The 52,114-nt window shown below is 36.1% G+C and overlaps 1 protein-coding gene across 1 annotated transcript; it reads left to right on the top strand.

Moving 5' to 3' along the window:
- The first annotated feature begins 5,088 nt into the window (after window positions 1-5,088).
- LOC110484531 (sodium channel protein type 5 subunit alpha-like) lies at window positions 5,089-36,558 on the top strand. The gene is made up of 25 exons (XM_077781332.1): window positions 5,089-5,361; window positions 6,738-6,856; window positions 7,361-7,450; window positions 8,514-8,642; window positions 10,722-10,813; window positions 11,649-11,891; window positions 12,458-12,521; window positions 13,136-13,280; window positions 14,487-14,681; window positions 15,768-15,959; window positions 19,607-19,709; window positions 20,068-20,297; window positions 20,424-20,576; window positions 20,879-21,232; window positions 21,975-22,394; window positions 24,186-24,336; window positions 24,974-25,128; window positions 26,837-27,030; window positions 28,521-28,590; window positions 28,729-28,983; window positions 29,884-29,937; window positions 30,850-30,991; window positions 32,939-33,039; window positions 33,827-34,091; window positions 35,414-36,558. Exons 1-25 carry the CDS (start codon window positions 5,089-5,091, stop codon window positions 36,556-36,558), a joined length of 5,334 nt encoding a protein of 1,777 aa, XP_077637458.1.
- Window positions 36,559-52,114: the final 15,556 nt, after the last annotated feature.

The following is a 52,114-nucleotide window of genomic DNA, read 5'->3' as shown; positions in this document are numbered from 1 at the left end:
TCATATTAATTATTATAATATTAATTACTGACTGCTCTGTTTTGTTATATCACCTCATACAGAATATTCATCAAATTTGCTTTAGTATTAAGCAAACTAATCTTAGTTATACTGAACTTGACATACTAAAATTTCTTTACCTACACAACTCTGGAATGTTTTTCTCACAAAAATACTGGTAAGTGATTTTTTTTCAGGATGTTTAAGTAATGCACAGTCTAGTCCATTGCATAGATTTCTGAATTTGGAAGTAATGAGTGAGTATATTATATTATATTCATATTGTGAATAACTATCTATTACATGTGTTCAAAAATCAAACCAAACAACACCAAAAAAAAAAAAAAACAACAACCAAAAAAGAAAAACAAACAAACAAAAACTCCCTCCCCCCCATAAAACCCCAAGAAACAGCACTGGTAGGAAAAAACAAACAAACAAACAAACAAACAAAAAAAAAAAAAACCAAAAAACTGCACTTGTAGATATTTATCCAACCCATCCAAACACAAACTTTTCCTTGAGATGGAGCTACAAGTGAGAAGTGGAGAAATGGGGACAAAGTGCTGTGTGGAAGAAATGGCCTTGTATTTTAGAAACAGCAGTTGTCCTCTAAAATGTCCAAGCTGGATTTACTAAAGATTAAAATCTGTTAGATCTGTTCACCATCAATGGCAGTTAAATAGAAGAAAATGTTGATCAGAAACAGACATGTTTTTCTGCTTATGGAAACTGAGTAGGTGATAGCAGAAGCTTTTGGCAAGGTACAAAACAGAAAAAAGGGGATTCCTGTCCTGTTCCATAAGGTGTTGCTGTGAGCTGCTTTCTCTTTTTTTTCTTATTTCAGGTGAAGAGGTGAACACTTCTTTATTCTTTATTATTTATTCTTTATTCTTTATTCTTTATTCTTTATTCTTTATTCTTTATTCTTTATTCTTTATTCTTATTCTTTATTCTTTATTCCCATGTGAAAGACTATTCTAAATGCACACTAAAACCAAACTACAGTTGGTTTGCTCTTAATTTTTTTTCCAGATCCAGGTGCTCACAGGAAATATTCAGCTGGCGGCCCTTGACAAAGGAGTTTATATGAGTAGTTTGACACTAAGAATTGGTTATAATCCATGCTAAAACTAGATTGAAACACAAATAAGGACATTTTTATATTTATCTTCGTACTAGTTTTCCATTTTTGAGAAACATCTCATAAATGCTCCTTACTGACTTTTATAGTATTTTGCTGAGCAGTTTTATCAGTTTCAATTCTACTTTTGTGGATTGTTGATTTCTTATCATCAATAGTTTGATGGCTGCATTTAAAAGGAGCTCTGTGCTTTTAGGGAGCTGAAAAGAATTCTGAAATTTATACAAATGGAGCCAAATCAAGGAGTTGTACGTAAGGCTTGCATTTGTATTTTGCTTTTCAGTCTAAAAGTTTAAATTTGTTAGTTATCATCTCTAGTGATTAGTCAGTACCTCAGCAAGCCTTTTGTCTCTGAAACATTTTATTAATAGGCTCATTTTTTGGCATTGCTTTGCTATTCTAGAAAAACTCTTTATCTTAAGAAATTTTAGTAGCAAATTGTACTTTAGTATTGCCCAATGTGTATTTTTATTTATTGACTCTTTGTTCATCCCTTTCTAGTAGCTTGCAGGTCATCTGTTCAGTAAATTTCATCATTATATTTGGAATTCCTTGGGTTTAGACATAAAAATATTCTGTGTAATTTTTGCAGCACCCTTAAGCCAGCTAGACTAAACTCAAACAATGTCTAGCTTTGTACACTGAATACAATTCCTCTCAAGATGAGAAAACTAAGTAATTTCCATTTTAATTAAAAAGAAAAATATTTTAATGCATCCCTGATCCTTGAGAAAGTGGTACTTCAGTAACTGAAGGTACCAGTGCATTTTGTATCTGTTACTGAAGGACTGGTCTCTACTACAGGACCAGAGATATCAAAACCTGTTGTAGGATTTCCAACCCTTAATTTAATTTAAATGTATATTTATTTCATTTGCTATACTGGAAATAACAGATCTGAACTGTAGTCTTGCATCTGCCTCAGCAGCACATTGACATAATACATATTGACCTATAATTTCTTTGCACTAATTTGTAGTAACACACCCAAGTTTCTTCTGAGTTTCTAGAATAAATCTTGTGCTTAGCCTACTACTAAGAAAACTTGTTCTCTATCTTCCCTCCCAGAATCAGTTACCGGGGAAGCTTTTGTGTCCCATGAAAAAATTGAAATTATTTCTCAGAGGAACACTTTACCTCCATGTCTTACCTTAAAAATTCAACTAATTCAGCAGTATATGGTGAGGTGGCTGAGTTGAGCTGAGCTTCAGGAATTCCAAGTAGTCACTTGTCGCTTTCTTTTAAAAGTTTTAAAGTTCTTTTAAAAGAACAGGGCGACAATCACTCTGTCTTTTTAATATCATTTTAGTCCTCTGTATTAGAAGGATTTTTCAGTCACATCTTCTTAGCTTCCTTTTTCCTAACCAAGTCACAATCTATAAATTCTCAGTAGTTGATCCAAGTCCAAGAAGTCTGTTGTTCCTTGTGAACACAGTGTGTTTGGTACAGATCTGCTGAAGAAATCCTCTCATGAATGTCCATGAAAATTTGTCCAATTATGACTTCTGGTTGCAGTGGCTGAAGGGAATGTGTTGCATCTTTTTGCTCTTCATCAATACTTCTCTTTTTTTTTTTTTTAATTTAGCTGTGAAATCCTTAATACAAAAATGATGTTTGCGTTTGCTAAAACCATTTTCTTTTCTTTATTTATTTCAGTTGACGTAGTTCCCTAAAAGCTGAGTTTCTCTGTTGTCCTTAAAACCAATTTGAAGATAAAATGGATCTTCTTAGAATTATTAAAAATTTAAAAAAAAAATAACATCTTGATTTTCAATTTATCTTTTGAGCTTTTGATTGGAAATGGGTCTGTGTGGTCTTTTGATTGGAAATGGGTCTGTGTGGTTTGGCCAAAATTCTTTGGTTATGTACTTCCATTTTGTTACCATGGTAAACTCTGATCTCTGAGTTGTGGTTCCTGATCAGATCTGAACATGCTTGGAAAGTCCCAGAGGAGAAAAAAACCCCCTCCCAAATCCCATGAATCGCAACAAAATTACTGCAGAATCATTCTTGCTTGCATATTCTTTTAAAATAAATATATCTGCATCTGAAGATGAGGGCTGTAATTGCAAGAGAGTATTGATTCTCTGACATGGTCCACATGTGAGCTCACAAGAAGTAGCACGGCTGGACCTCAGCACTCAAAAATGCAGAGTGTTTTAAAAACTTGGCAGTGACCAAAAGCGTTTATTAAATGGAAGTAATGGGTTTTGACATGAATCACAAAGGACAAATCACCCTGTAATGGGTCAAAATTTTCTTCATCTTCTGTGGATGAAAAATGTTGTCATGTAATTTGCTGTCATCTACAGTATTGTGGTAAATTCAGGCATTAGTAACTGAATACTTACAGTGATTTGCCTTGTCACCTCAGTGCTTCTCATTGCCACCCTTGCCCTTTGTCAGGGATTTAAGCTTCAAGCAGAATAATTGAAAATACAACTGGACAAAGCCTTGAGCCGAGCTCAGTGTTGGCCTTGCTCTGTGGAGGGGATGGATCTGATAAGCCTTAGAGATGGGACATGTGGAACTAAATTCTGTTTTCAGGAAGTACAGAGGAGCAGGCTGCTGATACTTTAATCTAAAGTGAGAAACAATTAGATGATTGTCAGAGTTTTGACAGAGGTGTGACTTTGACACTTCCAAGCTGGAAAGGCAAAGGTGAAAAGTATCTCTTCTGTAACCTGAATCACACAGGGTAGATCCAGATGAAATAGTCAATCTTCATTGTCTCTGTTTTTCATTACTCATTCTTCTAAATCAATGTACTTCTAGTTACTTTTGTCTTATATCCTGGTGCCTTAAACGAAGCAGGACCAGCTGGTCAGAAGAGGTGATTGTCATGCTGTGTCCAGTGCTGATGTGGCCTCATCCAGGGCACTGTGGGCAGTTCTGGGCCCTGCAATTTAGGAAGGATGAGAAGGTCCTTGAGTGTGTCCAGAGCAGGGCACCAAAGCTGGTGAAAGGGCTGGAATGAATGCCCTGAGAGGAGCTGCTGAGGGCTTTGGGCTTTGTCTGCTTTGGGGAAAAGGAGGCTGAGTATTGTAAATGCAGGCAAACCCAGTGGGAAGAAATGATGATGTCTGACTCAATTCAGAAGGCTGAATTATTTCTTTATTATAACTATGCTAAAATACATTAATATACTATATAAAAGGAGGATACTAAAACTACATACTACTTTCTCTGACTCTAACACAACTCGTGACCCTCTGCTCTGTGAAGAGAGCCCTACGTGGGTTGGATTGGCCATCAGGCTCAAACAGTCCTCACCAGAATCCAATCAAGCAATCACCCCAGGTAAACAATTCTCCAAATACATTCCACCTAGGAAAAACAAGGAGCAGAAATAGAAATTGTTTTCTCTTTCATTTCTCTCTCTGCACCTCTATGAAAAATCCTGAGAGGGAGAGAAATGTGCTTGCCACAGCTGAGGGGTGACCTCATTGCTGTCAGTGACCTCATCTACAGCTTCCTGAGGAAGGGAAGTGGAGAATGAGGTGCTCAGCTCTTCTCCTTGGGATCCAGTGATAGGACATGTGGGAATGGTCCAAAGCCACACTGCAGGAGGTTTATATGAGACATGAGGAAATGTTTCTTTGCCAAAAGGGTGGTCAAACACTGGAACGGGCTTCTTAGGTGGATGCTTGATGCCCTAGCCTTGTCAGTGTTTAAGAGTTAAGCACTTGTCAGTGTTACAATGGTCAGCCCTGAACTGGTCAGGCAGTTGGGTTGGATGGTTGTTGTAGAGTCTTTTCAATTGAAATAGTCTATTCATAGTCTATTCTATTTTATTCTATTTTGACACAGAGTTTCAGAGAAGTAAAAAAATCATTTATCTAATAGATATTAAAGCTGTGTGTTATTTCTGGTATTCTGTAACTCTCAAGAGCTTTCTTTCTTAAGTTACCTCTAGTACTGGAGACAAACAGTCAGAAAGAAAAATGGATCCCTTGTTTTGGCCATCAGAAACTAACAGATTTCGACGATTCACCCCTGAATCCTTGGCAGCAATTGAGGAAAGGATTGCCAACAAAAAAAAGAAGCAAGTCAAAGTTAAAGAGAAGAATAAGGAGCAAGGAGCTGAAGAAGATAAAATTACTCCTCAGCTGGACCTGAAAATTTTCAAAACGTTGCCATCTCTGTATGGGGACATTCCTGAAGAGCTGGTTGGGGAACCCCTGGAGGATTTTGATCCATACTACAGTGATCACAAGGTTAAAACTTCCCAAAGCTTTTTTTTTTAAATTTTTGCCTGCTGAGCTCTTAAGAGATAATAAAAGCTCTATTCAGGAGGTCCTGGGGTTTGATTGCTCTGTAGACAGAGCTTTGAACATTACTGACAACTTTTGGGGGGGAGGTCTAAGGTATGTTCTGCATTATGGAATTAAGAGGTATTTTAAGTTCCAGTCAAGAATCAAAATTAATTATGAAAACATATGTGATTGGTGCACTTTAATAGTAAATATATTCTGGGATTACTGATGCTTTGTTTTCCAGAGAGGTTTCTCTGATGCCTGTGGGGCTGAGCTCCCTGTTGTATAAACAGTGCCTGTCCAACAGTCAGTCACACTGGAATTGCAAATGCTTTCACTGAATTACAAATACTATACAAATTAAGGGAGGCACATCTGAGATATTTCCATTATTTTGTGTAGCAAGCCTATGTATTTTCATTGTCTTAATTTGCTGTAACTTTGTCTCACTGGCTTTGTTTATTGTTCCATATTTATATTGCACATACTTCATGTTATTCCAAAGTGGTTGGTGGTGCTGTCTATAACAGTGTATAAAGTAGATAGTCTAGGAATCCCTTCTAAATTAAATACTTCCATTAAATTACTGTCAAGAGTTGATCTGAAGAGCAGAAGGTTCCATCCAGTCCTAGCTGCTCTTTTAATGTATGCCAACAATGTATTGGAGTGTAATAATTTTATCAGAGAACATGCTTTAGACTTTGATCTCCCAGATACCTTTTTCTCAAAGTCATCAAAGTGATACTATTGATGAAGCAGAACTAAAGTTGATTGAGTTGAAGAAATTTATATTAAAGTTAGGAAACTGTGTTTTTCATTCAAGAGATTTCATTTTTACTATATGGAAAAAGTGCTGAGCTGCAAGGACCTTAAGGTAACATAGAGGGAATTTACAGTGTTATGTAACAATAGAGATATATTTCAAAATTAAAAATTTGCTTTGACTATCCAGGATTTTGGCAGTGCTACACAATTTGCACCTTGTAAATGATCTCTTGTAGCCTGTAATGCTAAGAGGTATTAAGACCATTGTTACAGTCCCAGAGTAGCAATTTAATTACTTTGACCAAATGAATATGATTACTTGCTCTTCATATTCATTCCCATTATGGCTTCTTCCTCTCAGGCAACGATGAAGTTTAATAGAGCTGCTGTTTTTCCTTCAAAATGTGTATAATCAGGTCACAGCTCCAAATAAAAATAAAGGAAATCTGTACTCCTAACTGCAGTTAGATATAGCTCTAGATGCAGACTTGAAAAACTGAACATGTATTTTTGCAGAAATTTTCAATTCATTCAAATGTTTTGTGTACTATGAATCCTTTTTTTTTTTATAGACTTTTATGGTGTTAAATAAAAGGAGGACTATTTTCCGGTTTAGTGCCACACCTGCCTTGTTTATATTTGATCCTTTTAATCCTGTCAGAAAAAAAGCAATTAAAATTCTGATCCATTCATATCCTTTCATTGTTTTCCCTGATGTGAATCTTAAAATATTCTGTGCCATTTTCTGTCATTCTGTTTCTGCTTTTTATGCTTTATTTAGAATTATTGATTAGTAGAAACAGGTCTTTTTAGGTGAATGTCTGAACATGTCAAACATGTTATGTTCCACTAGTGTCCTAAGTTCCAAAACCATCTCCACATGCTGATAATTAATTTTTATATTTAAAACATTAATTTTACCCAGCTGAGAAGATTTGGTCTTGATGGGGGATTCTTGGGTTGGTCCTGTGCAAGGATAGCATTGGATTTTGATGATCCATGTGGGTCCCTTCCAAGTCAGGATAATTTATGATTCTGTTATAAGTTTCCTTGGAAAACCCATGAAAAGTTCTGAGCATGTTCAAATGAAAAGTTATTGTTTGAATGCTTGCATGGTTTTGTGTGTGGAAATCAGCAACTTGCATGAGCTTCGTTTTGTATATTCTAGAGGTTTTTTCCTTGACTTACTATTCACAGTGTTTCTTGGCATTATTACATTTACTGTGTTACTCAATTGTATGGCTATGACTATCCCTCACCTTCTTGCAGAAGTCTACTGGACTGAGTAAGTACCTCACTGGCCATGTTCTTACTATTTTTCCAAGGATACTAACATGCAGGACTGAAAAATGTAAATAATGTGATGGTCTAATTCTGGAGCTTGAAAATTCTCAGCTAGACAGACCCCTGAGGAAGGCTGAGGATTGTTATTATATCAGCCAGTCTTTTGTGGAGATTCAGTGCCTTTTCTTAGGGGCTCTCACCATATGCCCTTTTTTCTGTTTTGCCTAATTTTGCCATCTGGTGTAACATAGGAGGTTGGCCTATTTTTCCTTTTGAGGATTAAATCATTCTGAGAGATTGTGCAGCAGGATTTTAACTTAATATCTCTCACTCTACAGCAATAACCTGAATGACTGTTGTAGTTGCCTCATACAAAAGCTATAAATGAATAAATATTCATTCTGTGCTTTCCTCTGTTTCCTGGTGACTCTCCTGAGTCAGTTGTTCCCACTAGGAAGATATTTATTTGTAATGTTTTGCTTCCTTTGGTACTTGTGCACTGTATCCAGTGTAACTTGAATTCATATTCCAGAATTAAATCTAGAAAATGTGCCTGGAGCCTCCGAAGTTCTATAATTTTAATTCCTTTTATTTGGGGTAAGCACAGTGATAACTAAATTTTCTATAGAATTTCTTTCAGTTATTTGTCAGAATAAATATATAAAATGTGCAAACTTTACAGGCTGAAATAAATCTTTGTTGTTATTGTTCTGTCAGAATAGTGAGGCTTTGAAATTTTCCAGCTTGCTTTAGAACATAAACACAGTCTTTAAAATGTTTTCCTAAGGAAATGTGAGCTGTCTTTCATCCAGAAATAGCATCATATGCTAATGTGAATGTTTGTGTTTGTAGATTTATATGGAAAATGTACTAAAATTCAGGAAGATATCTTGTCCCCATGGTGCTTCTGAATGTAATGCAACCTATCCCATTTTGCTTCACATTTTCTACCTTTATCTCCATGCAGGAACTAAATCAGGGAAAAGATAGAAATGTGCCTGAATGTGTATCAGTCTCATGGCTATTTTTATTTCTGTAACTTTAATATACACTTTCCTCCTCAGGCATGTTTTCACTTTTATATATACCATTGAAATATTGATTAAAGTAGTAGCAAGAGGATTTGTTTGGAGTGAATTTACTTTTCTTCGAGATCCATGGAACTGCTTGGATTTTTTTATCATTATTGTAATGTAAGTAAAATCAGTTTTTCTTTTACACTCAGGGGAAAAAAACACGCAGAAAATAACATTTGATGTTGCTGAAATTCCTTACAGTTGTTGGCATCCTCCCTGCTAAACTGTGCTTGAATCACATTTTGCATGTCTGCAATGAGAAAAACAAATTTTAAAGTAAGACCTAAATTAAAAGCTCATCATAGAACTGTGTGATTGTTCTCAATTTAGTCTATATTTGGATTTTGTGAAGAGGTAATTGCATAAACAGCCCAAACCAAACCTGCCTCTTTATGGTGTCTTAGCTGTACTCTGGGTCAGATGAAACTCATTTGAGAAGGGTCCAAAATGGGTCACAAGGTATTGAGTGACTTGGCGGCAAATAACTGATGAAATCCCAGTGTCAAATGATGCTCAAGGAAGAACACACTTTGCTTTACACACAAATTCCTGGGCTCTGGAATGGCCTCCACTTGTTGGGAACATGACGTTGGAGTTTAAACAGACGGTTTTGTAAAAGCTCCACTCCAGCACGCAGTCACAGTCAGAGAGGGAGGTAGAAAATGAAGGCATCATGGGTAAGAAGCAAAGAAGCAGAACACACATTATTTCTCTGTGTAGCCTCTATTTTAATTCAGGACTTTGTGTAGTTTTGCTCCACACATGTCAAAAGATGTCAGAATTAAAAAAGATGCAGTGAATATGTATATCTGTAATTCCACATACCAAAAAACTAAACAGAGTAAAACTCGCATGAAAAGACAATTGCAGAGCAGGAACAAAATTGAAGTGTATGGCAGAGACAAAAAGAGAACAAATAATATTTTTCTTCCTACAATGAGAGCTAAAGGCACCAAATGAAGCTGTCAGGTGGCAGAATAAAAAGGAAGAGAGTAGTTTGTAACATTATATGTAGGTTTTTTCCTCATTTGTAAATAATAGATTATATGTACGCAGGTGTCATCACACACATCTATATGTATATGAACAATTATTCTTATGGGCAATCATGAACTGCTAAGGAGCTTGAATATTGTTGATCAGCAGCATCTATCACTAGGTGGCTCCTGATAATTACAACTATCACAAGGCAGTCCAAGAGCTGAATGAAAAAATTAATTTATGGTCCTTTTTCCCTACCTGCACCCCAAAAATTATTTAGTGTTCAACTTTACAATATAACAACTCCACCTGTTTTTTCCATGTCTTATAGTACAATAATAATAATTAAAAAAAAAAAAACTATTTAGAAATTACTTAAACTTAACTGCTAAGTCAAGTGTAATTATTGCTTAGGGTACTTAATAACTACTCAGTCTTACAGACTAGACAAAGCCAATGTGCTCTGATCTGCTGCTGACAAAGTCATGCTTTGAGGGGAAAGTTGCCTTTTCAACCATTGTCTCGAATTTTGTTATTGAGACTTTACATTTAAGGAATTCTGTTACTAGTTATGACCTTGTCATAACTCAATGAGTCACAATTCATGTCCTTTCTGACATGAAAGAAGTCTTAAAAAACTTGGGGTAACCTGTTAACATGCTGTATAGAATATGCAATGCTTTAAAATACTGATTTGATGAAATTTTCTAATTGTTGAAATGTTAAAATTGAAACAAGTTGCAACACTCAAGTTCTCACTGACTGTTAAAGGTTAGAAAGACCCATGTGGTACAGAATAAACATGTTATAAATCTACTGTTGCTCAACTTCCTTCTCCTGAATTGTGTATTTTGTTCTGAGATAGCTGCAACGTGTACTTTCATGAGATAAGTCACACTGCAAGAGTGTGGTTATGACATTGGCAGTTTTATATTTATTTGACATTTTGATAGATAAACTCTTCCAAATTTAAAGCGTCCAAATCCACACTAAGTAGTAGCTTACTGTATTTCTTTTCAGAGGCACTGCTTTAAAGCTCCTTTACTTTATATCCATGCCTAGAAATGGACTTAGATTCCTAATTTTAGGCATGTATCTTAGGACATATTTGACTTGTTTATTTTTCACAGTGTATTCATTACTGCCTGCTCCATCAGCAAATGCTTTGAAAAGGTCCCTCTTTGTCATTCAGTTCAGTGTGGGTTAATTTTACAGGTACATTACTGCATTTCATAGTGTTGGCAATGTTTCAATTCTTCGAACTTTCAGAGTACTGAGGACTTTGAAAGCTATTTCAGTAATACCAGGTAAGGAACAGCACATCTTACTGATTATCTCTCTTCTTGACCAGAATTCTAATTCCACTCCTGTTCATGTCTTCTAGTTCTCTGACCACTTTTAGTGACCCCAAGGTGTGACTCTTTTGCATCCTCAGCAGCAACCTAACACAACTTTTTAAATCATCTTTCCTTCAAATGGTTTTGACAAAGGAAAATTTATATTCTGCTTTTTTTTTTTTTTATCCCATCACTGATGTACATTTTTATTTAGCCCAGTGCCTTTGTTTCTTTCATTTGTCTTCCTGGAGCAGCCCACTGTATGTAATATGTTTTCCTAACATAATAGATCTGAACCACCATGTTTCTGGTTTCATATTCTACCTCATTAGCTAAATCTTGTCTGGTTTATTTCCCAGAATGCTGATTTCACAAGTGGAGAGACTTTCATTTGTTTCCTTACTGACCACAGCCACTGTCTAGATTGTGTGTAATACTTTCAACAGTATGTTGCATATGCCATCCAGATATTCAATATTTCTGTAAGTTGTGTCCTTAATTAGGGTACCAAAGAATGGTTTCAGAATCCAACGGCAAAAATGCACTTGAAAATCTATGAATTACTATATATCTCATGGTCATATTATATATTAACTTTATCATTCCACGTAATTGCAAAATATAATTTGATTTTTTGATGAAATTATAGCATTAATGAAACATTGATGGTGTTTAATTTTAGTGTAAAAGCCACACATCAATACTTTTCCTTTGTCTTTAACTTGCAGCTGTCATGTCTTGTCATATAGGAGGATCACAGCATTCCTTTTCTCACTTTCTATGTTATTGGATCTTATTTTCCTAGGTCTAAAAGTCATTGTTAATTCACTTGTTGAGTCTGTTAAGAAGCTCTTGGATGTGCTGATCCTGACTGTATTTTGCTTGAGTGTATTTGCACTAATAGGCCTCCAGCTTTTTATTGGCAATTTACAAGCCAAATGTGTCCTCAATGTAACTCATTACGACGACTCATTATGTAAGGATCCCAAGATACATCTACCAAGTGATACAGGTAAATGTTTTTATTTTCTCCCTTTACATAACCTGTGTATATTCCTATGTATGTATTGATTTTTCACAGGCATATTAATATATAGTTGCATCTATTTCTTCCAGGAAGATTTGTCCTTCCGTTTTCACAAGTAGTAGTTTGAAGTCTCTGGGACAACTGAATATGAAATTAGTGAATCTTGGATTTGGAGAAAGATCAGCAGTCTGTGGGATAGAAGGGACTGAGTTTTCTATAAGCATTTTCTTCTTTATCTGTGCATTGCACAGGGATATTAATTTTAAGGGTACTGCACAGGGAATGATTTTTTCCATCACTTACTCAGTATTTCATGGATTTTGTCCACTTCTCATAGGGATTCTTAATTTCACCAAAGATCAAATAAAACCTTACATTGTTAGTTGTGCAGCAAATTGTAACTATTTATTTTAAATTGCCAGAGAGAGAGATCTGCTGAGAATCAGTTCTGTTGGGAAAGGATCTTTCACAGAGGTTTGATCCTTCTGAATGTTTATGATGTGCAGTAATGTTTGGTTTACTGTCAGAAAGTTGTAGAAACTGAGAACTTCTGATTTTATGATTCTTTGATTTTTTTTTTTCATTAGATCTCTGCTACAGATTGGAAGACTCTTCTGAAATATTGCTGTGTGGGTACAGTGCAGATCCCAGGTTAGTGAACAGAGCAGTTTTTGTACTTAATTTTTTCCTGCAGATGAACTATGGTTTTATTTTTTGGTCTAAAAGAATGGTGATGATTTTTCAGGAGGAAAAAATTCATCAGGGGGTGTGTTATTAAATTAAAAACCACATATTTCACAACAGAAAAGGAATGAAGTACAAAAATGCAGCCAATTTTATACGTATTTTGTTGCTAACCACTGGGAGTACAGTGGTAAGGTACAATGATGTAAATGAGAAGGAGAACTGATCACTAAAGACTTTTTAGATGTTGTCAAATTCTCCTCTCCTCATCTTGGTGAATTATTTAAAAGTAAAGATATTTCCATGTTTCTCCACTCTCTGTATTTGTTTGGACATATCTTACATCAGTGAGAGTTTTTGTCTCGTCCAAACTAAGGTTTCTGTCTAGTTTTCTTTACTAGACAAATGGTTTTCTGGGCTGGTCAGATATGAAACTGCCCTTCTGGCAGGATATTTTGGGGAATAAGGAAACCTCTTTACAGACAAACTGAACAAATCTTTATTTGTCACTGTGTATTAGCTGCTTTCAGATTCAATTGAATCTCCACATAAGTACTGTTTAACATTTCCTTTGTGGTTAGAAAGGGGTGTCCAGAAAACTACACCTGTGAGAAGATTGGGAACAATCCTGACTTTGGTTATACAAGTTTTGACCATTTTGGCTGGGCTTTCCTCTCTGTGTTCCGTCTGATGACCCAGGACTACTGGGAGCGTCTCTACAGACAAGTGGGTACTTTTTTTACCTGCTGGAATGACTTTAGATGTGCAATTCAGAGCTTTATGTCTACTAGAAAAGTCTGTATTGGTTTTAACATTACTGACAACAATTTTCTTCTGAAATCAATGTAAATATTAAAGCAGTAGAGTCAAGTGACTGAGCTGTAACACCTTCTGCAAATGATGTTGGGTGGGAGCAGCCCTGCTGCGAATGCTCATAGTTTTGTTGGAGAACATATTGGGGTCAGTGGTTAAGAGCTAAATAAGAGTTAAATATTTGTATGTAACCACCCAAGCATTGGGATATGGAGCAAATCCAGCCAGGGAGCTCCCTGCTGCTGCAGGGAATGTGAGGATTTGTCACATTCTGTTTGTCTTCCTTTTAAATGCTGAACATTTGGGTTCAACATACACACTTTCATTTTTGACAACACGGTATTAAAAAAAATGGAGACTTTTATGTTTTGATTCTGAGAATTGAATGTAATTCTCAATTCTGTGATTTTTTTTGAAAAAAAATGATGTAAAAATACCTGTAGAGAACTTCTTGGATCCTTCATGTCTATACAGTACCTTTGCCAGACAGGAACAATACTCTCTGCCTTGTTCTGTACCTTTCATATTGCTCCATTTTAAATCTCTTTTCAATCAGCCTTTATTACCTGTGACTTTTTAAAATGGATGCAATGTCTTTTGCCATTTGAGGGTCATGTTACTTTTAGTTTTTAATGTCTCAGAGTTAATTTTGAACTATCTCCTCTACCACCATTAAAAAAAGAATATCATAAGATGATCAGTCTAAATGTTGCCTATTATTCTGTAATTAAAACATCTTTCATGATTGTGTAGATAATCCTAGCTTTCATCTTTATTATTGAGTTTCATTAACTTCTTCCACAGTCACCTGTTTATGTCTTTGCAGATGAGGTTGTTTCTCAAAGCTTAAATGTTGAGGATCATTTGCCTGATTTGCTGGAAGATATTTGACTTAAATTTAAGAATGTGATTTGTTAATTCTTTTCTGCAGTATGTTTTATGCATTTTTATGTATAACTAAGACCAGAAGCAGATCCTACTGTTGTTAATTCAAAACACTGCAGTACATTAACCTTTTGTATTGCACAGGAAAATAAATTGTTTAAAGTTTCTTTTGAAACTGCTTTGTAAATGTTAGTTTGTTAAGAATTTATTACCACCTTTCCCTTTTCCTCATAGACCATCCGTACATCTGGAATGTCCTGCATCTTTTTTTTTATGGCAGTCATCTTCTTCTGCTCATTTTATCTCTTCAATCTGATCTTGGCTGTGGTAACTATGGCATATGAAGAGGAAAACAGAGCTACCCGTGCTGAGACAGAGGCAAAGGAAAAACTGCTTCAGGATGCCAGACAAGTTATAGAGAAGGAACAGGTTTGTAAATTATCATATATAATCTGTAGTTCCTTTTGTTTTCTTCTGTTTGTGAATTAGGGAAATAATGTTTTGAATTAAACATGGGCTTCTTACAATATTTTCTGACACTTCATTTCTCTTTATGTCTTTACAAATGCATATAAACATGTGTATATATATATATATATATATATATGTTTAAATACATAAACCTTCCTGTGATACAAAAACCCATGAATCCAAGTTAAAACTTACTAAGTTTTAGGATTTGCAGACCTAACATTGTACAGGAATGGCTTTCTGACAAGAAAATAACTTTCATGGTATTGCATGAGTGCTGCACTCCTTAGTTTGCCCTATTCTTGTACAATATCTTTATTACTGTGCCCAAAAATTCCTTTCTCTGGGTATCTCTTACTGATATTACTGCAGGAAGGAAGCATAAGTGGATACATTTTATCTTCTCCCTTAAATAAAAGATATCTCTGATTTACTGCTAGCAGTCAGAAAAGTCAGACTTGTAAGAAGACAAAGAAATATTCTATAGTAACTATCAAATTTCATCATTGAAGTGTTAGGCATCACCATTTTATCAAGTTCCTCCTCTACAGTTGTTGACAGCTCTGTAATATTTCTGTGCTTGGCATTCCACCTGGCCAGGTTTTGCTTAGGCTTTTCTTCCTTCTGTTTTTCTTTCTTCTTCTTTCTATTTTTCTTTCAACAGGATTAGGATTTAGGAAAATTTAACATTTTAGCATTTTTTTTTTTGAGCCCTTAGTCTTCTGCTGTCTTGGACTCAAGGCATTTTTCAAATCAAGAAAAGCAAAATGAAAGCATAAGCCATAATACTTTGTAAATCAGATACAAAATATGATATTTAAAGTGACAAAGGCAGACTTTATTTAGAGTAGCTCACAGGTAACCCAGCTTGGTCTTTCAGAATTGTGAATAGCATTTTGTACTCCTGTCTTTTGATGGAAGTCTAACATTTGAAACCTAGGAATTGTCAGTGCAAATAATTCAGATAGATAATAATTGCAGGTATATGATCCTAGTCCATTCTTCTAGAATTAACAGACAGATGTTTTGCTTTTCCTGTAACAGATGTTGGCTATGGAAGAAAGCAGTAAGGCCTTGCATGCTGGGCCTGAAATGTCAGTTGCTGACTTGAAAAATTCAGAAGGAAAAGAGAGTAATAAAGGAACACCTACTTCAAGGCAAAGCTTAATTTCAGATAGCCAGGAAAAGGAGGAGCAAATATTTCGTTCTCAGCCTGATCGCTGCCACAAGAAGCTTGTGAGTATTTGAAATAGAAAATGCATTCATTAGATTTGCATATGATATGACAATTCAAGGATGAGATTTTGGGACCAGAGGGAGTCAGCATTAGCTGCGCCTGAAGGGGAAGTTGGAAGTGGCTGTCAGTGGTACACTTATGGCACATCATAGACCTGTGCTCTGAGAGCTGTGGTAAGATCTGTCAGCATCTCTGTTTTTACTACAGAAATAAATGTATAAAATTCTTAAGGTTTTAGAGTTTCCTTAAAGGCCTAATTATTTTTTTAAATTTTTATTTTTTAAATTATTATTCTTTTCTACAGACAGCTCATTCTCTGACCTAAATACTTAGGATAGAGTTTAGTTCCATGCCATATGAAGAGTTCTGACCTTAGGGGTGTGATTCTCTTGCTCACTTTAAGCATCTGGTGCCAGTTTAGATGCTCTTGCATGTGGTGGATGTTCTAGAGATCTTTGATATCTGTGGCACATCTTCCAGCACTTTGTGGATATCTCATAAACCCTGCAGCATCTCAAATGTTGCTAAATTCCTATATTTAGGCAACTAGATTGTGTCCAGGGTTTGAATTTTTGGGGGTTTTAAGGTTTCTACATGTGTTTTAGGTTCTAAACTCATAGAGTCAAGTGGAGATTTAATTTTTCAGGTCACAAATTGATGTCTAGTGACATTTGAGCTTTTCTAGTGTCTTACTTGGCTTTCACCTCCTCTCTGGAAGGACACAGTGTGCCATGTCTGCTACTGTGGATGTCTCAACTACCAAATATCTCAATAGTCCATCTCAAATGGTTTCAGAAACATTTATTTATATGAATCAAACTTACAAGAAACATATGTATCCCATTTACTGGGATTTTAAGTGAATTGCACACATGGATAAATTAAAGAAGGATATCTAAAATATTAGGCTGAATCTCACACATATTGTTCCTCATCTTTATAGCAGTGATTTTTGGCTCCTCTGCTGACCACTCATTTTTAAGTCCATTAAGAAACTTCTATTAAGACTCATTATTCTTTCTTTGTTTATTTTTTGAGATGTTTTTCCATAGTACCTTTGCTGCTGACAAAATGCTGTATCTTCTAGAAGACCATCCCAACTTTAATCTTTCTCTGGCTCTTTGTCAACATCTTCACTTAGATACTTATATTTAGATATTTTAATCTTGAGCTGAAACTTTCAATATAATTCTCAGGCAATTATCCATATTACTTAATTATTTTCAACAATATCTAAAAAAAAAGCTTCTAATGCCCTTATACTGGTTTCATCCTGTGATAGATTCTCTTTTGCTTCTGAGAGAACATCAGAATTGTTCCACCCATCTCACTGAAAATGAAAATTTTCCCATAGCAGAGCTAAGAGAAATAATGTTCCAACTCCCTTGTGTTTGAAAAATATCCTTGAAGGGGAGTCTTTCTCAGACATATAATCCTAGCTAAATAATCCTAGCTAAAATTGATTATATTCTCATTCTGACAGTCATCATGGTCAGAATTTCTTCTAAATTCCATAATCCTAGCTATAATAAATTCAGTATTTGAGCTGAAGGAATCCAAATCACCCACTTGGTGGCCACCTGTCATCTACTTGAGTAAAGCATTTGCTTCTTGTAGTGTCTTTAATGTTTCCCCTGCTGTGTTAAGAATATAATTCAATTTTGTGACCTAGTTTGGTTCTGCTGCACTTAAAGGAAGTGCTGTGCCACAGCCCATGGTAGTGTTTTATTGTACCTATTCAGAAAAAAAATATATTTTCATAATAGGTGTCATATCTTCTGTATATAAATAATTTTTTATGGCTGATTATTCCTATTTAACTTCATTCTTCTAAGTCTGTGACTGTTTTGCAGGAGATGTCTGAGTCAGGAGATAAATTTGGATTATTTGCTAGACCTTACTTCTGCAAGGCTACAAAGTCTGCACTGGTGGATGCCAAATGTAATCTGGATTTTTATATCTCAGAAATAACATCTTCAGACCTTTCCAAGGTCCCTTCCCCTCTCTGTGTCCAGCGAATGACAAAGTTCTGAAGATCTCTAGGAAAACCTAAAGCAAGATCCAAGCAGTGTGAGCTGCTCCAATGCAGATTTTTACCTTTAGTCAAATAAGAATAATCTACAACAAAGGTGGCAGTTTATTTCATGTTGTGACAACTACTGGTCATACAAGCTCTGCTGCAGCTGAGGACTCCTCAGACAATGTCCTCTCTACTTTCATCATAAAAAGAGGCTGAAGCATATTGGGTAGAAGATTTTTGGTAGGACAGAATGAGTTTATAAACATTATTTCTCTAGTGCACCATCCCTATTTTAAATCCCAGTTTGTCAGAGGACTTCTCATGCCCAGTTATTTCCTTCAGCTAAAGATCAATGAACAGCAGTAACCAGTTCAGTGTGGGTAAATGTCCTTGTCCTTTCCAAAAACACAACTCTGGGGGTTCCTTAACACCTGTGAATTTCAACAAGAAGGCTGAGAACTTCAGTCAGGCTGGCACACAAATTATTCTGGGTTTCTGTTTTCTGAGACACCAAATCTTAGAGAAAGGAATGAAGGGTGACTTTCACTGGCCATGATTAGAAGAGTCTTTGGAGCCTTTTGGATTCAGAAAAAATAAAAAAAACAAAAAACAAACAAACAAACAAACAAAAAAAACCAGAGGGGAAAATGAGCATTTTAGAACTGTATTATAAATTCATTTTATAGGTCTGTTCTCTGACAGCTCTATCAGCTGAGTTTTGCTTAGATTTTCATTAAAATATCAATGACAAAGATAAATAATTATTATTAAATCTTTAAGGCCAAGGATATCAGTTTCATTCCCTGAATAACAGTTTTACAAAATATGCTAATAAAACTCATACTATCATAAGAGTTTGAGGTAACATTATGATATATTTTTATTCATTTATCCTTCTCAAAAAAAAGGAAATTATGCAAATCCAGTTGTGCTGAGAGGCAATACTGAAGTACAGTGCATTGTGATGTGGTCAGTCTGACCATTGCCAGTCTCTCAGGATCCTTGTCATCTGGTAGTTCTAATTAAAACAAAAGTCCCAATCCTGGTTTTAGGCAGTTCAATATTAGTTGGATCTTGATAGGCTTAATAGGGCTAAAAATCCCAATAATTTGTATTAACTATGTGACTATTTTTTCATTAACTATTGTTATTGTTATTGTTATTTATTGATACATTATTATTTATTGATAATCAGTAGTTCATAGTTAAATAGCCAATAGTTTATTCAAACTGATGGTCAGTGTTGTTTTTGTATGTTGTTTCTATCATTCACTGGAAAGACAGATTGATTATTTTCCCTTGCCCCCTGTTAATGTTTTTATACTTCTTTTTTAAAGGAATTATAACTGCTAATTAAATATCCTCAGAAAGAAAAAAATTATTGAAATATTATACTGATTTTGACAAAATGTCCTTTGCTTTCAAACACCTGATATTTTTATATTTTTATAATTTTTTAATGTTTTTCCAGCAAGTAAAAGCTTCACTATAATGTATATTTCAAAAGTCATATTTATCTCATGCTGGATATAATTTTTATACTGCAAGTATTGTAATATTTTATTGTAATTTTTATATCTTCTTCTTATCTTGTTATATTGTCTTCTGTTGTCTTCCTAACCAAAGAGGCAGATCCTGCTGTCCTATGAGGTCTCAGTGGATGCTATCAATGATCCTGTCCGAAGGCAGAGGTTAATGAGTGCAGCCACAATTCTTACAGATAATTCAAGTAAGTCATTCTTTCCTCTTTTTCCTGTGGTGATTGTGTAACCTCAGAGATCAAACTATCACAAACACCATTATTTTAAAAGCAACTAGGGGAAATTATGCTGCCAAATGTGAATTTCAGTAAGAGAAATATTCTCATAGCTCATGTAACTCACAATTACTAAGGGTAAATTTTGCCTGACCTTTATAAGTTTCTGATTAGTTAGTGCAGAATGAGCTAAACAATTTTTTGCAATGGTGCCATTTTGCTCGTGTCAGATTGACTTTTCAATCTTTTCATTGAAAAATTGTCTTTTTCTTCATTCTGTGATATTCTACAAAGGATTATTCATATGTCACTTTCCCTCTTTGTCTGACAGAATCAAAACTAAACTGTCCTACATTTTGGAAAAATTTCCCTCAAAAGTATCTAATTTGGAATTGTTGTCCATTCTGGAGAGCAGTCAAAAAGAAGATGAAATTGGTAATTTTGAATCCATTTGTTGATCTCTTAATCATGGTTTGCATTATCTTGAATACCTTGTTCCTGGCTATGGAGTACCCTGGCATGCAACCACATTACCAAGAACTGATTTCTCTAAGTGACAAGGTAAGTTAAGTCTGTCTTAGAGTGAAAATGGAGTTATAACCCTGTATTTATACTTGGACACTCCCATAAGGAGACAGACTTTTCCTGTGACTTGTTTTTTCTGAATTTCATTTTTTGTCTTTCCAGGTCTTCACCCTGATTTTTACTGTAGAAATGATCTTGAAAATCATTGCTCTAGATCCTTACTACTATTTCCAGGACAAGTGGAATGTTTTTGATAGTGTGGTAGTTTTGATTGGCCTAGCGAGCTTTGGAACAAATCTGTCTCCTTTCAGGCTGGTAATTATCTATTTTAATTTTTTTTTTTTTAAAAGTACATATGTAGTACAGTGAAATACCCTCATATGATTTTACTGATGAATATGTTAAATCTGTTTTCTTTATTTGTAAGTAGCAAGACAACCTGAGCTCTTAATTGGAGTGATTTTAATTTTATCAAAACAATTAAAAGACTTTCTTGGGGAAAAAAAAATAGTGATAATACTGCATAAAGGCATTATGGTAAGTGTGGGGTCTTTCTTTCTTGTGTGCTGTGCTCTTTAGGCTGTTTTAACTTTTTCTTTCCTTGTGTTTCATTACAGCTCAGGATCTTCAAATTGGCAAAGTCCTGGCCAGCCTTAAATACTCTTATGAAAATAATTCTACACTCATTTGGTGCACTGAGTAACCTCACTCTGGTTTTGGCGATCACTATATTTATTTTTGCTGTAGTAGGAATGCAGATTTTGGGCAATGATTATCACTTAAACTCTGAAAAAATAAACCCCCATGGCGAATTACGCTGGCATATGATAGATTTTAGTCATTCAATCCTCATTATATTCCGAATATTATGTGGAGAATGGATTGAAACTATGTGGGAATGCATGGAAGTGGCTGGAAAAAGGAAATGTCTCATCATTTTCTTGCTTGTCCTGGTGTTAGGAAATCTGGTGGTGAGTTTCAAGTCAATTTTCAGTCCCTACTGAATGCATCCAGTTACTTTTTTCGTTGGAGGAAAAACCTTACTGTTTGAAAAGTATTCACTTTATTCTCTTTTCTGGGTGTCACTTGAAATATGGTTTTGTTCTGTCTCCTTTTTTTCCCTTTTCCCTTTTCTTTCTCTTTTTCACACAAGACATAGAAGCAAAATAAATTTATTCCTTCTAGCCAGGAAAGTTTAGAAGTGCAGAGCATATCATAATTTGGTGTCAGATGTCTTCATCTTTTGTGTTGGTGGGACCAAATAACCAAAGTGTTGAGTGCCTTTAATGCTTGACATGTTGCCCCTATGTAATCAAAATTTACAGAACCCAGATTTTTATTCTAGATCTAATGTAAATTTACTGGCAGATGAAATCTTTTTCATCTGCTTGGTTTATTGGTCTATACCAGATCATTTTTGATGGTGGTGTAATTAAAATTCATCTTTGCATGCTGTTTTTCCACATGTCTGCCTCCTTATACACTATGGACTTCAAAGCATGTGAAAATATATTTTATATACCCAAACTCTCACTTCCCTCTTTTTTTTTCTCCTGCCAGTCCTTCCAGAAGGAGCCGTATCATGCTATAACAATATTCCAGTGTATTAGTAAATAATTTTATTATGTATTAGTGGTTAATGAAAGTGAGTTTGAGGGTCTCTGAAGTGTCTCTTCTGTTAGCAATAGTGTCTCCAACTTACTTTATTTTAAGGTGCTCAACCTGTTCATTGCTTTGCTGCTGAGTTCATTCAACCTTGATGGCACAGAGGGACAAGAGGAGCCTGGAGAAGGGTCTAAATACCAGATTGCCATTGCACAGATTCACAAGAGCCTGAAGGCTGTGAAAGACAGAATTTGGGATCACTGCTGCAAAAGAATGAGGGGAAGCCTCAGAAGAACAGATAAAAAGAAGACTTTGGCAGAAGTTTCTGGGAAGGGCATAGAGGTTACTAATTATGCCATGACAGATGTCAGGAAATACATAGACAAGGGCTCCTTTGATGTAGAGCATTGCCATATGGATGAGAGTTCCTCACTGGCAAGGAAATATGAAGAAATTTTGACCAGCCACAGTACCTGTGTTCCCATTGCAGCTGCAGAGGCTTACACCAACGAAGGTGATGATGGGCACGTTTTGCACACTGCTGCAGAATGCAGGAAACAGGTAAGGAATATTGATCTTTGAAAAATGATTGTATCTTGCATCTGTAAATACAATCTCAAAGACTCATCAGTAAATATTATCCTTCCTTGTCATTTCTGCAATTTTACTTTCTTAGTTCTTCTAGAACAAGGGATATCAAATAGTCTTGGTTATTTAATGATATGTTGAATATTTACTTTTTCATCCTCTTCAATGACAGACAAAATTCTGCTTCTGACTGTTTTGTTTCCATTTATTACGGGCAATTGATAAACAAAGTTCATTCTAGACAGACATTCTTTCTTTTTGTCTTCTTTGCCTTACACCTGAATTTTTTGGAAGGCAGGCCTCTCATGTTGATTATATGTTGCTCCTCAGTTTCATGGAATCCAAAGGGAATGTAAACAAAAGCTATATTTTAAAAAAGAAATTCTTTTTTCTTTTATTGTTTGGGGGTTTTTAATCACCTCCATGGTACTTTTGACTCCCCTTCATATCTCTTGATTTTGTTGTGTTGGACAGGATACAGCTCAAATCTTTCTGCATGTGTGTGAGACATTTTTACTGCCATGACATCTGTACAGAGGCATTTAGGAATATTGGAGATATTTCAGGTGTCTGTCACATCCACACAGGATTGTCAAATATGGCACAGGAGCTATAGGAACTGTTTTCACAGAATCACAGAATTGTTGGGATCGGAGGGAACTTTTTTTGGATGGACGAACACATGGTCAGTGGCTAGGTGGTCTGCCAGGATCCATTTTGTATGGTTTTGGTCATATTAGGAAGCATTATCAGTGCAGTCTCTTTGGACAAATTCTCAAAGAATTAAAAATTGTTGATCACTTTAGGGTCTTCTGTGGCTGTTTCAAATGTCTTGCCCATAAGCTTTTGATGTCAGAAATTCATTCCCTGCTGCAGTGGAGTCTGGTATTTCTTGGAATTTGTAGTGTCAGAAGGGCTGAGGACTGATTCTGATCACTTAGATCTTCTGCCTATAACTGGAAGCATAAATCTTTTACAAGCATTTTAGGAAAACTATTTAATTATTTGTAAAAAGAAAAACTTGCTAGTGAAAGATTCTCCTCTCATGGCAGAGGGGTTGAACCTACATGATCTTTAAGGCCCCTTCCAAACCAAACACCCAAATCATTCTGTGATTATATGAGTCTAAACTTCATGGAAGTTTTGCATTCTGGTAAATAATTTTGCCTTTCAAGAATGACTGTCAGGAAAAAAATATGTGGAAAATCAACTGATTTGCATCATTTCATGCAGGGAGACAAATTAAAAAACAGAGAACAGTGGCAGAATTCAAACAACTTCAATCAGAGTTCTGGGACTTCTGAAGCTGCAAATGTTTTCACAGTAACACACCCAAAGAAAGATCAAAAAGAGGTAATTATAACTTATAATTTTGTGGAATATGCTGGGCCTTCCTCTCTTCAAGCATTTTGAGACATGATTTGTATGTCTAAAAATTGATTGGCCTGAAGAAATCAGAATTTTCTCTAAAACTGTAGCATATATAATATTTTCTAAACATTTCCTTCCCTTCAAGTCCACTCTAGATAATGAAAAGAAGCAAAGAAATTGGTTAAAATAAAGTGATGGAAACAAAAAGTAGGGATTGGCTATTTCTGTCCAATTATTTAAAATTTATTTTCGTAGTTCAGCAACATGAAGATAATTTACACACTGCAAATTTCTTTTGGGGAGGGAGAGGAGATGATAATTTTCATTTCTTTTAGGTTTGTTAACTGTTTTAATGAAAAGCAAATAAATTCTTTTCTTACTCCTTCTCCTCTGCAGAAATATCATTCTGTTCGTAGCTTTTCTGAAGCCAGCACTGTGGATCCAGTTGTTCTTCTGGAAATGTTTTCCCAGACTAAAAACTCACAGCTGCCTAAGGACTGCTTTCTAGAAGGTAGGAATCCTTTTTTTTTTTTTTTGGTATTGCACGAATGCCAAATGAACCAGTGTTCAAAAAAATCAATTTGGAGCATGTCCAGATTAGCAGGAACTGTTTGTCTGCTCATCCTAGTGTGGATATCTGCCTTTGATCACCTGAACTTCTCCTCAGACTCTGTTGGTTCAATCCTGCTGCCTTTACAGATTAATGAAGAGTGCTTCTGGCACAGGGCAGGGAAGAGAGTCCAGATGTAATGTCCCTGCAGTGCAATATAATGAAATAATTAGTAAAAATAATAATTTACTGACATGCTAGTAAGGTATTTTTATTTTCAAAATAAAAATGTGGAAAAATGCAGAAAATAAACACATTTTTGAGATAGAAGTAAAGGCTTCTTTTGTGCCCACAAACCATTCTGCAGAAGGACACAAAAAGATGTCTGATATTCCATGTATGTGTTGCTTTATTAAAAGAGATTATTTTGGCATAAAAATTTTTACTTTTCTTTAGCTTCAGATCAGCATCACCTTATTGATAAAAGAGTACATTCTTCCTATAATATTTAAAAGGCCTTTTTTAGGTGTTTTATATTTTTAAAATCAATTTTTTAGCATTTTCCATTGAATCAATATGCCGTTCTCTATCTTTTCAGGTTGTGTTGAGTGTTTCCCATGCTGTGTAGTGGATATCACAAAATTTCCAGGCAAAACTTGGTGGAACTTTAGAAAAACCTGCTACAGAATTGTGAACCATAGCGGGTTTGAATATTTTATGGTTTTTATGATTGTATTGAGCAGTGCAGCACTGGTAAATTTAATTTAATTTAATTTCTCCACATTTGAATTAATTGTTGTCAGTACAGGAATAGTATTGAATTGATTTCTTCTGCTATGACATTCCTTTGCCCAGGGAGAGACAGGAGTGTAATAAATATAACCTTTAGAAGCCATAATGCTTTCTTTCACTTGGATAAGATATTTAAATAGATAGATTTATATATATGGAATCATAGTTTTTCATTGAACATAGTTCTTTACACTTTTGTGTTAATTAAAAGCTAAACCAGAGTGTGATTTTGCTTGGGAAAGCTTGAAAAAAATAATAGCACTTCTAAATTTCTAAAGCAAACTAGCTACTCAGTAAAAATGTAGATTGAAAATCATCCAAACATTATGATCAGAAACTAGAAGTGAAGATGGCTGTAAATTGGTAGGTGAGGTCATGCATTGCTAGTCTGATCATATCCATTTCTACTGAAGAGCAAGGAAAGAATTATTTATTTATTTGAAAGTATATTCACTGTCTACTGAGAGTAACTTGCTAAATAAAATATTATCTAATGCAGAAGGAACATAACCTGATAGTTTGAAGATGATCTACATGGTAGATATCAGATTTTCCAACAAAAGTCACTAAATTACATTCAGGGTGTTCCCTGAACAGTAGATTTGAACCCTCTGCTTTAAAATTCTCCTGACAAAACCTCCAGGGGAATTTCCTCACCTCCAGTGAGGGCTTCTCTGTGTTCATGGGGAACCAAACTGAAGTAAGGAAGGAAACTGAGTCATTTTTAATGTCCTGTTGAACAAAAAGTTAGTTGGTACCCAGGTGCAAAATAACAATAACAATTTCTTGCCATAAAAGATAATTTGCAGTGTTGAGAACTTTCCCATTTCTTGTCCTCTTGCAGAAAGGGACTTGTCTATTTTTTTCCTTATTTATAAAATCTACTGATATGAAATGTTCTGAATAAGTATGAATAGCACCAGACCATCACACATGTCCATGGTTTGTAGTGAAATTAAATGAGATGGTGATCACAGAAAGAATACTCAGAAAAGTAGGGGAGAAGTGGATGAAAGGAAAATTGCAGACATTGCCAAAGGCTCAGTGAGGAAATAATGCAAGGTGTTAAAAGGAATTTGGAATAAATTGGCAATAAAAAAAAAAAAAAAAAAAATTAGCAAGGCAGCAAATACTTTAAACATGAGCAAACACTGATGTGAATTACAACAATCAGTGAAATATTTTCCTAAAACCTCATTGTCAAGGTTTAGGTGAAAAAAACTTCAAGAATGAGAGTTCCAGATAAGATATTTGTCACATTTTTCCATGTCTGTATTGCAACTCTGCAGATGACTCATTTGGAAGGTCAGAATCTGACAGACACTGGTTAATGTATTCAATTCATGCTTTTTTGTGCAAGCATTTTAGATCAACCCCTTCAAAATTGTCAACTACCTTGGGAAGCCAAAATTTTTTAGCCCTCATCAGACATTTTTTGAAGTGTTGAACATAAAAACTTCAAAGTATGAGATTTTTCAATCAATGTGAAAATAAGATTGTACTTATGTTAAAATTTACCTTTTTACTTTTAAGTATAAAAATAAGTGGTGGTTGTCCATTATTTAATATTAAATGGTTATAATAAATCAAACTATTTATTCTTGTGCAATTAAAAAATAATCTCCCATAATCTATTGACCTGTTTTAAAACTGAATTCTGAAATTCCAGGCATTTGAAGATGTTCACCTGCAGAAGAGGGAAAAAGTGAAAATTATACTAGATTATGCTGATATCATATTTACCTACACCTTTTTTATGGAGATGATTCTGAAATGGGTAGCTTTTGGTTTGCACAGTTATTTCACAAATTCTTGGTGTTTGCTTGACTTCATCATTGTGTGTGTAAGTATTATACTCAGCTTGTCATACATTTAAATTTTTGATGTTTTGTATATAGAGAACTACCCGTAAATTGTGATTATGAATTAATACAAGTCGTAAAGACAGTTTCCAAAGGCTAAAAAACCTTCAATGCAAAAGAGGCTTTAGGACTTTAAATGGAAATTTTCAGCAATAATCAAGAAGTTGCTGAAGGAAATTTCATTAGGTATCACAATCATTGAGGACCATGATGGTTCTAAAGACCTTTCCAATTGTAGAGAGAGAGTTCAATTAGTGATTGGAAATAAAATTAAAATAAATTGATTAAGACAATAGAAAGTGTGAAGTTACTGACAGCTCTGGAGTAGATGATTTTAAAGGTTCCTTCCAACCCAAGTCAAATCTGTGATTTTGGCAGTTAGAAAAAAAGAGTTCCTTCCTTGAAGGAGAAGAAATTTAAATGGCAAAGACAGCTGAAAAGCATGGTTGGAAAAGTAATTTACCAGGGAGTTAAAGATAGGGAGGTATCTTTTGCTTTGCACAGCCCCAGAGAGAAATGCTGGAATCACCAAGAGTGACATAAGGGCAGTGTTCAATACATATACATTTGCTCTGAATGTAGAAAATGTTAAATATTATAATCTTGCTGTATAAAAATGAAACATTTTTCTTGTCAACATCACACTGGGACTGTTCTAAAGTTAAATATTTTTAAGTAAGGATGTCTAAACTGCTGACTTGTGACATCAGATTAGCTTTTGATAGACTCAGGATAGTCAGCATTGAAAGTTGTGAAGTACTCGGAAATTTCAACTGAAAAATCTAATATTATGACTATTTGTAAAGAATACCTGAGCAGCTACAGTTTTCTAATGTAAGTAGCAGTCCAAAACAGAGGATAAACATGGAAATATCCAATGGCTGAACACTGAGGTAGCAAATTCATATGAGAAGGAAGAGACAAATCATGAACAGTGAAAAAACCTAATTATTGAAATTATTTTTAATGCCTTCATTTCTCTTAGAAATATCTAAAAAGAACCAGATATATTTAAAAAAAAATTTGTTTCCACATCCCCATCCTCAGTTATGATAATAAATTTCTGTGTACACTTTTAAGAATAACTATGTAGCAAATGGGAGTATTATATCTGAATAAACCTTTCTAGTCTGGTAGTGTATGGAAGTATCATAGTTACCAATTTGATTGTTATCCTAGTACTAAATAAAATTATATTAACTGTTTTAAAAAGAAATCAAATTAGAATTAATTCCATTTTCTTTTCATGTGTTAGGAAAGAATGAAGTAAAATTATATTGTGGTAACTTTAAATATGTATTTTCTTCGTTTGACTTAATGGTGAAATAAACTGTAACATTCATCTCAGGATTGTCTACTAATATAGATAAAATAAAATTTTGTATGCCATTTAATGATCCCAGTTCCAATTCAATGAACACAGCTTTCCTTTGTTTCCTGGGGACGAAATTCTGTTTCTGGAAATTCCACAACTTGTTCCTCTGGGACCAGTCTGAAATCTCTCAGGACTTTTAGGGCACTGCGGCCTCTACGAGCTTTGTCAAGATTTGAAGGGATAAAGGTAAAGATATGGGGGAGGGGTCTGGGTTTTTATATGGGTTAGAATTTTCAATAGATACAGAAGTAAAAATCAGTGGTTTTCGGGGAAAAGTGATCTACTGAATGCAAATAATGAATTATTTTCAATCATTTCATTCAGGTTGTTGTGAATGCACTCTTTGGAGCCATCCCCTCCATCTTCAATGTTCTGCTCGTCTGCGTTTTCTTTTGGCTCCTTTTTAATGTTCTAGGAGTAAAATGGCTTGGAAGCAGATTTTGGAAGTGCACACTCAAAAAGGAATGTACTGATTCCATTTCTGGCAAAACAGATTGTATCGCCAAAAATGGGACATGGACAAATAGTGTTGTAAATTTTGACAATGTTGGCATGGGATACTTGGCTCTTCTCCAAGTGGTAAGTTCTATAAAGACATGCTCATTTTTGTTTTCCTCAAGGAACGGTTTGAGCAGCCCAACCAAGGCACACCACTATGGTTCTGTTTATCCCACTGGAATTGGGGATTTTGTTTTGGCTCCTATTAATATTCTCCTCATCTATGAGCTGCCCACCTTCTCTTAAAGAACACTCGGGCTCATGCAGTCTTTTGTTAAAATCAAGAACTCTTTCACAGCTTTTCAATCTTGTTTTAAATTTCACTTCTGTTTTAATTTTAATCGACAAACTAAGCCTGAAATAGTCTGCCTGTCACTGTATTTAAAGTTATTCTTGTTTTCTCTAGTTCAGAGTGGATAAGAAAAGAACTTATGGACCAATTTATTTAGAATTCTATGTCTTCTGTTGTAAAAGTCCTGAAGTGTCAGGATGCTAATTCACTGAGCTCACTAATACCACAACAAAGGAGAGAAAGTAATTTTTAAAAAGTCTCTATTATCCCTGTATATTTTCTAGATGAAGTTCTTTGCTCTGGATCCTCCAAAATGTTCTATGATTGATAAAAATTGAAGGATGGAACAGTCTGCTGTTCTGTTAGAAGTTGTTTTTTTCCTTTTAAGTTATATTTGCTAGTTAAGTTGTATTTGCTGAAACGTCTAGTATTCTTTTGTTTTTACAAAAATTTCAATTTAACAAGAGTTAGCATTAAAGCATTTGAAATGAATAATAACTTTTGTTTTCTTTTCAGTATTTTTTTTTCTCTCTAATAAATTCCAGGGGATCATACTTCCAAGGATATCTTAGAATTGATGCGTATTTTTTACAGCACACTTCTTATTTTTTTCCACAACTATTAACACATTTATATTATCAATAGCTATTTTTTCTCTCAGTTATAATAAACAATGCATTTTCTTTCAGGCAACTTTTAAAGGTTGGATGGATATTATGTATGCAGCAGTGGATTCACGTGAGGTATGTCACTGAAATGAAACTTTAGTTCTTTTCCCCTTCCTTCTTCCCTTTTCTATCCATACAGTCAATTTTTCTGCTTTGTTTGCAACATCAGGTCAAAAATACAAGTGATTGAATGCATCCAGCTACACAGTGAAACAATAATCCTTGGAGTACCAAATATCTGAAACTTAGATAAAATAAACTGGTCACAATAGAGGGATACCACACAAAAAGAGGGCAAGATAATATACAATTTTGTACAAATCTGATTTGGAAGCAGAATATGACTGTGCCTCTGAAGCAAATTCTCTTCCTTTTTAAACATATGCAGTAGAACTGAAACAGCCTGCATCTTTATCAGTTATTTGAGGTTTTCTTCCTACATTTGACACCCTCACTATTTTTTTCCCATTTGTATGTCCTGTTTCTCACTCTCATACTAGCACAGTGAGTCTGAACTTTTCTATTTTTAGTTGACTTTGCATTTTTCCCCATCCATTCCATCCCAGTACTCTTAACTGTAGTTAAATAGCTGCTAAATAACAGTATTTTTCCTTGTACAGATGGATTAAATTGCTTCTTGCCTGGGATGGCATCTCAAAAGAAGGAATTCACCATTAGGTTTAGTCTGAGCTGTTTTTCTAATCAGGGCACTCACAGGATCCCTTCTAATTGGAACTGTTTATTCATTACTAAAAAAAAATTGCTAGAGCAGGATTTGGCTTTGTTTTTCATTGTCTTTACAAACAGTAACAAGACAGAGCAAGACAGTTCTACTTGTACATCTAGATAAAGGAGTAAATGTGCAGAAATAATTAATCCCTCATGACAATAGAAAGATCTGCTATAATAAATTGGAAATGCTAAAGCTGAGATTATCTAATTCTTACCAATATTATTTTTCTGGTTTGATTTTTTTTTTTTTAACAGATTGATGAAGAGCCACAGTTTGAAGCACGCTTACGCATGTATGCATTCTTTGTGGTTTTCATTATTTTTGGATCTTTCTTCATGCTGAACCTTTTCATTGGAGTGGTTATCAGCAATTTTAACCAGCAAAGGAAAAAGATAAGTACTGCATGAGCTAACCCATGATCTCCTGTAATCCCAATTTGATTAAGTGAATGCTGGCTTGATATCTAGAGGTCTACCATTTTGAAATAAGTGTCTGACTAGATAAATTTAAAATAATAACATTTCAAACCAAGTTTTGAAAACAGGAATCCCTTCTTCCTCAAGGTTTTTACCTGTGAATTATATTTTCCTGCCAAGTCCTGAATTAACTCTAAGTAGAGGATGAGGAGGAAGGAGTGAGTAGCTTTAGAAGTGAGAAGTCAAAAAAGTTACCTAGACTTTGCTACAGGAGAGTGGAATTCTTTTCTTCTGCTTTGAAGATTTGCTCTGGGGAACAGAAAAACCCTTTTTGCTGAGAGTGAGCACCTCACAAATGTGAGCAGGGTAATCAATCATGGAAGGAGTAACCTCTGCTTTCCTGGCAAAGAACCTTGAAAAGGTCCTGTCCATAGAACATCTTGTCAAACTAGCTACACTTCAAAAAGTCATTCATCTACAAAATAAATCTACAAATTAATTTAGTGAGGTTTTAAAATAATAGGGATCCAAGCCACGACCCCAGGAAGAGACTGTGCAGAAATTTAAAGGCTGCTTAAAGCCCATGAAGCAATGACTTCATGCTGCAAGCACTTTTCTCCTCACAGTTGTTATATTCCCTGTTCTTGTTATTCAGTAAGAAATAGAAGGCAAAATCTTTGAATGCAAAATGCAGCAAAGAAAAGCAACAGTAATATCTGTCTGGAATACTTCACCTTCCTTGTGCCAAGCTTATTTATCAATTGAGTCCTGACTCATTTAGGGGTTTAAAGTATCCAGAATATTGAAGGAAATTGTGTCAATTTAGCCACTTGGAAGTCTTACAAGAAATAAGCATCTTGCTAATTGAAAACATACCAGGAAAGTAGACCCCAACAGGAGGTTTACAATTTCAAGGTTCCCATTTGGAAGGCAGAATTTCTACTGGAATAATTTATTATTTCCATGGGCTGACTTACACACCAAGTGTCAAAGCATTACTGCCTTTGGTAGAGAGAGATAGAAACAAAACCCACAATAAATTCTTCTGTTCTCTGAATTTGGACAGAGAAAAGATGTATAAAGATTGAAGAACAGCAGTCCAACTTCACTGTAAGAATTTCTTTTTATAACAAAGTCCCAGTACAATAATCCCAATAGATAAAAAAGTAAAGTAGTTTAAAAGCTTGAACATTTGCTAGAAGTTTATGTAGATGTAACACTTCTTTTTCTTTTCTTAGCACATGCTGTAACTGACATTTTTTATTTTTCATTTTTCTCTTTCATTTCTTTTCTGCTTCTTTGGGCTTTTCACTGAGAGTCCATGTAGTGAAGTTAAGCAGAATTTTCAGAGGTTTTGCTGGAGTGATTCCAATTGCAGATGCCCTGCTGTGCATTGTTATGTATTTGTTGTACAAAATGCTGATCACTCAGTGCTTTTATGATGAGTGATTCCTGAATACTGGGTTCCAAGGGATTGCTCAGTAATGCAGGTGGTGTGGATGTTAATAAGAAATTTATTTCTTATTAACAGGAACTTCCTATAGAACTTGGTCCCAAAATTCTTATTCATCATCCTCTATTTGCTTGCTAATCCAGCAATCTACTTCTGCTTCTGCCTTTCCAAAAAAATATAAAATATTCCACTTCTTGATGAATCTTATGTAATTTTAAAAATAGGAAATAGATTTGCAAAACTTTGAAAAGGCTCTCACACTTGAGGGAACTGACTTGGGATCACAGCCTGGACTTGACTTTCATGATCAACCCAGATCAGATCAAGGGGAAAAGGAGAAATGGTGAAGACACATTTGGTCTCTGTGCTCTCTTAGGTCCCACTCATGACAACTGTAACTTACTGTCTTTAACATAAATTTATTGGTATTTATTTGACTGCATCTGAACAACAATATTTTTTCTCTTTACTTAGGTGGGAAAGATCTATTTTTGACTGAGGAACAGAAAAAGTACTATAATGCTCTAAAAAAACTTGGATCCAAGAAACCCCAAAAACCCATCCCAAGACCATCGGTGAGGCCACGTTAAGAAGAATATGACAGAGGATATAAAGATGATGATATTTAAACTCAGTAGCCAGGAATTGGGAAATAAACCTTGCATTAGAGACCTTCATCTTCCTCAGTCAATATAGAATTTAGATTTTATTCTCTTTTGTTGAAAAATTCCATCCAACACAGTCATCTTTGAGGGTATTAACTAAGAAAATTTACAACCTATTCACCTACTCAAATGTGCAAACTTTTTAAACCAGTTCATATGAAGTATTTGATATTCATAACATGATCTTGGTTATTTAAGTTGCATGATGTTGCTTCTGCAACTAGATTGGAATATTGCAGGTGATAATGAATACAGAGCATTACATGCCCCATGGCTATTATTTGCTTTTAAATAATCTTATGCTTTATTCCTTACATTTTCTTAAATTTAATTCCAGGCCTGGCTTTGCACAGTAACTACTCAGAGTTTTTCCTGCTTATGACATTTTAATTAGAATTGCTTATCCTAAAATATCTGCTTCAATAAGTGTTTCTATTAAAAGAGCAATCACAATGTACTCTGAATGTTTTCCTGCTATGTATTTTTTTCTAAGCCAATGTGCTTTCTTGATGCCTGAAAATACTGAAAGTATGGTGAGTTTTCTTTGAGAGTCTAAAGAAATCACCCCAAGCTGCTTCTAGTAGCTTGTTGTTAATTTATGTTATGTTAAATTTCTTTTCTAAGCACAAATTACTGATTAATATTTGAATGCAGGCTGGGTCTCAGAAGTGGCATTAAGTAGTTCTCCTTTCCACAGAATGCATTCCTGGGATTGATGTTTGACATCGTATCTCACAAAGCTTTTGACATCACCATTGTGATTTTCATCTGTCTAAATATGGTCGTTATGATGGCAGAAAACAACGACAGAGCCACCAAGGAGGTTCTGAATAAAATCAACTATTTTTTTGTGGCTGTATTCACCGCAGAATGTGTCATAAAAATACTGGCCTTAAGGCACTACTACTTTGGAAGTGGCTGGAACGTGTTTGATTTCAGTGTTGTGATCCTTTCAATAGTGAGTAAGTATCAATCACTAGGTCAGGTAAAGTGTCTTGCCAGTATTAAGTCAAATTCCTGCTTGAAGTAACCACCTACATATGTTTGATAAACAAATTCCAGATCCATTGCACTATTTCAAACTAATCACTGCTAAGTGATTCCTTCTAAAAGGATGCATTTTTGTTTTCCCTTATATTTTTGCAGAATACTAAAAGGTAAATGGAGTTTTCAAATTTTTAAGTTGATTTTTATTGAGGAATTAACAGAATATTAATTTAATTCAGTAATATATTTTTAAACTTATTATACTTAAACTGTTGTCTAATGTTTTATGCTTTCAATTTACATGTTGTCACATTAGCTGTTGTTTTCACAGTAAAAGAAAATTCAGGTTAAAAATACATTTCCATCAAAAATGGGGATTAATTTACTTTTCCAGAACTTCCTCTTAAGAAGGCAAAGCCCAGTTGTAGATTTGGAAAGCTCAGGAAAATTTGGTTGCTCAACACCATACTAAACCTAGACCACTATTTATGACTGAAAAAAATTATTAAAACTGGCTTGTATTTTTTTGGCTCTTTAAATAAGACTAGATGCTGATCATTGACTCTGCAAAGGGTCATATACAGCTCTAGTTTCTTATACCATTTATTTTGTCTGTTCTTTCTAGTCAGGCTCAGGTCATATCATATAATAAAGGATGGGAAAGAAAAACTGCTCTGAGTTCTTGACTTCTTGCCGAAGCATGGTCGCCTTTTGCCATCCTGTACAACCCAGAAAAATTGTGACTTCTTAACTCTCCTGTTTGTAATCATTTGCATCACTACTGTGATAGCAGGGTCATAGAATGAGGTGTTATGGGAGATAAACACTGAGAGACAATCTTCCTTTATTTTCTTCTTGCTCTTCTCTGATCTCATTTAAGTACCAAGCATTAGTCAAAGCCTCACATTTAGGCTTTGGCCTAAAGAAGAAGCAGCACTCAGAAAGTGGCTCAGAGGCAGTCCCAGAGCTTCCAGCACAAGACCAGAATGGATTTAATAGGATTTTTAGGTACTTGAGCAATGAATGCATAAATTCACTCCCCATATTAGAGAAACTTGGAATAAGGAAGCTTCCAAACTATGCAGAAATCTTGATGCCTCTTTTATATTGAAAGATATTAGTTTTTCTTTCTTTGCCTAAACTTTTATCTGAGTTTCAGAATTGATGACGTTTATATTGAGAGCAGTGTGATGTGATCAGTGTTACTGCCAACACCTAAAGCACAGACTATAACAAAACAGACATTAATTTGACTAACTTGACCTGACAACATTTTGTTTTCCTTTGCTTTTCAAAGGTCTTGGAGTTTCTGAAGTGTTTAAATCTTTCTTCTCCCCTACGGTTTTGAGAACTCTTCGTTTGGCGCGGGTTGGCCGAATCCTGAGAATAGTTCGCAAAGCCAAAGGAATTCGAACTCTTCTTTTTGCACTGCTGATGTCTCTTCCTGCACTGGTCAACATTGGCCTTTTGCTTTTCCTGATTATGTTCATTTATGCCATCGTGGGCATGGCAAACTTTGCCTGTATCCCCTTGCAGGGTGGGATTGATGATATTTTCAACTTCCAAACATTTTGTGGTAGCATTCTCTGCCTCTTCCAAATTACCACATCAGCTGGCTGGGATGGTCTTCTGGCCCCTGTGCTAAAAGCATCTGATTTATGTGCTCACCAATTAAATGTCACAGAGCCAAACAAAAATAATTGCGTAAATAAGGGCTTTGGTATTTTATATTTTGTAAGCTATGTCATTATATCATTTCTCATTGTTGTAAATATGTACATAGCTGTCATTTTAGAGAACTTCAGTGTCGCCACTGAGGAAAGCGCAGATCCTCTTTGTGAGGATGACTTTGATATGTTTTATGAGACATGGGGAAAATTTGACCCTCTGGCAACGCAGTTCATAGATTATTCTGCTCTTTCAGACTTTGCAGATGCACTGGCAGAGCCCTTGCGTATCCCAAAGCCTAATAAAATCCAGCTCATAGCCATGGACATCCCTATAGTTAGTGGAGATAGGATCCACTGCTTGGATATCTTGCTGGCTTTCACTAAAAGGGTCTTGGGAGAATCTGGAGATCTGGAGAGTCTTGAATTAAACATGGAAGAAAAGATTGCAGCTGACAGTCCACCTAAAAGTTGTTACAGCCCAATTTCTTCTACCCTTAGAAGAAAACAAGAGGAAGTGTCAGCTCTTGTTATTCAAAGGGCCTTCAGGAGGTATTTGAAACAACGTTCTCTTGAAAGTATGTCCTTAAACCATTGTAAACATAACAGTGCTGTCTTTGAACAAGAAATACAGGACAAGCAAAGTCTTCTTGAATCAGTCCTTAATGAAAATCATGGTAGAAAGGCAGATAAATTACGTCCTACTTCTTCCATATCCCTCCCTTTATTTTATGATGGTGTTGCTGAGACACACAGGAATAGGCTTAACACATGAGGTTGCCCCTGGCTGCAGCATTTTCAATTAAACCAATGACACTTATTTTCAGATGGAGACCATGTTTTATTCCACAAATACTCTACATTTAGAATAATACTGGCAGCCTTCAAGTATTGTAATTGTTCAGTTTTGCCTATGCTCCTTAAAGCACTTAAGATTTTAAAAACCATGGCATAAATATTAGAGGAAAATCAAACCATGGAATTTTTTTCCTCAGCTCCTGGAGTTGGTGAGTTAATTTTTTCAGCTGTAATTTTTATATTAGTTCACATGTTTACAGAAGTCTGTAAAAGATCAGTTGTTAGCACTTATTTATAAACACACAAGGATATAGAATAAGGTACATGTCTTTAGGGAGGAACAATTTTTCCAAACAGGCTTTATTGTAGAAAAGTTAAATAATAAATGCACTTCTGCAAATAAGCTCACTCAAGACACTTGGGTATATTCAGCCTCTAATTCTGATGGTTTTGGGACCATCCTCCTCCTAATATCTTTGAATGGATTTGTTTCTGTCTAAGGATTTTTGAGGTATCTTTACAGAAACACCGAAAGGGATTTAACAGATCATCCTCAGTTGCCTGTGCCTGAAAGTTGTACATAATTTGTTCTTTGTATTATTCAATGTAGGAAAATTGTTGTAATCATAATTAAAATCAAAGAATGTTGTGCAAGAGGTACTGTTTCCAGAAAGGAATAATTGTACATAAAATCCCATCATTACACATTTTCCCTGGAAAGCACTACTTAGTAATCTGAAAAGAAATTCATGATGTATCTTGTGAGGTAGCATTTATTAAATTTAAATAAATCATTTATTTAATTGATTCTGAAAAAATGTATGAACAATGTGTATTATTTTACTGATTTTTTTTTGTTGTTTTGCAGTTTGGAATACGACTGATTTAGATTCTTCAATAAAGACATCAGATGCTTAACATGTTTTTGTCTATTTTCTAACAAGTATCTTCAATTTCATTTATTACAAGACAATCTATTTTGGAGGGGTAGAACAACAGTAATGTAATTTTTCCAAAGTAGCTACCTATTAGCACAAGAAAACTGAAAATATTTTGCTATTCACAGGAAATCAGAAAGAAATCACAGGATCAGAAAAGATTTAGCATTTTCAGGCCAAGAATAGAAAGAATAAAAAGGTAATGAAATTGTACTGTCATTTGCCTTGTTAAAGACTATCAAAATTGGACAGATTTAGTCAAAACTAAGCTATTTTTGGGACAAATAAAGGCACAGGCAAGCTAAGAGTTAAAGAGCTCAGATACAGTCTAGTCTGAACTAGATTTATTATGATCAAACATTGGAACAGCCTGCCCAGGGAAGTGGTGGAGTCCCTGTCCCTGGAAGCATTCAAAAAATGAGTGGCTGTGGCACTTGGTGCTGTGGCTAAGTGGGAATGGAGGTGTTCAAAGGGTGAACTTGATGATCTTGGGGGTCTTTCCCCAAACTTAATTATTCTATGATTGCTTTCAGAACCAGCTTCTGGTCATAAAAAGAGATCTGCAGAGCTCTCAGGAGAACTCGGGGTCAGTGGAGGCAGAGATACCAGCTGGGTCTGTCTCCTGTCCAGCCTGGATTGTTGCATGCACAGTGATGCTGGTCAGGTGAAACTATAAATTTTATTCATTGTGAGCTGGAATGAGCTCTGGAATGAACCAACAGCTTTTGTTCAACGATCAAGCTCCATTAGATGGCAGCATTTACTGTGGTTTAGGATGTCTTCAGTGAAACAGGTGAAACTCACACACTTCAGCATACAGGTACTAAATTAATTCTAAATTGTTCAGAAGAAAAGTGTCACAAGTCAATTTTTTTTTGTCCTGGGCTTTTAAGTTAGGCACAGGTCTCAGTAAGTGTTTGTTTTCTGATTGTTCTGGTGTCTGATAGACCTTAATGGTGGTGAAAAAAAAAAAATTTCCTGTGCTTGGACTTTCTAGAGGGGTCGTTCAAGCATTTCTCTATAGCACTTTAGAAGGAAATGTTTCTTAGAGAAGAGGTAGGACTGCTTTGTTCTTGCATATTGGAAAAGAAGGAAAGATTTGAAAAGTCATGTAAGAGAATTTTAAACATTAATCATTCTGATCTTTGCAATTAAAAAATATTTGTTTTAATGCAGCACCAGGTTCTCTGTCCATACCTGGAAATACTTCAAAGATGAACACTTCATTTCTGTTGCAGGGGCAGAAATTTTGGACAAAATCACACCTGGCCTGCACACATACTTAGTGATTATGTCACCTCAGCAATGTACAAAACCACCTGAATTCACCATGGGGTTAATTTAAAAGTCTGATTAATTCTTTAATATTGCTTAATCATTAAAATTACTTTAGCATGCTGTTGCAGGGTTGGAAGGAGAATGGTGAAATCCAGCTGCTGCAGCTTCTTCCTGCTGGATTTGTCCAAAAGTCAGTTCAGTTCCTGAAGCAATAAAGATTTTATTTTATAAGTCTCTAAATTGTGATGAGTTAAAGCAGTAAACAGGTGGGAGCTTTTGACAATTCTGGTAATCTAGAACTGTGAATCCCTCCAGGTAAAACTGCCTGGATTTCTGTGTACTCTGTGAGAAATTCAGGAATATTTGGAACACAGAGCAAAAGTATTCCTTTCTGTTTGTGAAGTTTGACACTTAAATCAGAGAACAGCAGAAACAAAGGAATATTGGATCCATCCAGTGAGGAAATACTGGGAATGTAGAGCTCCCAGGGAATTTCTGAGGGTCAGCAGCAGAGTACAAACCAGCATTGCCTCCTTAGTTGTGGTGCAGATCTCTGTTTTACATTTCCAAGTGTCACTGATCCTGTGTAGAAATAGAATGAAACAGACCTCTGGAAAATAAGAGTTTTTTCCACTTTTGTGGTAGCCCTGTGTCCCTGAGAACAGGATCCCCAAAGGTTTTGTGGAAATTGTCCTTTTACTTTCTGGAGTTCCTCAGTTACTGCTCACCTTTGCAATGTTTGCACTACCCACTGTTTCCTCAGGACTCAAAAGAGGCCCCATGTGTAAATAAGTTATTTGAAAGGAGATATCCTCTAGTGGAAGGTCCCTGCCCATAGCAGGGAGGTGGGAACTGGATGATCTTTAAGGTCCTTTCAACCCAAATCATTCTGTGATTCTATGACAGATACCAGAAAGAAAATCTCATCTTATCCCTGAACCTGCCAGAGGTAATTGTGCTTGACAAGTGGTGTCATCTGCAATGCTACTGTCCTAAACATTCTCTCTCACCATGAGAAATCCTCACAACTTAGGTAGTGCAGGAAGACATCCCAAAAGATGCTTTTATAATTCATGTTTAGAGTGAATATTCCCACAAGATGAGCACACCGAACAACCTGAGCAGCTTTAGGAAGAGCTCAGAGTTATGGCTAGAAGTGGTGAGGAAGAGATCTGTTGTGTTGGGACCAAGCAGAACAAATTATTCAATATTTATGGTAAAAGTTTCACTGATGCAGGATCTGTGTTTAAATACTTCCATTAGCTACCACCAGCTAAAAGCAAGCCTGACAGCAGCCAGATGCTTTTCAAACTTAAATATTGTGGTTAAAGAGACATTTTAATCAACAACATGGGGGTTTATCAATTGATACTATTTGTATGTGCACTTCTAGTCTCTAGTCTAGGGCAAATTAACAAGAGATTTCTCACCTGCCCACCTCTGGAAATTAAATTGAGTCGTGTATGACATCTACAACATGTCAGATTTCTTTCTGCAAGTTTCTTCAGTACCCTCATCCATTAAATATGTTTGGATGAAGGTACTGAGTGGTGTCAGAGCTGAATGTGGTGGCACAAGTTGTGACTCCGCTCTGCCAGTTCCAGGGAAAATATGTGAAGACATCAACTTAGTAAGTGGTTTTATTGATCTTCAGACACTTTTGAAAGAGCAATAGAGATGTTTTGGCAGCTCCTCAGGAAAAAATAGCTGTTTGGGCAAATCTGTTGCAGTTGTCTGCTTTGTGGTTCCATGGAGTTAAGGTAAGAGAGGCCAAGTTGATTTTAATGACAGTCCTTACCTTAATGCAGAGCTGTTGGAGTTCTGGGCAGACTGAGAGCAATCAAAGTTTCCTCTCCAGTTTCCAGGGAAGCTGGGTTTATGCAGGAGCATTCCAAGGTTAGATACCATAGGTTAGATTTCACATAACAGCCACACTACCTTGCTGCCAAAACATTGGGTAGAATTTGTCCTTAGGGACAATTTAAAGTGGTCACCAGAAAGAGCAGCTCTTTCCTAAGTTTTCTTTTATATATTCATACCTTTCTTGAAATGAAGAGGGTAGAACTGGAGGTAGTATTTTAGTAATGCTACTAGTCTCAGCAGTCTCTGCAGAATTCATCAGCCAAGATTTCATACCCAACTCCAATTATCTATCTTTTGTGCTTGTGGCTGAAGTAATAACACAGACATGATGAGGCAAATAAAAAGCCATTCTTGTATTCTTTACTTGGTATAGTTTTTGCTGCTGCTACAGTGAAGCCTGTAACTGCTGCAGCCAGAAATCTGTGTTTGCATGACAAGACATATTCTCCAACATCTGTGCACAGAAATTCACCAGAATATTTCCAGCTGTGCCTTCCTCCAACTCCATCCTGAACAGAGAGAACAGAAAATTTTTCCCCCTTTCAATAACAGTAAGCTTCAATGGCAACAGGAGCAACAGAATTCCACCACAGCATCTTCAGAGAATGACATTTCCTTCCTAAACATAAATGGTGCCCATCACTCATTTATCAGGCTCTCTGACACCCCATTCAATAAAACACTTGTGCTTATGTCCATTGCACTTATCTTCCTCCTATAAATTATTTTGTCTGCCAGCTATGCACAAGACAAATCCTATGGCTGCCAAAACATCAAATGTGATGGGTAGCAGTTAATGTCCCTTATTTTCCTAAATGGGGAGCTCACCCCTAAACAGGCAGCCAGTAATACAGACCTCCAACAAATCCAGATAGGAAAGAGAGAATTAATGCACAAGATTGGGTAAAATCAGTGCAAGCTGCACTTCGTAATACACCTGGGAATCCACCAACAAGAGGGCAATGGAGCTCACACAGGCATTGTGATTGAAATCATATGTTGCTGTATTTTGCTGAGTGTAACCTTATATTCGTATAGTGATTTTGCCATAAATGAGTGTTTTAGGTTGCCCAAAAAATCACTGGCAAAAGCAGGTTCAATATGAAACTGAAAGCACGATGAAGTTCATTAGCAAGGTTCTCTCTACTACTTATTAGGTGGTTAAAGCACACAGAGAAAATTTGGGCTAAAATCTAAAATCAATCAGTCTAAAATTAAAATCAGCCTAAAAGGACCTGTGTGGATGGAAAAAGAGTAAGGCTGGGAAAGCATAAGGATAAAAAGGAATAAGGGAAATCCTCCCATTGAGTCACAAGGTTCACAGTGGCTCATCCTGCCAAACTTGACCAACAGTTTAGGCCTAAAGGTTTCAACAATATTTGAATTTAGGGTTTAATTGATAACCTAATTTAAACAATTTAACAATAGAATTTACTCTAAGCACAACAGTAACTCCGTCATGGGCCGACTCATTACTCTAATGAATCCAAGAGAGCACCATTCCTGGTACCTTTCTGTCTCATATTCACTCTCACACACACAAACCTGAAGGAGTCTGTGCAAGGAGAAAATTCCCACTCAGGTTCAGTGAAGTGCTCAGGGCAGATGCCTTTGCATCTCCCCAGTGGATGAAATGCTGAGCTTTGAAGAGTGGGAGTGTCAGCCCAGGCTCCATCATCAGCTTTCAGCAGTGATCCTCTGAGCACAGCAACCTTGAGAGTTCACCAGCTCCAGAGGGAGCTCAAAGGGTTTCACTTTGGCTGCTGCTTACAGGGTTGCAAAAGGTTTGCCTTCAGTCATAATGATTTTCCACCCTGGACAAAATTTGGGTTGGTAACTTTCTTCGCGAGTTCAGCAGCAAACATGTTGTTCCACTTGGGCTGTTATCCAGGCAAGATAAATAGGTTTCCAAGGCTGTTGGTTAAAAAGCAGGAGCTCATTAGACAGCCCAAGTCCCTGGGAGCCCAACAGTGTTCCTGATAAGCTCAGCCCAGGAGCTGTTCATCAAGGCTGAGCCCTAACGAGCATTTCTGAGATCTCAGTGCAGCCTGAGGGTGTGGGAAGGGAGCAATCCTACCACCACAGGGTTCAGTATATTATGTATCATTTGGCTGAATCAAAATCCCATGTGAAACCAAATATATTGAAATAAATCAATTTGACATTAAACATCTCATGCTCCATGCTTGGAACAGCTGAAAGAGTCTGCTTGGATTATTGGACTCTGAGAACCAGGCATGGCTGTTCTTCTTTCTGAAATTATCCAGGGTCAAGGGAACAAATGAGCAAACATTTAGAGAAAAGCTTTTCTATTTGTTAAAGACAGGGCAATAGTAAAAGCAAAAATTATTATTTTAGAACCTATTTCCTCATCTCAGTGCTTATAGGAACAGTGACAACATCCATCTTCATTTAAGATTTTCAATTTTGCATGTTTACCCATGTACACAGAAACAGGTATTTTAATTGCAGTGCAATTAAATTAACTCCATAATATTTCATAGCAAGCCATGAATAATATATAAGTAGTAAATTGAAATCTGTCTCCATATTTCCAGGTCTGGTGATGTGAATTAATGGATTTGAATGCCACACTCAGCTGTAGTAAAGGGAAAACAACAGGCTGGGCTGGCAGAGGCTTTCATTTCCAGGTGCCACCTCATTGCCCCACTCATCTCATGGCAGTGCTCAGTGCCCTGTGGGCCATTCCTCACTGGAAAATGTACATTTTCAAACCTGCCTTGGTGGCCACAGTGCCCATCTCTCATGGATTAAGGCAGAGGATGACTGTAAATGGCTGAGAAGCAATAGCCATTTTCTCACAAAACACTTTCTGGTTTTCTGAAGGTGATTTAGAAAACCTGCTTCTATTCCATCCTGCTTGCAAGGCTTTTGTCTAATTCCATCTTTCCATGGTGTGGAAGAGCACAGAGGAATTCACTGGGTTTTTAAGGCTGGTGGCCTTTTCCTGGTGCCAGTTCTGCTAAATTCAAAGTAGAATTTTCAAGTCCTTTACCCAGTAGAGAGGAAAGGCTTTGACTGGCCTCAGACTCCAGGCAGCAAAGTAAATCCCCAGAATCTTGCAAAGTCTGCCCTTCCCAAACACTTAGGAATCACATGATTATATATCATGTACCCCATGTGCATGTACCCCAAAAAATTAACAGAGTCCTAAAGTTGCCCAGTGCTATAAGTGAAAAGTGGGAGCATTCTTGCACGTTCCCATAAATCCTACTAATTTTGAGATTTTTGGATGTAATCAAACCCAACTATTAAGACCATACCTTTAGATAAAATTCAAGCAGAATTTTAGACCAAAGACTAACATGGCCCTAACACCTCACAAATAAAAGTTTTTATGTACTAACAAGGTACTAGCAATGTACTAATATTGCTGTAAAGATTCCTATGGACCCTTTTTGTGTGTGTGTGTGTGTGTGTGTGTGTGTGTGTGTGAAAACCACCAGATTTTACTACTTTAAAAAGAAATTTCTGATGCACCAGCTCTGGTATTGGGAACTGATGACTTTTTTGGAAAGGAAAAGATCCTTTATGTCAAAATTCAACCTCACACCCAGGGAAAAAGAAACTGAATCCAGTTTCAGCAGAACTGAGTAGGCTCAGTAACCCAGTGGGATGTTGTATGATGCTTGTAGATAAATACAGGCACCTTTTCCTTTCCCTTTCCCTTTCCCTTTCCCTTTCCCTTTCCCTTTCCCTTTCCCTTTCCCTTTCCCTTTCCCTTTCCCTTTCCCTCTACCTTTTTTCCATCTTTTTCCTTTTCCAGACTTAATTTCTTTATATTTTATGTGTTGCAAGAAATTGCATGATGAAAACATGATGGACAAGATATGAGACTCAAACCAAGCTCTAAAAATCTTTTGTTGAATGTGTGTCATGTCTGGCACCCAGCAAATTCCTGTATTTTTGTGAGTATATAAGAATTAAAATGTCCATAACATAAAAGTGTGCCCACAACTACACAAACTTTGGTTTAATTGGGAAGAAAACCTCCAGTTTTGGCATTTATAGGTGTAAATAGGCTCTTGTGTCCATAGTATGTTATACCAGGTATTGACAACAGGAAGATTGACCTTTCTCTTCTGTAGGACAGTGAAGTTCAAGACTTGCAAGGAAAAAAAAAAACAAACAAAAAAAACCTCCAAAACTTACACAGCTGAGACACTGATGTTATTTCAGATTATTGCTTCCTCCTGCTTTTATATTATTTTGACACAAAAACACTTGTTGCAGGTGATTTGAACATTACATATTTCATAGCAGGAAAAAATCTCTTTGACCCTCAAGTTGCATTCCTGTTGCCACAGACTCAAAGCTCCAGTTTTAACTTGACAAGGTGAGAGTGAGATGAGTGATGAAACAAATTCTAGACCTTTTTTTCCCATTCTGTTTGCTGAATTTGATAGACTTTTAAAGCCTGGCTTCTGAGAGGCAATTTCAGACACTTCTCTTAGCATCATCCAATTATGCATTGGCTGCAGCTCACTGCATCTATCAAAGTGTCACGGATGCTTTCATGTAGGCAATATATTGCTTTTTCAGACCCAAGAGAGGGGAAAAATCAGGCACCCCAGCATCTTCTCCTTAAGTAGGTGTTGAGCAAATTAGCCCCATTACAATCCAGCCTGCATTAGTCCATTAAAGAGCTGGAGGAAGATTCCTTTGTGTAGATGACTGGATGGTTTCACTGTATATTTGCATTAGTCATTTCCTGCAGTTCTTTAAAGAAGGTTCTTGATCACTGATGTTTAAAAAGGTCGTAATTTCCACATAAGCATTACTTCAAATAAGAAAAAAATAAAGACAGGAAACATGCTCATATATTTTAAAAGGTAATTAATTATTTTTTAATATCATAAATTAAACTTTGTGGCTCAAAGTTTGCAAATACATAGAGAATTATTCTTTGATTAGGGTGGCTTCTTGTACACAAACGTTTTTCTCCTTTCCCAAAGCATTTATGCTGCTGGTCCCAGATTTAATGGTAGACTATGCACTGGAGGTGTTTGGGCCCTCATTTAGAGGATTTACACATCCCACCTGGAATGAACCTGCTGAATTCAAACCAGCAGGGCTGGCTGGGGCTCTCCCACTGTTTTGGGACACCGGATTGGAAAGATTTGTGATAATGAACTGATGCCTTGGCCATGAATTTGGCCCCATTTCACACTCCTGTTACACAAGAAGTTCAAAGACAGACTGAAAATGTACAAAAATAATTAAAAAAAAAAACTTTAAAAAATGTACACACTCATTTCTGTTGTACCACAGACTACAAGAGCCAGAAAGGTCATAATTGGGCAGGAAACCACAAAACCAGAGGTGGAGATGCTGAATAAAAAGACCTCACAGAAATATGGCATAGATGTGGAATTACAGTATCAAAATTACTAAGGAAGAAATGAAAATTCCTGCAGAAAACTGTTGAAAAGAGCAGGCAGAGAGAAATTCCTCTGTTCCAGGTAAGATGGAAAGAATAAAGGGTGTGGTTGCCAGTGCATCACCTGGCACACTGATCTGTTGGGGATTGTGCATTATAGATCTTCCTTTACAATTATTTTGTGTTGTAAAAGAGGACACCTCATTTTCTAGACACTCCTTGACACTAAGGTCTTTTTCAGCTTTTCCTGTCTGATAAATAATACAATCTCTCAATAACCACACTCTGCCAAACAGATGCTTTAGTCAATCACCTTATTATGTATTAAATAGCTAATCCACTGTACTTTGTGTTTAGGTCCTTAAAATCTGCCTCTCCTGAAGCCTGTGGTTTATCAGAATAAACCCGCCTGGACCTTAATTCCTGGGTGTGATATCTTCAAGTACCTAAACTGCCTCTGGTTTACCTCAGATAATGAATTTTTTCTGTTATACTTGTTCATTTGAAAAAAAAAAAAAAAAAAAAAAAAAAGATATATTGGATATAATAAAAGAAGGTTTTTCAGCATGTAAATATCCAGTGTCTGGGACAGTGAGGGAAATTTCTAGATACACTTGATGGTCCTTGATGAGGCAATATTAGGAATATTAATATTACAGCTTTATTTCTTTCACTACTCTAATAGTCTTAGTATTATTCTGATAGGCCACTGAGGAGAAAGAGAAGAGCAATCCATATTTTTCCATTTGAGTAGGTGATAAGCAAATTTTCCTGATGGAAACGTGCATCGGACCATTTAGCAAGCCGGAGATTACTGTATGTAACAGAATGATTTTAATACATACTTACAGAGAAAGCAATTTCCTGTTACTCTGTAATAGCAATTATCCATACAAAAGAGTCTGAATTTTACATCATCATGTTTGTTTTTTTTTAAAATATAATTTCATCCTCTGATAAAAGCAAATGAGATTCCTTTATCCTAGGTCTTTTATTTTGACAAAAATGCCAATTAGCTGCTTCATACCATTTAAGACTTCACTATTATGCGGGTCAGAAAATGGCTTCAGCTATTATTTTAAAGCAAAGTAGCAATATAATGTATGATAAAAGCTATTCTAATCTCTGTGCAGTAAACAACCTTTATAAATCACTGGATGCTCTCTGCAGCATCATTCCCTCAGTTTCACACTGGGCCACAAATCCCACGTATGTTAATACTCATCCCATAAACAGCAATTTATGAAGATTTCCCATCTTGGCCAGGAGGTCTCAGTTTCTCTTGTGTTATAAAAAAATCCCAAAACACTGAAAAGCTTTAACATGCACAGGTGGACATAAGTCCTGAGCTGACAGGCAGCATTTGGGAGGTGAATTTTTATACCATAATTTCATTAACCAAATAAAATCAACAATACATTTCCAAAAATTGGGAAATTTATTATATACGCCTCATTCTAGTGAGGGAAAAAAAGCATAAGGTTCTTTATCTTACCTGTGTAAAACTGTGTCAGTTAAGCAATTCTAAATCTACCATAATTTTTATACTGAAACATTACTTGTACCAAATGTGCAAAATATTTTGTTTCAGTCTGTGCTGGTTGGCATTGGAAATTACAATGCTTTAAATTGAAAAGTTATAATTTATTATTTTAGTTAGAGGGGTGCTCTTCAGAATGTGAATATATCCTTTTGATTAAGGACTCTATAATTCTACGTTGCAAATCCCAAATAGCCAACAGTGAAGGAAAGACATCACAACACTGATATTTTTCCTTTCCCAGATGAAGAATTCAGATCTGTTTTTACAAACTAGACATTAACACTTCGTATTTGGTTTTCATCTCCTTTCTCCCATATCATGCAGTTGGAATGGTTCTGATTGACCACTCCTTATGCCATGAAAAATGAGGATCAGTTTCCAAACAAAGCCCTGCATCCTTAAAAGAAGGGGACTGTGAAATGTAAAATGATTTTACAGCTGAGATTTCCAAATCAGATCTAAGTTCTCAGGAAAAGCCAGAAGTTAATCCTTACCAAATTTGGTGATGTTGTGAGAGTTCTGAATATGTTAAATATATTTCACTCATGAAACTGATCCTCTTTCTCCCAATTAAAGCTGCCATTGTATTCACCATTGTGTTTCTGTTACTATAGTGATGAAATCTATGTAGAAACCTGGAGAGATACTGATTACTGCATTTCATATTTAATTTTTCACTGCCTTCCATTCCTTACTTCCTAAATGGCCATAAAACAGCTCCATTTATCATAACACATGGGTGTGTGCACGCATATCAATTACAGCATCATCAGGAATCACACAGAAATGAGTTGGTAGTTATTTTTAAAAGAGCCAAGAAATGAAATTATTTTGTATTGGTTTTAACTAAGCATTCCCTACCTCACAGTTATTGCTAAGCTGTGGAGGGCGAAACTGAAGGGCAATTTGACTCTCACTTGAAGCTGACCAGCTTTATTTTAGATTAAACTGCTTTATACTTAATGAATATTCTTCTTTTCTAATAGCAAACATACATCACTTGAATGTTTCACTTGTCTTTACGTATTATTTTTCTTAAGTTCAAATATCCATTGCTATCAAATATTTGCCTTCTTCCATTAAGCCATTTCTATATAATTTGTGAATGCAGATATCTCTCAGCTCTTTAAATACCTCTCCATATTTTCTCCTCTAAACACCTTAATTTTTTATGGACCATTTTCATATTTATCCCTTACAAATAGGGAATGCTTTTTGGTTTTCTTCTTCATTTAGCAAGGGTTAGATTTTGTGATGGCATCATTCACATTTCTACTTTTTAAAGTTTCTTTTAGCTTGAGGTTTATTCCCCTCCAGCTGCTCTCTAGACTTGAATTTGCTGGGGATAGAAATTCTTCATTTTTCCTACTGACGGGGTAGAGTCCTGAGTCCAGTGAGAAAAAAAGTAAGGATTTCATTTTGGACAGGATTTAATTTTGGCATTGAAAAGTCAATGCAAAGGCTCCTCACCCTTCCCTGTCCAGCAGGGATTGTCTATTTTCTCCCCACACATTTAAGAGGAGATGGGACACATCTAAATTCCAGTTTGTTCCCAAGGGAGATTTCATCAGTGCAGCCAGGGGAGCCCAGGATGCTGTTTCTGCTCCTTCTCTCACCTTCAACTAGTTTTTTTAGCTCCTGCAATTCAACAATTCTGCATTTTTCATGCATTTTCTGCCTTTTGCAGGGAGCTGTGACCCAAAGCTACTTTGCCTCACAGAGAACAAGGAACACTTGATTTTTCAAGCAGCCACTGGGATAAAGAAGGCCACAGAGGATTTAGTGACCTCCTCACCACGAGCAGTCAGAGGGCTTGGGTGGCTCAGTGCACGCAAAGATGTACCTGGAAAGGAACCTGTGAAAGAAAATTCTACTCAGAAACACCCTGGGATGGATTTAATTACTGAGAGCTAATCTTATCTCTGATTCAGTCTGGGCTATCTTGAGGTTAGCACAAGGATCTGGGGAATCCAGAGATAAACATGAGATGCCTTCCTGCTTTCTTCACCCATGGGTGACAATAATTATTTCTTCTCTCTTGAAAGTGCAGGCTCTATTCCCCCCTCAACTACAGGAGATTTACTGATGGGAAGGTGGCCAAGTCCAGCTGCTGCTTCAAATCTGCTATTTATCTCTAACTTTGGATGAAATGTAAGGAGCTTTGTGTGAAATCGCTAAATTTATGTTAAGTGTAATTTGAAATTAGCACTGGAGATGAATAGGAAAGCTGTCTATGTAACTGGTGCTAGGGAACCTTTATGGTGTCATTCTTAAGAGTGTTTAGGTGCTTAAGTCACATTGATTGCAATCTCATTCTCACTGAAAACCCAATCTAGCATCTATATATTTCTTTGCGGGGCATAAATACATTTTTAAATCTACTCTTATTATTTGTCTGTTCATTCCCTATGACTGGAAGTGCAGATATTTGTACAAAAGAGTTGAACTTTACCCACCTTCAAACAGCTCACACTTCATAAAACTAATGGCAGGTGGCTTAAAACTCTAATAGACCTATGACAGACAGATAGCTTGGGGGGAACAAAAGATGATATAAATTGAATTTGTTCTGTACCTGATATTCCACTTTGAAGTGAGGTAGTGGTGACAATTCCGAAGTCAGAAGGACTAATAAATCTTTTATATCTTTAACCTAGCATGACATTTCCTAATTTAATTTGTGGATAGTCTTCCTCGCTGTCTCACATGTGCATCTTCCAATGAAATCAAACTTTCTGTGCAGTGCCCTGTCCAAAGCCTCCAAAACAGAGTCTAACTTTCTACAGTAACACTCATTAAATTTAGAGACTAATGAAGCACAACTCTGGACAAAAAACAGCAATTTTCCACCAGCACATCAAAGATAGATGAGTTCTACCATGAGTTCTTTCCCCATTCTTCACAGCCCTGCATGTTTTGAAGAGAGGTAACTTTAAAGATTAGGCAACAAACCAAAATTCAACAGAAAAAAAAATAGATTTTTTTTTTTCCTCAGGATATTGCAGGACTTCTTCCCTTGAAAGTTTTGCTTGTACCTCAACCTCTACCTCAAAGCTGCCAAGGATTAAATAAGAAAGGATTAAAAAAATTATTTTATTGATCCTGAGAGTATTTGTTATAGGGAAGGATCCAGCACCATGATCTTCTTTGTCAGAACTCTGCTCACATTTTTAATGCATTCTCTTGCTGGAGAGGCACCATTACAAATTCCACCCAGAGGTCAGTTGGCTGTCCTTGGATTCATCTCATTTTAACTAGTGCTGACATCCTGAAAGGGAAGTACTATCTGTAATGATTGTATTATTCTTAGCTTCTCTCTTTAGTGTCTAATAATTAATCCTTTTCTTTTGCAGCCAATGCTTAATGCAGAGACAACATCTTCTTTCTGTCTTAAAAGTTCATCAGCCAGGGTAATTCAGAAATACTGATCCTTTGGACCAGAGTAATCATGAGATCACACTCTCTGTCCCTAAAAAAACCACATGGAGAAATGAGAAGATAAACCCTGGTTCCCCTGCAGGAGAGGGAGGATCTAAAATTGCTGGAGTTCCTCATTAGAAAGGTGGGCTCTTGTTTTCCCTCCCTGTTTTTGAAGGATAAGAAAACTTACTTTTATGGGCAGAAGTTTACTGTGCTGTTTAGCTTCAAGGCCAGGTAATGAGCCCTGTCCCATTTTTCTAGGCGAGCAGACACAGCTGTAAAGAACATCTCTCCCATCCTACCCAACAGTGGCTTCAGTCAGGGGGGAGCTGCAGGTCTCAGGAGTGAGTGAATTCTCTCAGGCTTTTGACCTACTTCTTGTTAAAATCATCATCTGTATAAAATTAATATGGATGTCAGAATCCTGGAATGGTTTGAGTTGGAAGGGACCTTAGAGGTCACTCGATTCCAAGCCTCTTCCATGGGCAGGAACACCTTCCACTAGACCAGGTTACTCTGAGCCCAATCCAGCTGGCCTTGAACACTTCCAGGGATGGGGCAGCCCAGCTTTTCTGGATAATCTTTTCCAGTTTCTTATTACCCTCACAGTAAAGAATTTAATTCCACCTAAACCTGCCCCTTCTCAGTGTGAAGGCATTTCCCCTTTTCCCATCTCTCCATGCCCTTGTCCCATGTCTCCATGTCCTTGTCCCATCTCTCCATGCCCTTGTCCCATCTCTCCATGCCCTTGTGCCAAGCCCCTCTCCTGTTCCCTTTAGGTACTGGGAGAGGCTCTAAATATCCCTGGAGTCTTCTCTTCTCCAGTCTGAGCAACGCCAGAACAACCATATACACCTGAACAACCCATATATATGAATCTTACATATACACTGACATTTTATATATATATATATATATATATATGTGCATGTTCATGCAAACACTCATAAATTTACACATACAGAGAAAGGTTAACAGCCACTAGGTTTCCAGTCTTCCACTCAGCTTCAGGCATAGTTTTTTATTTCACTTTATAGATCCACCCTTGTTTTTTTTTTTTTTTTGGACTGTACTAAAGCAGAGATTTGAA

This window comes from Lonchura striata, chromosome 1, assembly GCF_046129695.1.
Source record: "Lonchura striata isolate bLonStr1 chromosome 1, bLonStr1.mat, whole genome shotgun sequence".
NCBI classification, from domain to species: domain Eukaryota; kingdom Metazoa; phylum Chordata; class Aves; order Passeriformes; family Estrildidae; genus Lonchura; species Lonchura striata.
The sequence above is the reverse complement of the archived record's forward strand: the minus strand, read 5'-3'. Positions and strand labels throughout refer to the sequence as shown.

Excerpts from the sequence above, each read along its gene's own strand:
- LOC110484531 (XM_077781332.1), top strand. The coding sequence starts at position 5,089 with ATGGATCCCTTGTTTTGGCCATCAGAAACTAACAGATTTCGACGATTC. Across the intron at positions 5,362-6,737 it reads CATACTACAGTGATCACAAG|ACTTTTATGGTGTTAAATAA; the intron begins GTTAAAACTTCC and ends TTTTTTTTATAG. Across the intron at positions 22,395-24,185 it reads ACGAAGGTGATGATGGGCAC|CAAATAAATTCTTTTCTTAC; the intron begins GTTTTGCACACT and ends TTTAATGAAAAG.